The sequence below is a fragment of the Ostrinia furnacalis genome, unplaced genomic scaffold (genome assembly GCF_004193835.3).
Source record: "Ostrinia furnacalis isolate ACB-3 unplaced genomic scaffold, ASM419383v2 OfSCF0207, whole genome shotgun sequence".
NCBI lineage: Eukaryota > Metazoa > Arthropoda > Insecta > Lepidoptera > Crambidae > Ostrinia > Ostrinia furnacalis.
In genome coordinates, this window is record NW_021130446.1 from 489,543 (window position 1) to 561,631 (window position 72,089).

Sequence of the window (72,089 nt, forward strand, 5' to 3'; positions counted from 1 at the left end):
AAAGCTGACAGAAAGCTACTTTTTTGCTGTTTTAGTGAAAAAATAAAATGTTCGGACTTTTAATGGAAAGTGCTTAAATCAATTTTATGCCTTTTGTTTTCATTTATTTCTTTAGTGTCGACACCGCCTTCCCCTTCATATATTTTTTTAAGTAATTGTCCTCACCATAGGTTGTCTGGAAGAGATCGCTTCATAGCGATAAGACCGCCTAGTTGTACCTTGTGTGTTCCTTTTCTATCTGTTCTTATCTTTGGTGTGCAATAAAGTGTATTTATTATTATTATTATCCATTGTTTCGTCTTTGTTTGCGCGTGAACTTTACCGCGATACCAAATTGCACATCAATTGGAGTGTGACTGGAGTGTAGACTTGAGTTGAAACGCGAATGAAATGGAAACATTACAAATTAGCACAATCGGGGCCCTGAGCCAATGCCTGACGTATGGAAGCGGCACGGGAACGTCAGCAAGACTTCAGAAAATTTGTATGCTCTACTGTCACGTCATAAATGTTAATGTCATCCCACAGGCTCAGTGCCTGTGCCCCACAGTTAAACACTAGACCAATAGTATAGTATCTTCACTGTGGCCCAGTGCCCCTCAGTTAAACACTAGACCAATAGTATAGTATCTTCAAGTGAGAAAACGATTAAAGATAACGCTTAATCGTAACAAGGATTGCAACAAGTCCAAAATTAAACGATATATTAACCCTTAAACTCCCAGAGTCAGTATTTGACAGACCCAGTCTGTTGTCTCTAAAGCAGAATTTTTGATTGCCTACCACTCACACAATACAGCCGACACACAGTAATTACATTACGGTCTACATTATAAAATGATGTAATTATGTCTACACTGAATAATAAAGCAGTAAGTTATTGTTTATGTGTGGAATATCAGCCAATCATAGGCCTAATAAATCAATTTATTCATAATCGTGTGTTTCAGCCACATTAATGACGTTTACTACTGGACAACCTGGACCGTGTGGTGACGGCAGAGTAGAATACATTTGTCACCAACCCCTACTCTTCCCGCGGGTGTCGTAAGAGGCGACTTAGGGACTACATATCAAACAGAGAACGGGCAGCAGCGCTCTCTGAAAAACATCAATCTTTTAAACTGCGTTCTCCAACCCGCCTGCCAAGCGTGGAGATTATGGCAAAACCCTCCACTATAGTGGAGGAGGCTCATAGTCTAGCAGTGGACTGTAAAGGGCTGTTGATGATGACTACTGGACAAAGGCCTCCCGTAAGTTTTTCTATAACGACCGGTTCTGCGCTGCCCTCATCCAGATACTTCCCGCGACTTTCACCAGATCGTCGGTCCACCTGGGAAGGGGCCTGCCCACACTACGTCTTCCGGCCCGTGGTGGTCACTCGAGAACTTTTCTGCCCCAGCTCTACGAGATACACAATGTGCCCGGGCTCACTGCCACTTGATTTTAGCAATTCTGCGGGATACGTCGGTTACTTCAGTTTTCCAGCGGATCTCATAATTTTTTATTCTATCACGCTCCATTGCCCTTTGGGTGACATTGAACCTTCATATGAGGCCCACAGTAAGTGTGACCACATGGCAACACACTGGTCAAATACAGTTGTCTTGATCACTTTGCCCTGCATTACGCTTTGTGCGTGTCACGTCACGGCCATCCCTGTCGCCTAATTATATGAGACTAACCAAAACTATCTAAGGAAGTTCAACCAAAATTTTAACAAAAAAAAAACAGTCTTAGGCTTATTACACATGACTTCATTCCAGATAAGTTATCCCGAGAAGTATTTCTGCACATTCCCGCATTATATTTTGTGCGTGTCACGCCCATCCCTGTCGCCTTATTTATTCATATGCATGACACATGAGAGACTAAAAACAAAAAACGGTAATAGGCTTATTACATATGATTTCATCCCGTACTCATCCTTAGAAGTATTGCTGCCTATTCTTGCATTACACTTTGTGCGTGTCACGCCCATCCCTGTCGCCTAATTTATTCATACTGTCGCCGTATAATTACGGGCCTAATCCTCGGCCAAATTGTTCCTTTGTCGTAACGTAATGAAAACTTTGCTCTCGCGATTGTGGACCGTGCTTAGGTTTATTTATAGACCGGCCCCAACTATTGAAATGTTGGATATTATAACAACTATGTTGTTTTCAAAGATCTCGTTCGTTTCAGCCGAATGACGTCCACTAGTGGACAAAGGCCTGCCCACACTACGTCTTCAGGCTCATTATTGCCACTCGAGAATTTTAGCCCAACAGTCCCAGCGAAAGCGAAAGCAAAACAAAATGCCTTTCACTATCTTCTAGCGTAAGTAGGTATTTCTAAAAAAATATTTTCAGTCTAAGTATTGTATAACATACATTCCATATAAGTTGGATACATATTTTTGTAACAATCTAAAAATAACACAAGTCCAGCTATCAATATCATTATTTATTTTCGTACAATCGACATTATTATTTATTACCACGGCCAAGCATATTTTTATAATAGTGTTACATAATAAATAGAACTACAATATTATTATCCCATTGTCGTTCATTATCAAGTGAGATTATGTGGAAAAGTTATCGTAGTTTGATAGGCACTTATGTAGTTTCTTGTATTTTTGTATCTGTATGTTTACTTAGAAAGCCTATATTTTGCAGCAATAATGGCAATTTATTGGACCTTTGTTACAAAACATTTTTTTTCATCTCATCAGTAATCAAGCAATAGGCCCTTTCCGAGGCGCTTATAACACGTCCCAAATATAGCTTGCCCTACCACCTCTTCGGGACAACATTATGAGCTGATGCTGAGAAGAAGTAAATGAAAAAAGTCACCTCTGGCAGCCTCTTTTTCAATCAAACACAAATTTACAACTTAGTGTAATTATTTTTACTTATTCATAATGTTATTGCCCTAAGTCAAACTGATTAACTGCCTAAGAAAGTGGCCGATTGACCTGCTCAGAGCTAGAGCCTCAAAATTGAGAAGATTTATAAATCAAAGTTAAAGTTATTTATGTTGGAAAATCGGGCGCCCACGATAAACAAATGTTTGGGAAATTAAACGCTATTTTCGGAAAATTACCTGCTTTAATTTGTTATCAAGATTCCGCAGCTTAAATGAAGGGGAAAATTTAGGAAAATATAAATCATAATGAGTAAACGGAGCAGTGAAGTGCTTCGAAAACAGATTTTATTCAAAGTTTTTGTAAGACAAACAATTATGGTCTGAAAGCTATTTGAGGTTCAAATTAGTTTTTTGCGATAATAAAATTATAATATTGTGTAATAAGAATAAGACCCTTACTATAAGATCTAGTTATCTAGGCATTGAACAAAGTCAAATGAAGGAACAATTTACTGCTATTTATACATAAAATATAGTTGTTTACATAACTTTAGATTATTCGTACGTAATTAAAATGAAATTTATAAAAGGTACGATAAAGCAAAAGCTCTTGCATATTTTCATAGACAGTCTTTTACATAATTTACTGAATATAAAGCGAAAATGTCGTCAAAGTATTCAAAATGCGACTATTTCCCAATTAGGGGTGACAAATTCCCATTCCATTCAAATTCAAATTTGGTCAAATCAACTTTCCCTTTTACAAAAGGATCATGGTATTAAGCACCAATAAAGCTATAATAATAAAAGTTTGACTCAAACCCAATATTTACGTAAGATTCGAGTTCCCCTGGGACCGGCGGGAAGTTAACAACCTCCAGGTTTAATTAGGGAACGGAGCTAATTCCCAAGTTTTGATGAATGCGATTTCACGGATACAACCCTGGGCTAGGGGGTGCCACAATTTGAAATTTTGATTTAAAGCCTTGTTTGGTTAATTGCTGTTAATACGCGTAACGCCCGCGGCAATCTTGACACGGAGTTTACCCTTGATTGTTGCTAAGGCAGGCAGCTACTAATGTCTGTGATTATTCTTTTGTTTTCTAAATTCAAATATCTAGAGAATTAACTTTGTTACCAGCCAGTAACCGAAGTTGACAACTAATAAATCATAATTATGAACTTTATTGGTAAGTAATCCATTTTAAATGTAATCAACCGACTTCAAAAAAGGAGGAGGTTCTCAATTCGACCCGTATGTTTTTTTTTTTTTCTATGTTTGTTACGCGATAACTCCGCCAATTATGAACCGATTTGAACAAATCTTTTTTCGGCGTATAGGTAATACCTCAAGGGTGGTTCCATTTAAATTTAATAATAAAAAAAACAACCCCCAAGGGTGGAAAATTGGGGATGAACTTTTTTATACGCAATATCTCCGCCGATTATGAACCAATTTTTTTTGGTCTCAGTGTACTGCCTACCTTCAGTGGTAACATCAAGGTAATAATTAGTTAACTAAAAAGCAAGAAATAAGTAAAATTTTATAAAAAAAAATAAAACCGACTCCAAAAAACCTACACTAAAACGTAGAAAAATAATTACTAATTACCTACTTATTTATTAGGACGAATTATTAATATTTATGTAGGTATACCATGATTGATACTTCTGGAGTCGGTGCCAAGATTATGAAACATGTAAAGTTTGCCTGCACCGACTCCAAAAGTATCAATCATGGTATACCTACATAAATATTAATAATTCGTCCTAATAAATAAGTAGGTAATTAGTAATTATTTTTCTACGTTTTAGTGTAGGTTTTTTGGAGTCGGTTTTATTTTTTTTTATAAAATTTTACTTATTTTTGTCACTATTTCTATCATTAAATGATGATTAAACAAAACGTTTCTATGGGGATTATGAAATCTTATACATACATTTTACACCATATAGAACATTACACAATTTATACAATTAAAGTTTTATGAATTTGTTTCTTGAAACGATCGAAGGAATCAAAACTAAAAAGAACGTTTTACCAATCTTGCAAGAAAACTTATTTTATTTTACATAAAATTTCACTACTATTCGTATGACCTTTCGTATTATTCTAAAGTAACTCATTAATTAACTAAGTTCCACCCTCATATAAAGTGTAGTCGTAAGCCATATGACCATAAAATACCCATACACCTTACAACTTAAGCCCTTACTGTGTACCTTACTAAACCTAGTGGGGGCTAGATTTAACTAAATTGTAATTTACTAATCCAGCGGTTCCCGAAAGGTGGTCCGCGGAACCCTGGGGTTCCGTGGAAAGGCCGCAAGATAAAAAATATTATCCCACGTTTTGTGACCGACGTTGTTCGCGCGCACCGACTTGTTTACGCACAAGGGAGGGGCAGGGCGTGCGGGCGGAGTAGTACAGGGGTTCCGCTGGGAAAAGTATAATCAATTAGGGTTCCTTGGCAAAAAAAATTGGGAAACCCTGTACTAATCTGTCGTAAATGAACAAGTTAACCCATTTAGCCCTACCGTACCCTATGTGGTACGGTATCTTTTTGAAAATATTTCGAAGTACCAAACTGTTATTAATTTGTAAAAATGATTGTGACAGTAAGCTTAAAGTGATTATTTTACATAAAAATATTTAAAAATATGTTTTAACAAGTGGTTTCGGAAATATTTATGAAATTCCTCGACAGAAAACAAAAAAAATATTTACAATGTATTTAAGAAGGTATAATTTCTTATTATTCATGGTAAATTATGTTATTTATCAATTTTATTTAAAAAATAGAGTACAATAGATATCATGACTACAAAAAAAATACTATTGAGATTATTTTTATACGGTTTATTCCAGTCTAAAATAGGTGTACCGTATAAGGTACAGTAGGTCTATGCATGAGCAAATCGTGCGAAAAAATAGAATTTAATTTTCATTATTTTTATTTGTTTGAGGCAATTGATGCTTCACTTTATTGCCACAAATCATGAAAAATTTGATAATTTCAGCAAACATAAAGCAATTTTGGTATTTTTCTACTGCTGTCTTGTCAGATGACCGCTAATGATGATCAGACTGACGAAGATTTAGGCGATAAAGATAGTGTCAATGTAAATAATAACCCTCAGAGTTTTCTTCGATGGATTTGTTAAATTTCCATCGTCGTGTTGCTAAATGCGATTATGGATAGCACTAAACGTAACAAATCAGAAGAAGCCAGGTCTTCTTCAGTTATACTCACTAACTTCGGAGAAGGTAGGAAAAAAGAACCAAATGTGGTTAGTATCACAGAAAACGTCTTACAAGATATGCCATGTGTGATACTAGTGATTATATGATTTTATTTTTATTTTATATCATACAAAAATAAATAAAAATCTTCTTTGAACAACAACTACATATGTTTTGCTTGCTTATAGACCTACTGTACCCTATATGGTACGGGCTCCCCACGGCCCCCTATTTATGGATTATTTTTTTTAATATTTTTTTCATGATTTTTAGGCTTCCCTTTGTAAGTTTTTGCTGAAAAATCAATTTTTATTTACAAAAATAATTATCGGTCTAAATGGGTTAAGTAAGTAATATAAATATAAGTAATTATAAGTCTTTTACGATGTACTATCTCTATCTATTGTACTTACTGATATTAATTTTATAGCTGAAAAGTTATTTGGTTGATCATAGGACCTACTTGATCCCTGACTATAGTCAACGAAGGCTATATATATATATATACACGACATCACGATGACCAATATAATGACCAATAGAAGCAGATCATCAATAAAAAATGTTACAAAAAAGGTAAATAAATATTCAAACCATTTCACGCGAAAGAACGAAATCGCAGCACATTTAGTGACAGATAACTATAAAAATATGAACCAAAACAACCATAGTTTTTGATCAGTAACAACTGAAGCTTCAGTTATTTTTCTTACTCAGAACAAAAACATCGATAGGCCCGCTACATTGTTTCTATCAAACGAATATAATATTAGGTACAAAACACTAATAGACAGGTACCAAACAATTTGTAGCGTTTAAAATGCTTGAATGATCANAAAAACGTCCTGGTGACGTCACTTAAGCATTTTTCTTATACTGCGTGCGGTCGTTGCGCGTGCGCACAAAGGAATGAGACCGCTCGGACACCGAGCCCACAGCGTGGTAGGGGTGGGGTTGCCCGCTCTTTTGTTTTTTACTACTACTACGCTGAATATTGTGTGCGGATTGGGTTGTCGTACAGGGGTACTACATGGTAAAATAAATCTCGGAGGCGAAAGCAGGATAATTCCTATCACGAAACATCGAACGACTCAACGGCCGGCTCTTACGACCGAAACTTCGAAGTAACAATACGGTTATTCTACGTACACTGAGAGTACCTTAATATTCCCTCCACGCTTTCGATCTATCCTTCAAAGAACAAAGTGCCCTGTCGGGATGGAGTGAGAATTGGATAGGGTTCCACGCTCTGATATTGGTTTCGCGACAATGGAACCATTTCGCAATAAGTTTTAAAAGCTCGATTATTGGATCGGATACTTTTTCATATTTTGCACTCGAAGATAAAAGTTGGTGCTCGTGAAGTTGCGATATAAAGTAAGGTCTACTTTGAAGTTGACAGCAGCGAATATTATGATTTACTCGCTTTTTTCCTCAAAATATTTTCCGAGAATTTGGTTACGTAAGGTAGCTTTTGTCTTAATGGTTCAGACCAATTCGCAAATAAGTAATCTCCAAACCATGAGTTTACTTACTAGCTATTTATAGAGACTACAAAGTTACCTATTATTTAATCGTTACCAAACAAAAATAAACCACATGATCTCAGTATAATATTAGATGCCTACGTAAATTGTTGACAATCGTTTCAAGGAATTTTGAACGATTTCAGATCAGCGACTAGACTACCTAAAACAAAACTGTTTTAGCGCCTTAGATCCAAAGCAGACGATGCGTTGCGGCGCCACGCCGCAAAAAAAATTGCCGTATCGGGCGCGGCGGCGCCGCACCGCTCGTGTGCCTGCTACAGATATTTCTATTTAAGATGACACAGCAAAGAATTTAGGTAAACAATAGTAGATACATGGCTTAATAATAGAAACGCTCCAAATTCTACGTTTTGAGGCGTATTCACAAATTATGTAACACCGCTTCGTCGTCACATCCCCGCCGCACCGCATTGTGTGTTTTGGGTCTTAGAAAGAGGGCCGACCCCAAATGAAATAGTACACAGCATAGAAGAAGATCAGCTACGTAAAGTGTACATATGTGTTAAAAATATACAATATTTAAATACGTACTATAGTTGAACGTTCAACCTTTTATTAACACGTGTAATTTTTTATAGTTACTTTTGTGAAGCCTCAATGTAACCTTGTTGGTGATCAAATAAATGAATAAACACCTGTATTTAACCCAAAATTTCATACCATTTATTCTATCGAAGCAATATCTGTGTAATTTCCCGGAAAATTCTAGCAATTTGTTCCCATGGAAGTTTGAAATGTTGACACGTCATTACCGTGGCGAATCGCTGTGGATACTCTCATCCAACCTAAAACTGTCCGGTCTAATATAAATTGGATATAGCTGTATCCAGTATTGCATTTGTACAGCCAACGGCACATCTGATTATACAGTTTTGTTGCAAACTCGCACGTATTTCAAGCGCATAAGATCATAGTTATAATATTATGGCATGGTGTGCCGTCTGTTTACTTGATTGGATATTAACCAATGAATTAGTTTATGTACTGGTTTTGACTGATATTGACAGCAATTATATTGGTAGGAAAGCTCTTTAAATCTTAATACTTATTAATAATTATTAATTAAAGGAAAAGGGTTTAGTAAAGTAGTAAAAATTTGTTCCATAGCCAAAAAAGTTGTGCTCGAACAGAAAAATCATAATAAGTATTTGTATACTTTCTATTTAGATCGGCCAGTATTCTTTGCACTGCAACGCACACTTATACGCACCGTAACTAGGGTTGCCAGATGCCCGGGAAATCCGAGATTGTCCCGGAATTTTGCGACTTGTCCCGTGTCCAGTAATTAGACATTACTGTCCCGGATTTCCGAAAACCTAATAGTTTTGTGTCAAAATAAACTAATATATGTAATAACAAATGACACGGCTGGCCTGCCTGTGAGTCCTATTATGTACGTTGACGTACATTACTTATGTAATAAAAGTGTGTATTTGAAAATAAATGGCATTTTTCTTTTAAAATACAAATTAAATCATTTGAGATAGATAGATAGAGAAGATATTTTTACTATGGCCAAGTCCCAACACCGTTGTCCTAGTAGGATTGTCCCGGATTTGGTAAGTTTCCATCTGGCAACCCTAACCGTAACGTAAACGCCTCGCTTCGCGATTGACAGCGCACGAAAGGCGATGACAGCACTCAAAAGGCGATACGATGCTGATCCCTTTCCGAGTTGATATGTCTGTTACAAGCTTAAAACTGTAAATACAGCATATCTTTCGTTACATTCAATATGATTAACTAGCTGACCCGGCGAACTTTGTTCCGCCTTAATGGCAATAAATAAGCAGACTTTTTTTTTATTTCGAACGGGATAAAAAGTATCCTATGTCCTTCTCCTGGCTCTAAACTACCTCCCTGACAATTTTCAGCTAAATCGGTTTAGCCGTTCTTGAGTTATAAGTGGAGTAACTAACACGACTTTCTTTTATATCGCACCCCCCCTGGAATAAGTATGCAAGTCCACTTGTGCGATATTTTTTTTATTGCACTAAAAAATCAAGAAGGAGGTAATACATATTGTCAATTTTTTTCATAATTTTTCTCTTAAAAATGAAGAAATTATGTACAAATATGTAAAATATTGCAACATTAAAATATCTAAATTTCCATGGCAAAAACNGTACTTTGCCAGTCTTTTGCTTTCATTTATTGTTAGTCAAACATAACTACGCTATTATAATTACAAAATATGATTTACTAAAAAAAATTTCAAAATCCTTTGGTAAAGTTCCATACAACTTGATGTGGTACAATTCAGCCGACTAGGTGATAGTGCTTTTAAAAAATCGGTAAAAAATATACCTTATAAATACCGAAAAATGTTTCAAATGATTGTAATCCACACTAATTTACGCTTCTAAGTAATATATTAGAAACACCCTGTGATTCAATTTAACAAAATTACAAACTAAACATGTATTGTCAAAAGTTACTTGAAAACAATGAAAAAATACTTTTCAAAATAAAACACACGTGTTAATTGTCACGGCAAAAACCACATGGCCGATATTAATTGATTTTAGTTGTGTATCGCTGAGTGTTGCAATTACAGACATTCAATAAATACTTTACGAAATATGAGGGTGGTACAATTTACCCGGCGGTACAATATACCGAACTCTCCCATATATAGATGTTAAAGGTAGACGAAAATTTTCATTAATCTTCGTCGTTTTATTATTGCATCTGTCGACAATTTCGGTCCGCACACGATAGCGTTCGTAATTGCACGTGACAATGCCCGTGGGGCAATTGGATATGCCTTTTATGAAGCATTTTAAAGGGAAAAGGCGAAAGGGTAGGCTTTAAAAATTATTTTACTGATGCTTTATGAATGAAGTGGCCATACGTAATTTTGAACGGGAACTTTCTGCATTCAGGGACTCTGTGTCCTCAATAATGACTTGGGGAACGGATAACTTACATATACACTTTGAGGAATGATTAAATTATTTGGTAACGTTTTTGACATTTATTAAATGGAATCGATCAACGTGGAAAGCATTGGGGGAGGCCTATGTTCAGCAGTGGACATCCTATGGCTGAAATGATGATGATGATGATTAAATGGAAGATAATTTCTTAATCAATCTTAGCATTCGGCTAATACAGATCTTTAATAAACTAATACTAATCGATATTAACATCGTAGATTATACGTTAGTATTAAATAAATAAATTTGTCTTAATCAAATACTTAGTCTGTATTTCAATACCTTGAAATAACTCCAGCAAATACATATTTGGGAAAATGAAGCTATTTCACGTAAATTGAATCGGATTTCCAATTCCAGATACAGTTTATCCACTTACAAAACCTTACAAAACAATATTGTAATTAAAATAACAAACAATGAATCTGTACTTTAGCTCATAACCAGTTTTGTTTCAGTGAGCACTTTGTAAAGCGTTCGATTAAGCCGACTGAATCTCTTAATGTGATTTTCATCATTAAAAGATCCATTATTTCATGCCAGATGTAATTAGTACGCTGATTGGTGTTTTCTTTTGCGTGAAAAATCTAATATCATTACGGAAATTGTATTGAAAATGTTTTTTTAGTGCTGGTATTATTATGGTTCAAATTATGGTTAAGGTATCATAATATAGCTCTGGTTACGTTTCAAGAATCCCACACAGTCAAAACTACTACCATTATTGACCATTTCAGTGTTTTTCAAAAATATTGAGTCCCAGAGGCAAGTTTTTCTGCGCGCGGTTTTGTAAGTGGTTGGATTTTTTCAAGTCCGCTAGATACCGCCATTTCACCTAAGATGGTCGCCATAGCTACAATTTTATGAGTATCACTGTGTTTCGACAGTCGGATGTAAGCCTAGGTAGCCAGTTCCTTTGTAGTTGAGGATTAGGGGTGAAGCTTGCCTCCACACAGCCTGATCATTTTCCACCAGATGAGATGCAGAAAAAGACTTTCTCCGTTACGTGTAAAAATATAGAACGTCGCAAAGAATTTTTTTAATTGTTCATTGAGTTTTAGCCAATTACTTTTTTTATGTACAGTTGACAGCAAATCAGACGACACATTTTTGTTTAAAGTGTAAGTCAAAAATTATTTATTTGTAAAGACTTTTTAAATAGTACCTACTTACAAATCGTCCAATATTTTGCTCTTGAGGAGCCTCTACATGTCTCATAATCTTTTTACCCTACCAGCACTTCGAGACCAACATTTGGCAAGTTCTAAGAAGAAGCGCCGCAACAAACTCTACTTACCTACTAAGTACTTATTTACGAATTTCATTTTCAAACGTTACATAATTACTTGATCCTTGGAACGATCTACCTCAACAGTTTAATCGCCCACTTTGTATGAGCCGTTGAACGCTGGTAATCCGAGTACAAATGCTAATCACTTGATCCTTATCACCATAGGCACAGAGATTAAATTATAGTTGGTTACTGTAGGCGTAAAGTAGGAGCGTTCAGTAGACCCTTAGTTATTGCAAAAACTCTAAGAAATCAATAAAAACCCAACGGTGTCGGTGTCAGACTAGCAGATTCGAGATTACAGGAATACCGATTCGAATTAACCACGTCGTCCGCTGGACTATTGTGTTGAATCCATTCCCACATTAGCATTTTATCTTACTTTGAGGGATTAATAGGACTATTGATTTGATTTGATTTGATTTATTAGGAATTTGTACAACACAAATTATTAATTGTAGAGTCTTTATTTGTGTATGTAGTGCGACATGAATATAGTGAAACGTTCTTAGTTGAGTAACGGACGTGAGAGCTAATTTTAGTATCTAAGTAAAAAAAAGACAAATAGAGAAGAAAAGTCCTAGATAAATGTCTCTTGATCCAGTCTTTATCACGAAGATAAAAACTGCTAGTTGATTTGAAAAAACTACACCATTGAAAGGCGACTGTACGTTTTTGAATCAATTAAAGCTACTGAGTTTACATTAATTATGTCCAAACGATAGAAGGACCTGCTATGCTCATTGTTTTCAAGGAATTTTCCTTCTATTGTTGTAGGGTAGGCATTTTAGAACAATGGGCGGAGTGTGACGGTTCTCAGGTGCTCAACTGGACGCGATGTAGGAAGGTTTGGACGTTTTATTGTTAATAATACTTGTACTTCTGAACAATTGAAGCAGATCTATTGTTGACGATCGGCAGTTTTGCGGTTGAGCCACAATGATTTTTTTTTACTGAGATATAAGAAATTTTTATTTTCTAACCATTTGACTTGGATGTAATAATTTACGTGTTTCTGTAGCAATCGTCTTTTTGAATTAGCTGTGTGTCAGTTTGGACGTATTTGCCGTATTTTTGGATCTGTATCATTCTTATTCTTAGTATTATTCTTGCAGCTACAGGACTACAGTTCTACAGTGCAGGATAGCTGTTCCAGGTAAAAAACTCTGTGTATATTTTTATCGGCCGCCATCCTTTTTGCAGCTATGTCGTACGAGTTAAACGGTTGTCAGTCGTCATGCAACCACTGAAATTCTGCAGTGTCCCAAAAAGTTACGATCGGATCAACAACGCACGACTCAGCCTATACTGATATTTCCGCGCCATATACCTAGAGCCTATCAATGATACACGGGTCTTGGTAAAAGCCTTCGGAACGTGCAGTATGGATCCACCGAGAATACAGTTCCGAGCCGTCATAACATTCGTTCGGAATATTCATACTAAACCAATTCATTTCTTTATCACCGCATACCTAACTTGGTGAGAAATCGAATCTCCGTCAAAGCCATGGAAAAGCATTATCATGGAAACTGACCAAAACATTTTCATAGCTCTGAAGTGGACGTGTCAGTCCTTTGTTTGGTGCCCGCTTGATCGCGGTAAGCTACCCGCCACCTGCGTACAAACGAGGGTTGTTTTGTGTACGTTTGCATTTCAATCTCATTCATTCGGATACACCATGATTTATTGATAAATACCTACATCTTGTAACTTCAATGACAATTCATTATAATACAGGTTTTTGGATAGCAATCCGTTTTTTTTGATTAACTCTATCCTTAAAATTTGTTTTTCCTTGCAAAAAAAACCGTCTCACGAACATTGAATTGTCAAACTTTTGCATTGTAACTCTGACCAGGCACAATTTATTTGTCGCAAAAGGAACAGTCAAGTAGAGGTGAGCTAAATCTTAACAATTATTTGTTGATATAGGTATCAACAAGTACTGCACCGCAAAGAAAAAGGGTCTGCTAGAAAATCTTCAAAAGTACCTACTTGAGAAAAATAACGCATTGGAAAAACTATGACGTATTTTTCTTTATTATACATTTATTAAAAATAAAAAGATTGAATAAAAGTCTTTATTTCATAGAGCTAGGTGAGGTAAGTACTTTTGAAGATATCGAAGATTTTCTGACTGGCTATTTTCTTTGCGGGTCAGATAATAAATCCCGTTTGTTAAGCACTAATAATGCCATCAGCTTCACCTGTTAGTCGTAACCGGCGTGTGACTGCAGGGTAATTGATATTGTCCGATTGTTGATGTTGATGATGATTTGATGCGACTAGGATTATCGGGCCATATGATGACAATACAACACGATTAGCCTGCGTCTGCTGCACACGATTGGATTGGATTGCTAGACGATTTTAGTTCTTAGTGGGATGGTATTTAGAAGCATCGTTAGTGATCAAATTACTTGGTGATTGAACTGGTCATCTAGCTAGGTGACTGTTTTCTTCCGTCAATATTTTCATGTACCATCATAGCGGTAGAAGGTAAGGTAAACATTATTTATTCTACAACTATGGAAACTTTGCTGATTTCTCATATATTTGTGAGTGATTTATTAATCTGTGTATAAAAATTTTTTTTTTTCCCTAATGTTGATGAAATAAATATATACATATTTAGGTCCTGTTTAAGGGGTCTACATACTATTAACGGCTGTATACCTGCTATGGGCTGTAAAAGAACCCAAGTATAAAATTAAGAAGGTATGAAGTTATGATTCTAGGGGTATTTTATCAAAACAATAGGTTAGTCCATTGGGATTACAATGTTTTTATTTGACATACAAAAAAAACAGAGACGTAAGTAATAATAGTTTTAGTCATAATTAAATTAATATGAGTATTATAGGATACTAATATGGATAAAGGAGGACGTCATGAGAGAATTTGCAAGTTATCCAAAATTTTCATTTAACCCTTCCACCTCCACGTAGCTGTTAATAGATGGTCCGTTTACAATGCGGTTGGTTTTCTAAATCACAAAGGCCGTGTCTCGCGTTAATCCTATCAACGCCACCTGCGCCAGTCGTAACTCGGCGCGTGACCACAAGGTTATTGTTATTGGTTGACAGACAGTTGATTTGTTAGGACTAAACTGAGTTATGAGCATGTGACATCGGCTAAATAGAATTTGCAGTGATGTCTGGGCTTAGAGGGGTTAAGCCAGTATTCAGTAGTCATTATCATAATAATAATGGCAATGATCAAAATAATACTGTTATAATAAAGTGGGCACTTTTGGTCGGAAAATGGTGGGTCCATATAAGTTGGGCAAAAGAGACTCAAATACTTTTAGGCATGCCTACTTAAGACTCCTACTAGGTGGACCGACAATCTGGTAAAGGTCGCGAGAAGAGCCTGGATGCGGGCAACGTAGGACTGTGTGCCTACCATGAGTTTACGTTAGGTGTGCTCGCTAGCGACTGCGTAAAAAAATGTCATTTAAATGTATGACATATTGTTGTATTCGCTAGTGAGCTCACCTAACGTAAACTCATGGTGGGCACACCGTTCATTGTGGAAAACCTTGGTGAAGGCCTTTGTCCAGCAGTGGACGTCATTTGGCTGAAACGAACGAACGAACGAACTTAAGACTGGCCACAGTTTCTGAGTGGGCCAACTACCGTTTATTACTAATTGGTGCAATAGGAATTATGCACGTAAGTAAGAATTTAGATACTCCGCAAAGTCTGCCGTATGATAAACCAGGTAAATGCGCGTTTTAGACCTAGATAATATAATTTATGTTTGGTTTTTGAATTATTTTTCTAATTCTATTACCAGCATCTGCGCTCGGTCGTAATTCAGCGCGTGAGTGCGACGTGTAATAATAATTGTTATTAGCTGACAGACATCAGATTAGCGGCGATTAGGGTGAATTATACAAGTAATATAAGCATGTATAACTACGCCGACATACGTCGAACAACATACCAATGCAAGAAAATAGCTTTATTTCTTTATCATCGGAGACTGAGTATACAGGGTGTTAGGTAAATGGGTATATGAGCCGACACAAGCCCATGTTAACATGGTCATATAAATGGTATGTGTATGCCGTGTGGTGACGGCAGAGTAGAATACATTTGTCACCAACCCCTACTCTTCCCGCAGGTGTCGTAAGAGGCGACTTAGGGACTACACATCAAACAGAGAATGGGCAGCAGCGCTCTCTGAAAAACATCAATCTTTTAAACTGCGATCTCCAACCCGCCTGCCAAGCGTGGATTATGGCAAAACCCTCCACTATAGTGGAGGAGGCTCATAGTCCAGCAGTGGACTGTAAAGGGCTGTTGATGAATAAATGGTATGGTGAAGTCAGAAAATTGATATCTTCATTTTAATTATTTTAATTTTCATACAAATCGGATTTTATAAAATTTATTTTGTATGAAAATTAAAAAACATAAAATGATGATACCAAATTTCTGACTTCACCATACCATTTATGTGCCCATGTTAACATGGGCTAGTGTCGGCTCATATACCCATTTACCTAACACCCTGTATATGTGTTATTGTATTGTATGTAAACTAAAGAACTCGATCTCCTACTTGTTGACTAAGCATACCATTGTACCCCTACCTTTTCAAAACTTTGTCTTGCAGTTTTACTACTCATAAAATTATCGTTGTCACGGGATTTTGCAAGAAAAACACTTTTGTAACGGTAACACGTCGGGAGGATAAATAAGTATCTGTTTACCGTTATAAAAGTATTTTTGTTGCAAAATCCCGTGACAGTGATAACTTGGATAAATTAACATAAACGTTTTGAAAAGGATTGTATTCCCAAAATCATGGCCTTCCGAGCCTAAGATGAAAAATTTCTATGGTTTTATTAGTCCATGGTTAAAATATTTATTTTGTGCTTAACCTTTTATAAATGAAGTCTTCACTAACAAACGTCTTAGAAAAAACAGTTCTTGAAACGGAAACTATGCGACATCTTTTAAAATAAACGTTTTCGAGAGTCGAGCAATAGTTCATGGGAACTTGGGAGTTTGTTTGAGTCTTACGTTTCAGTCGGACCAGCGCAGTCGCTGGCTACACTAGGCCGCGTGCTACGGGCCGTGGTGTAACGCTTAGAACTTAAATTAATTTTGTCTTCTTTCTTTCTTACCGGACGTATATCCATGAAAAGAATCCAACCCAATATGAGTGAAGTTGTGGGTTGGATCCTTACCATGGAAATACGTCCCCATGACGTTAAAATATGGGACACAGTTAAGTTTGTTACACATGTTTTGAAAAGGATAGCCAAATATTAAACAAATAGAGAAGGAATCACATCAGCCTGTACATTCATGTTGCAAAATTGTCTATCCCTCAAGACGTAATGTTTTTGCGTTGGTAGAGGCATATTAATGTCTAGCAGTTAAAACGAGTTCAAAAAAGTAGGATGACAAATAACATCTTCATAGCAGAATTTTCCAACTGGCTCTTGGTAATGGCCATGGTTATGTACTTACTTATTATAACAAGATGCTTTTATGCTTAACTTCTTCACGGCTCTATACTTGTTAATATCTACAGTGAACAACTACTATTATACTAAGCCTAAAACCAGTAAAAACCTCGTTCTAACATACTCTTCGGTGTAAATAATGCCAAGAGTGGAATTCAGAGGGAAAGATTGCTCCGTACCGCCTCGTCTCGCTTATTTTTATTTGAATTCCAGCACTGTTTATATTCAAAGCAGTTCATACAAAGTTTCGGTTTCCTCCTGCAATAACGTAATCTTTTTTGTGAAATTATTTTCCGTGGGACATCCGAATACCTTTCCGTACAAAATTTATTTAGAATATACTATTATTTACGTAGTTATAATATTACTAGTACAGAGGGAAGCGGTTTCGGCGAAATATAGAGAGAATATAAAAGTAAGATATCCAATTTGGGAAAAACACAAATATTTTTATTTATCAAGAGGTGGTTCACGCTAATAACACAGGGAAAATGTATATTTTCTATTATGGATATTTACTTAAGTTAAATTTTGTATAAAGAGAATAAATAAATAGAGTAGGTAATTAGGTATATAAGGTTTTACGTTATTCTCGTTTGTTTCATTATTTTAAACGAGTCTACACTCAACCAATTTTGAAAATTCTTACACCAGAAACAATGAAATACATTATTCCTGATTGACTTGAACTATTGTTTTTCTGTACGATCTGTACCTCTATTACGAAAAACTTTCGAGTTCGTTTCGTTTGCGTATTCAAAGTGCCATCGAAAAATTTTGTATGAAAAATTAAACAGCGCCCCCTATATTATAGCCGCCCTAGGGGGCAAACGAAACGAACTCGAAAGTTTTTCGTAATAGAGGTACTGCTGGTAAAAGTCGCGGGAAGAGCCTGGTTGCGGGCAGCGCAGGACCGTGCATTGTGGAAATCCTTGGAGGAGGCCTTTGTCCAGCAGTGGACGTCATTTGGCTGAAACGATGACGACGACGATTGTTTTTCTATAACAGAGGGAAACTCAAGTCGATGAAGCTCCAGAAAAAAGCTACTCGTATTTTTGAGATAATCGAGTATTTAGGGAAGAAATTATTCAATAAGTTATTAAGAGCACGAGCAAGAGTCCTAGCGTGTGATATTTGGAAGTAATAAAGCTAATTAAAGGGTTCTTATGAAGCTGTTTTTAGTTTATATCTAGGAGTTTGCAAAGGGTTGTCTAATTAAAAATTAAAAGATCATAAAACGTCGTTTTAATAATCGACACATCGTCACCATCCATCGAACGACACGTCACATCCAAAGTCTGAAGCTGGCGTACAGACGGCCCATTAGAATATACCTTTTATTGCAAAATAACTCCTATCACAAACATAATAAGAAGCTAGTGTTGCGCCTGAAGTGCTCTCGGCTGTATTTTTACGAGGTCACATAAAACAATTTCGTTTTTACGCGCTGAAAACACTCGCCTTTTCAGCCAGGCTTTCAGTTACAGGAGTACACGTCGCGGCTAAATCACGCAATCAGACGTTTTGGTAAGAGCCTGGCTATCAACAGTGCCTAATAAGAATGGCCACAAATGTTGAATGGCCTCTTTTTCTTACCTGATACCTACTCTTTTTTATGGCTTCTTTCTCCTATTTATTTGAAAAATACTATTATGTCATACAACGCCACTCTTATGTAATTGTAGCGGAGTTTTGGGCTGACGCTGTGTGTTTGTTGTCGACACGACAAGAAGAATAAGATTGGACATATATTTTGATGATTGGCAGACATTTCTTTTATAGAAGTTTATTTCAGACTAGCGGCCGCCCGCGACTTCGTACGCGTGGATTTGGTTTTACCCCCCCCCCCCCTTCATCTATCTTACGCGGTTCAGATTTTTTCATACAATTTTTTTTCCCGCTAACTCCCGTTCCCATGGGAATTTTGCAATATCCTGTTGTAAATAAGCTTTAAATTTACTANATTTACAATTCTCAATCAGTAAATAATTTCTTCTTTCTACCGTGTTCGTACTACTGTCCTCGTAAAATCATCGTAACCGATTGTTGTAATCGGATTACATGAACATCACTCGACCATGTATGTCCATTTGGACATATCGGAATGGCACGCTTTGATGATCAACTTGCTGTATCTACTCTAATCCATATCTGTGATCAATACAATCAAGCAGTCATGTAATGTCAACAAATTTGACATAACTTTTTTTTAATGACGTTCTCACTGCTTTAAGATATGTGTTTTAGCCGAATTAATAGCAGAAATGAACGAGATTGAACGAATGAGCTAAAATATTTCAAGGTTGGCCAACATAATTATTGGGTAGTTTACTTATAAATAATATAAGTGGGTAGCAAGCAATCTTTGTATGTCAACTAGTTCAGAAATAAATCTTGTAGTGCACACACGCGTCTCATTTAAATCCCAAAAGACTGGTACATAATAGTGGCGACAGGACTGGGTTTTAAGTGCATTACATTAATAATATTATTTAAAAAAAAAAATCGGTCGGNCAGACGGACAGACGGACATGACGAAACTATAAGGGTTCCGTTTTTGCCATTTTGGCTACGGAACCCTAAAAAATTGACATATTAATGATTTAAATAGTTATTATTTGTTCTCTGTTCTTGAGTTTAACTCATATTATTCGAAAAAATTTTAGATGCGCCTTTTTTACTATCGCGGGCAGAACTAGGGCCTGCTGGTAACCGTGATCTTCGATGTTCAATTGTTTCGAAGTAGATATTACTAAAAATTTAAAGCAGTTAACTGATATAATATGTAACATTTAAGCGTTTCGATGACTCTTTTATAATGCGAACAGGCTAGGGACTGGAATTCGCTGCCTGCTGCTGTCATTCCCGAAGACTATAATGCGGGTCTTTTCAAGGCGAGAGTGAAAAGACACTTACAAGGCAAATAATGTACCATCCTAGACTGCATGTCTGCATCCCACTTAACATCAGGTGCGATTGTGGTCAAATACCTGCCTTGTTATGCACAAAAAAGTCCCTGCTTTCTACAAACTTTTTTCAGCCGATAGTATAGTTGGGCTGTTAATCAGTATGAGCATGTATGAAAGAGCGCACCGCACATTACACTGATTTGGTATCTGCTAATTCCTTAAACAAATTATCGGCAGAAGCGGACTAAATCGGCCGACAAAAGGTTTGTAGTCTATATTTAAAGTCTAGAAACAAAACAAGACATAATCATACCTTGTTTTGTTTAATAAATGCGAATTTTAACCCAAATGTGTCGGATTGCTATATACTAATAATATTGTAGTGCATAATAATAGCACAGCCCATTACCGCTTGCATGGCACTGATAATAAGTTTTATAATTGCTTCTTATCGACAAGTCACGAACATAAATACATCTATATATATAAAAATGAAACCCGTTTCGCGTTGTCACGGCATCACGTGTGAACGGCTGAACCGATTTCGATAATTCTTTTTTTTTAATGTTTGTGGAAGTCCAAGGATGGTTCTTACGGAAAAAAATATTAAGAAAATCTCTACGCTAAGGCGGTACGAAGTTCGCCGGGTCAGCTAGTTCAATATAAATGTTTACTACAGGGTTGAACAAAGTTTCGTGCAGCCAAATAATGTAATAATTAGGTACCTACTTAGACAATGATGCTTAGCTATTTTTAGACTAACTAAATTCGTATACGAAGAGAAAAAGCTTTAATTACTTTAAGCCAAAATTAACGCGAGGTTGAATCAAACCACAAAGTTACTTAAAGAAAATATAGCGAGCAAAATTAGTCACGCGAAAGACGTAATGTTACTAATATACTTAATCCCTACAACATACAATGAAGACAAATTACAAAGCCTTGATGTGTACATCTCTTTCGTGCGGTACTGTAATTATCTAGCTCCATTACAAGATATTACCCTAACAGGCATAAATTTGCACTGATATACTCCAGACACTGAGCTGATAATTTAGTATTAGAACAACAGACATTACGTCCACTCAGAACTTATTGAGACATGATAGGCGTCGTATTAGAGCGGATTGCATTATTAATATTGTCATTGCTCACGAACGACTTCAGTGATAGTGTTCTAGCTGTGCCCGAAGACGCAAAACTGAACTTTACGCAGCTGGCAATAAAGTACGGTCAAGTGGTTGAAGAACATATCGTGATAACTGAGGATGGGTATATTCTCAAACTGTTCCATATACCAGGAGACAAAACTCGACCGGTATTGCTCATATCTGGAAACATGGGGACAGCAGACGAGTATATCGTGAGAGGGAATACGTCTCTAGCTGTGTCTTTAGCAGAATTCAACTATGATGTATGGATAGGCAACAAAAGGGGGACCAAGTACTCCAGAAACCACGTGTCACTTAATCCTGATGTCGATGCCGCATTCTGGGATTTCAGTTTCCACGAGTACGGAATATATGATATGGCTGCTTTCATTGACTACATTTTGGACAAGATCAAACAGAAACAAGTGAATGTCATAGGATATTCAGTCGGAACTAGTGTGTTTTACGTTCTAGGGTCAGAGAGACCTGAATATAATAAAAAAGTGAGGTTAATGATATCATTGGCCCCAATAGCGTATCTGTATTATTGGGTAGTTTACTTATAAATAATATAAGTGGGTAGCAAGCAAACTTTGTATGTCAACCAGTTCGGAAATAAATCTTGTAGTGCACACACGCGTCTCATTTAAATCCCAAAAGACTGGTACATAATAGTGGCGACAGGACTGGGTTTTAAGTGCATTACATTAATAATATTATTTTAAAAATGTCGGTCGGAAAATTGGGCGAGTTTAATGTGGAAAGTGGAAATTGGCAGTTATATTGTGATCGGTTACAAATGTACTTTCTGGTGAACAATGTGGACGATAAGTTACAGTTACCAACATTAATCTCAATCGTGGGTGAAGCCGCATACGAACTCATGGTTAATTTGTGCTCACCTAAAAAACCAGCGGAAAAAACTTATAAGGAAGTGGTGGAACTAATGTCTACGCATTTACAACCTACCCCGTCAATGTTAGCGGAGAGGTTTAAGTTTCGCCAATATAGACAATGTGAAGGCCAATCTATTGCTCAATTTGTGGAACAGTTAAAGAAATTATCGCGTTTTTGTGACTTTGGGACCGAACTCGACAGTAATATGCGGGACCAGTTTGTGTGCGGGCTGTGCAGTGACGGTATTAGACAACGGCTGTTTGTGGAAAAAAAATTGACTTTCTCAACGGCAACGGCGATCGCGTTATCGTTAGAGGCGGCGGAACGGGACGCTTTGGCAGTTGAAACTACCGGCGTTAATTTTATAAAAAAACCGCCGGTGAGAAGAACAACGGGGTGTTGTGTGGCCTGTGGAGATTTTCGACATAAGGTGGAAAACTGTAAATTTCGGGACTATGTGTGCAGTCGGTGCAAAAATGTAGGACATTTGCGGCGAATGTGCTCGTTGGCGGAGGTAAACGACGGTGACCGTAAAACGACCTTTAACGGCTCGTTTACGTCATCGAGAGGCGGCGGCCGAGCGGGCGCTCGGAGCACCTACCGGGGCCGCGGTGCAGCACGGGGCGGCGGAAGACAATTCTACATGGGACAAGCCACGGAGAACAAGTCATCGACGGCGGCGGCGGGTCGGTCGGACTCGCGGGACACCGGGAACCGGCAGGGTGACGTCACGGGCATGTCGACCGAATATGTCCAGGACGATGAAGCGGACCAGGAGAGTGGTGACTATGAAGAACCCATGTTCCAGATGTCCTTAGCAAAGTATAGACCGGTGAGCGTTCTTGTAAAAATTAATGGAATTTTAATTAATATGGAAATAGATACGGGATCGGCAATTTCATGTATTAATGATAAAGTGTATAAACAAAAATTTATAAATGTACCTTTACAGTCATGCCAATTAGTTTTAACATTCTACGATGGAAGTAACATAAAACCGTTAGGTTTCATAAGTGTTGATGTACAATGTCAGGGCGTTACAAAAAAGCTAGATTTATATGTAATAAATAAAGGTACAACTAGTTTATTAGGCCGACAGTGGTTAGCCGAGCTGGAGATGTCTGTACCTAAAATTTGTATAAATACAATTAGTACACCTTTAATGGACGGTTGGAACAAAAATGAATTTGTTAAAAATCTCAATTACAGATTTAAAGAAGTGTTTGAACCCGGACTCGGGTGTTTCACGGGAGGGCGAGCGAGCCTGCGGCTGCGGGCGGGGGCGGAGCCGGTGTTCTGCCGCGCGCGGCCGCTGCCGTACGCGCTGCGCGAGCGCGTCGACGCCGAGCTCGACGCCATGCTGGCCAGCGGCGTCATCGAGCCCGTGGAGCACTCCGACTGGGCCACTCCTCTGGTAATCGTACACAAGCCGGATGGTTCTTTACGTCTCTGTGCAGATTTTAAAACTACTTTAAACAGGGTTTTGTTGGTAGATAAATATCCAGTTCCGAAAATAGAAGACTTATTTACTCTTTTAAATGGCAGTCAATATTTTACAAAAATTGACTTATCACAAGCGTACAATCAAGTTTTGTTAGATGACAGTAAAGAAAATGATTGTACAGGTCTAACGGTCATTAATACGCATAAAGGTTTGTTCAAATATAAAAGATTAGTGTACGGACTAGCGTCTAGCCCAGGTATATTCCAAAGAATAATGACTAATCTGTTTAGAGAGCTACCAAACGTAACTGTGTTCTTAGATGATATCCTGATTTCAAATACTACTAGAATAGACCACGAAAAAAGCATAGAAAAAGTCTTTAAAATATTAAAGGAAAATGGGTTAAAGATAAAGAAACAGAAGTGTGAATTTTTTTCTCACCAAGTAAAATATTTAGGTTACGTAATAGATAGGGACGGTGTGCGAGTAGATCCAAGTAAACTGGAACCAATAATCCAGATGACAGCACCTACAACCGTGTCGGAATTGAAATCTTTTCTAGGAATGGTCAATTTTTACGGTAAATTCATTAAAAATTTAAGCGTTTATCTGGCTCCTCTGTTTGACTTGTTAAAGAAAAATAACAGATGGTCATGGGGTAGTACCGAGCAAAGAGTTTTTGAAAAGGTGAAGGGCCTGTTGAAAAGCGCGGGCGTGCTGGCACACTACGACGCGTCGCGCGCCGCGGTGCTGACGTGCGACGCCGGCCCGCGCGGGCTGGGCGCCGTGCTGGCGCAGCGCGCCGCCGACGGCCGCGAGCGCGTCGTGGCCTACGCCTCGCGCGCGCTCACCCCAGCGGAGCTCAATTATAGCCAAATCCACAAGGAAGCCTTGGCCATAGTATTCGCGGTGAAGAAATTTCACCAATATCTTTATGGTAGGAAATTTACACTTCGGACCGACCATAAACCGCTCGTGAGCATATTCGGTCCGAATTTAGGCATACCTAACATGACAGCGAGTAGATTACAACGGTGGGCCATTATTTTATCAGCTTATGACTTTTCCATAGAGTACATTAAATCAGAGGAGAATACGGCGGACGCACTTTCACGTTTAATAGCCGCACACAAGGAAAGCCGTGATAGTTCAGGGGACAGGGATATAGAACAAACTTATCTACACTTCGCTACCGAAGCATTATTATTGAGTAACGAAACTATAAAAAAAGAAACGCAAAAAGACCCATTATTAGGTAGAATTATAAGTTACATACAAGATGGTTGGCCTGCCGATGTTGATATTAAAGAACTTAAACCATATTTTAATAGGAAGTCGGAACTATACCTAGAAATGGGTTGCATTATGTGGGGACATCGTTTAGTAATCCCTAATGTCTGCAGAGACAAAGTATTGAGAGAACTGCATGACACACATACAGGTATAGTTAAAATGAAAAGCCTGGCCAGGAGCTACGTGTGGTGGCCCGGGCTGGACGAGGCCATCGAGCGCCAGTGCGGCGCGTGCGGCGTGTGCGCGGCGCTGAGCGGCGCGCCGCCGGCGCACGCGCCCCGCTCGTGGCCCTGGCCCACACGCCCTTGGTCTAGGATTCACATAGATTTTTTAGGGCCTATAGCAGGTATGAAATTCTTGGTAATTATAGATGCAACATCTAAATGGATAGAATGTTTTAAGATGGATCATACCACGGCCAGTAAAGTAATAGAAAGACTGAGAGACACTTTTGCTAGGTTTGGTTTACCAAAACAAATAGTCAGTGACAATGGGCCACCGTTCTCGAGTTCCGAATTTTCACAATTTTGTAATAATAATGGAATAGATCATATATTTACAGCTCCGTATCATCCTTCTTCAAATGGAGCCGCAGAGAACGCAGTAAAAGTATGTAAAAGAGTAATTAAAAAAGCAATTATGACTCGCATGGACGTAGACACAGCTTTGTATAGGTTTTTATTAATGGGTTCACTACTCCATTTCGAAAAACTTCTCGTCGAATAACAATTCATCGATGACACTTCGTCGAAAATATAATATGTCGAACGATAAATTAATCGACCGCTTAACATTTCGAAGAACATTTGATCGATGCTACACTTCATCGAAAGACTTTCTACCGATGATANAATCAGACCACGGCCAGTAAAGTAATAGAAAGACTGAGAGACACTTTTGCTAGGTTTGGTTTACCAAAACAAATAGTCAGTGACAATGGGCCACCGTTTTCGAGTTCCGAATTTTCACAATTTTGTAATAATAATGGAATAGATCATATATTTACAGCTCCGTATCATCCTTCTTCAAATGGAGCCGCAGAGAACGCAGTAAAAGTATGTAAAAGAGTAATTAAAAAAGCAATTATGACTCGCATGGACGTAGACACAGCTTTGTATAGGTTTTTATTAATATATAGGAACACCTCTCACAATACTACGGGAGACAGTCCGGCTAAACTGTTGTTAGGTCGAAATTTACGTACTAGACTAGACTGTCTCAAACCGGATCGCGAGAAAAGAATTGGAAAATTACAAGAAAAACAAGAAAATAGTGCGGGAGGAGTGAGTAGGGAAGTTAAGGTAGGTGAGGAAGTATGGTTTAAAAACTATAATGACGATGTACAATGGAAAAAGGGTAAGGTCATAGAAAAGTTAGGCGATACCGATTATCGTATCAGTTTAAAGGACGGACAATGTATACATAGACATATTGATCAACTAAAAATATGTAAGGGGTTTGGTGGATCTGCACAGGACGATAAAGTAACACAAAGTAAGGAACAGAGAAACCCCGGTTGGTTGTGGTTGCCGGGGGCTGGACCGGCGGAGTGCTCCGCGGCCGGCCCGGGCTCGGCCGCGCCGGCTCCGCGCCCGCCTGCCCCTCAGCTCGCTCCAAGGAGGTATCCTCTCAGAGAGCGACACCCTCCAACACGATATGGCTTTGAATAATCCTTATTGTATGTATTTTAGTTAAGAACTAAGTAGTTTAGTTATTAAGAAATTGTTTTGTGACTGGCTCCTCTTAGATATGTTTACTGTAAATGTACCTAAATGTATTACTTATTAATAAATATAGACCGACTTATCTTTATGTATACCATTCAAGTACACACGGAGTCCAGTCACGACACTAGAAAACATGTAAGACATATCTGATAACGAAAAAGGTTACTGTACTTTAATTAAATATAATCTCTAGAATAGTTAGTAAATAAGGGTGGAGGTATTGGGTAGTTTACTTATAAATAATATAAGTGGGTAGCAAGCAAACTTTGTATGTCAACCAGTTCGGAAATAAATCTTGTAGTGCACACACGCGTCTCATTTAAATCCCAAAAGACTGGTACATAATATGTATAATTCCTTTACGCTTTCTGCTGTGAATCGTCTTGCACCGATCTACAATCAGTTTCTTCTGGCAACAGGACAAGAAGAAATCAATGGGGAAAATTCCACAAATATACGGTTCATAAGAAGAGTATGTGCAACTCCGTTATCAGCTTACTATATTTGTTTAAAGTTGGGATTCTTTCCTCTAGCGGGATATGATAGTGAGGAAATTGAAGCTACTTTTGCCCCTGTTCTATTTGGCCACTATCCTTCTTCATTATCGAGAAAGAATTTGATGCATTTATCTCAAGTTGTCAACAGTAAAAGGTTCCCAAAATATGACTATGGTGTCGATGAAAATCTTGCAAGATATGGAGCTGAATCTCCTGCAGATTACGACTTGAGTTCTGTCACAATGAAAGTAGTTCTGATATCGGGGAAGAACGATTTGCTGTCAACTTTGGCAGATGTAGAACTACTAAAGGCCAGATTGCCTAATGCTGACCATATCATTTTAGAACCGGAAAAATTCAACCACTTGGATTTTGCTTGGGGCAGGAATACGCACAAAGTTTTGTTTCCATATATTTTTGAGCTACTGAATTAAAAAGTGAAATAGGTTTTTCTATGCGATTGGACAATTGCAACCATTGTGAATACTCCTGATGTATTTATACAAAACGAAACATGCTAACAGAACTCGCACTTGACTGGTTTTATAAACTTAGTTTAAGTATTTTATTAACTTAGTTTAATCTTACATTTCTATTTACTGGTGATTCCAGTCTCTAATTTCCGTGTTGTGGCTTAGAATTGAAGTTATATTTTGTGACCGAATGTTTTTATGAAATGGCGCTATGGCAGCTCATTAGATGCATGTCCGTTGATTTATTAGAGGTGTCATCGAGCGTATCTTTACACGATTTAATTAGATAATAAACGATTTAATTACCAACACAATGTTTTTATTAATGCATTATTCCAATCGATGTAGAGTCGCGGTGCCCAGTGAGCGGAACGTCTACGCTTTCTGCTTTCGACCAACCAGTGGTGCGCTCCTGAATCGCGGTATCAAAGTTTTTAGTCCTCTTTTCTACATATAGTATTTTCTTGGCTGAGCTCTCGGGGAGTCCGTTGCTACCGAGAAGACCGGCATTGGCGAGGGCCGGACTCAAGTCTCGCTGATTACAATTAACAAATTGATATTGGTAGAGCGGCCCTGGTTCTTAGTGTAAGGTGATTATGGATGAATGTTCGAGAGCTAATAACCTCCCTCTTCTTCGTCAAGTAGCAAGATTGACTTCCTTTTTGCACGGCTAAGGATTAATCTTATAGTGATATGATTAGTTATTAGTTTTATGATATTTTTCCTTTTCGTATTTACCGAGATGTCCCGCATAATTGACGACACCGTGACGATAATGTGAGCAGCTTAGCCAGATCCAAATCTTAGCAGTTCAAAGGAAAAAGTATGTCTTTGTACTGTAACCACAGTGTTGTGTTTGCTAAGAGGATAGATTAGAGACATTTTTTTGTATACTAGCGTTTTACACCCTTAGGGGTGAAGTTTCGTGAAGTCCGTTCTTAGTGAGCACCTACGTCAGGAACCCCCATGCAAAATGTCATTTCCTACTTATCAATTAAATCAAATGTGCACCTAGTTGTCTTGAGATTTATAGTGTAACTAACGAATTTATAAGTAGAATGAATGATGAATAAGTAATTTCAAACCATCCTCATAACCACTTTTGGAGATACCAGAGAAATTACCAACTTTGATAGCCGTTAAAGCCAACCTCAAATAGGACCCATTGAGGGGACTCCAGGAGTTGGTTGAAATTAAATATAAATTATTAAGCGGACATTAGCTTGAAATAGGGACCCGCATCCAGTGGCGAATAAAGTGACAGGGGACACCACAAATGAGCTGGCCGTTTAATAAATTACATATCCATGTTGGCTTTTAGAGGGCCCTTGGTTGTGTGGTGTGTATGCCTTATTAATAGCTTTACACGCGAAAAAAGGATATTATTACGGGCTATTTGTTTGTGAGAAAAGTATTAATGTAGACGTAATTAAATCTTATTTTCAAGCTATTTGATTTTTATAAGGTTTTATTTTGCTCTTATTGACTTGTTACTTATTCAATAGTTGATATTTCCACTTCATCAACATTATTACGTTCCAAACTAAAAGAACCTAACCAATTCACTTATTTCCTCAAGTAAACTAGCTGTTTCCGCAATATCGCATGCGTGGAAATCGTTTCCTTGTCAGTCATTTGGTTTTCTAACCTCTCAAATAACGTAAATAAAATCCACTCAATGTCATACTTATCAAACAGATTACTTTTTCCAAAATCAGCTCACACTCGTAACCTTATAGCTACAAAATAGATCTTCTTCTTGTCGTGTCGACAGCAAACCTACACAGTGTCAGCCCAAGACTCCGCTTCAAGAGTGGCGTTGTCAGTAACCTTCATTAAATATTCCTGCGTGCAGTTGTTTGGGCACACAGGGCACGATATCATGTGTTACAAAATAGATAGTAACAGAAGACAATCACCTGTATGTACATACATATACTTCATTTTGCATACGCACATAGACGCATTACTCGCGCGCGGGTGGCATTCACGCTCGCACTGGTTTAGACTGGTTGCGAAACTTCGCGCGATTTGTGGCGTGATAGTGTCCGTGAGTTTTGTCTATGTGTGCGCTGCCCAAGCGCACCTTGTAAGTATTTGATTGTCTTCCACTCCTATTTTAAGGTATAGCGTACCTATGCCCCACCTACAACCATGTGGCGATACGACGCCATATACTTATGTTTCGTGCGTCACAATTACCTACAACAAATGAATACGCCTTCGCACTCCAGCGCTGATTTCTTCAGCATCCTGGCCCCATAAAAATATCAATAAACATAACCTAGAGTGGTCTTAATCGCAACCCTTGCAGGATCCCGCTGTATTAAGGTTTCGTACGTTTTGCGGTAAACGCATCGTAAAACTGTACTTTTACGAGTACCAAAGATTTACTGTGCCTCCAGGTTTATTAGGAAGGGTAATACGTGTTTTAGCGTTGATGCCCTTAATGGGGGGGATAAGGTCCCGTTACTTCTAATTTGGGGGTATGAAAAAAGGTTACGTCAATATGAGGTTGTACTGTGACGTAGGTGGCGTAGTGTATTGACGGTCATCTGGCGTACAGTCGGCGTTAATAGTTCGTGATTTCTAAAGTCGCGAAAAGTGCGCAACACGGTTTTGTTACAGCTGGAATAAGGAAGTTTATACACTCTTTGGTCACTTTGGGTGTCACCTACCGTCGCGGGTTCGATACCCGCACATTTTTGTATAATCTATACTTCTATACTAGTCTAGGTATACTAATATTATGAATGCGCAAGTAACTCTGTCTGTCTGTCTGTCTTGCTTACACGCCTAAACCACTGACCCATTTTGATAAAATTTGTCATAGAGATAGTTTGAGTCCCGGGAAAGGACATAGAATAGTTTTTATCCGGTTTTTGAAACAGGGACGCTCGCAATAAAGTTTTTCTGTGACAGACAAAATTCCACGCGGGCGAAGCCGCGGGCGGAAAGCTAGTATTTTCTATAAAACGACCACACTCTAGTTATATGATACGCAAGTTTACCCATAAGTTGAGAGCACCTGCATAACCTGCATTATAGCTCTAACGTTTAATTAAATGAAGTTATTATCAATATTTATGATCACCTTCATTATATTCATAATGGAGTTTTTAATCTATCTCAAAGATTTTATGCGCCAAGTTTCGTTATTCATTACGGATAGTAATAGCCTTTTTAATATATTCACGTATCGTAAACTGATTCATATTAGTTCAGACCAGACAACACATAAAATTATAACATCTTGATACAAAATCGCTTCTAGATGCTACAGTCTTTAGTTTGACGCGCCCACTATCACGTAATAGACAAAGAGCTAGTGAACACCAGACCTTTTTGACCGCCTCTGTGGTCTAGTGGTAAGACCACCTGCTTTAGACGCAGAGGTCCCGGGTTCGATTCCCAGCGGGGGCAGATTTTTCTGTTCGGTTTGGTTGGTGGTAGGGCTTGTTCTAAGTCCGCCTGGCTAGCTACCACCATCTCACCTAAGTCTGTCGCCATAACAACAATGTTAACAGCATTGTTGTGTTCCGGCAGTTAGAGGTAAGATAGCAGTTCCTCCGTGGTTGAGGATTCCGGGTGAAGTTCGCTTCCACCTTCGGCCTGATCATCACTTACCATCAGGTGAGATACAGGCCAAGAGCTTCCTCGTTGTGGATAAAAAAAATTAAAAAAAAACCCTACATCTATACCTACTAATATTATAAATGCGAAAGTAACTTTGTCCGTCTGTGTCTGTCTTGCTTTTACGACTAAACCACTGAACCGCTTTTGATGAAAAGCATAGAGATAGTTTGAGTCCCTGGAAAGGACATAGGATAGTTTTTATCCCGGTTTTTGAAACAGGGACGCGCGCGATAAAGTTTTTCTGTGACAGACAAAATTCCACGCGGAGGAAGCCGCGGGCGGAAAGCTAGTTGTCTATAAACTATTGAGGATTTTATTCCTAATATGTTTTAGGCTACTTACAATATTTTGAGAATTGTCATCGTGAAAAAAGAAGTTATAGGGAGAGCCTTAACTACAAGTAGTTTATATTTATACTTATTAACTTTTATATCACATAAATATAAACCTATAATTCCATGCTGAACTTCAATTTACCAATAAATTGGCTAGTTAAGGTCTAAAAAGATAAGAAAATGTGTATTTGGTCGGCTAACTCTGCCAATTATTCCCTAAACTGTATTTAAGGTACAGGCTCGATATTTCATTAGATCTTGAAATTAGTTTCTGAATAGATAGCCGTAAGATAATAATAATATGAGATACATTGTTATCAAAATGGTAGCCAAGAGAAAAAGACCAAAATCCAGGACCGATCGCCGTGGTACAGGTGGTCAGCGTCAAATAGTTCGTGACTCCCAAAGTGACCCAAAAAAACCTATGTGACATACGCCCGTATTCACAAACGTTGCTTGCTTATGGGTGGGTTGCACCATCTTACTTTAATTTTGACAAACGTCAAAAATCTGTCAAACTCCATACAAAAAGCACCGGTTATCGTCATAGTTACCGTTAAAGTTAGGTGGTGCAACTCAGCCTAAGTGTAACAGCAAATCTTACGCACACCGTTGAATAGAGCTCTGTGATTGGTTCGTGTGTCACCCTGTGCGCACTGTGATACTTCATAGTAATGTTTGTGAATAAGTAGGTACGGGCGAAAGAATAGGGTATTTGACACCACCAATCAATTGACGTACTTTTTAAAACTGTCAAAACGACACCCTCCCATAGATTTTGTACGGCAATACTAGCATGTGACGTCACAATTTTATCAACTCAATGAAACTACTTTTTTCAATTATAATGCAACCAAAAATCGTAATTTACAGGTAATTATAAATTAATTAAGTTTTTAAGACCAGAAAGAAGTCTCTTTATAAAAAAGGTGTGGTTTAGAATTATTGGCGAATGGTGTCAAATACCCAATTGACATTCTATAGACCTGGAACCAGATAAAAATTCCTAAAAACAAAACAGTATACCTAAGATGCGCGCCACGATAAGCGATTATCACGCCATTTTATCGATTTTGCCCTACATTTTGACGTCGATAAAAGTTATCACGGCTCGCATCTTAGGCCTACTAATAAGGTAAACTTATCTATTAGGGTGGCCCTTATTCCTACGAAAAAAATTTTTTTTCTTATATTTTGCGGGGCACCACGTAATTGGAATATATACCATAAGAAAGTCTTTCATTATTTATTTTTTAATTTTTAAAAGACATTTAGGGGTCGCTACCAAGGTTTGAATTTTAAGTAAAAACACAAAATCTGTATTTGTTAGATTCATTTATTTTTAGCCAAAGCCAAATAAAAATATTACAAAATTATTGTTGTTGCTATGAACTAAGATATTATGTACAATGTACATATTTGAATCAATTATTTTTAAGATATAAGAGTTGACTAGTTAGTATCTCGACGCGTCGGTACCATGGTCGGTACAGAAGAGGGGTTGAGGGGAGAAGGGGACAAGAAGTGATTGTCTATTCTATCTATGCGATGTTCATTTGCACGTAAAATGTGATATAAACACTTAAATAAAACATTTATGAAACCATGATTTAAGATCTTCAAAGCTTTTTGTAAATATTTTGACAGCTGGTAGCGACCTCTAAATCTTAACCAAAAAAAAAACAAAAAAAGCTAATTTCATATTTAGAGGTATATAATCGAATGAGAAAGTGCCCCGGGGATAATTCAAAAGTCGAAAAATAAGGACCACCCTATTATCTATACTAATATTCGTATTATAAATGCGAAAGTAACTCTGTCTGTCTGTCTGTCTGTCGGTCACGCCTAAACCACTGAATCGATTTTAATTAAATTTGGCATATAGTTTGAGTCCCGGGAAAGTACAACATAGGATAGTTTTTATACCAGTTTTTGAAACAGGGACCCGCGCGATAATGTTTTTCTGTGACAGACAATTACAATTACACGCGGGCGAAGCCGCGGGCGGAAAGCTAGTCTCTAATATTTGATTGGTACTCGTACCAATTTGAACGGTGACTGCTGGCCCAATTAAAATTTTACTATCAAAGGCAATGTTTTCTTTTTATTATTATCTATTTAATCATGAAACTGGATGCCATCAACGTTTTACGAGATCGTTAATACAAAATGTTGACGATCCCAATTCGGATATTGTCCGATATAATTGCTGTATCGGATAATATCAAAAGTGGGATTTATTATTTTTATCGTTATTTGCTAGAATGTATCATTAACGTAAGAGAAGCATAAGAAAATGTTATAACAAAGTCTATTATGGATAAATGTTTTTATACTGAAGAAGAAAACATCTGAATTATCTCAAAAATATTCGCTTAAAAGATATTTAAAGAAATACTTCTATCGTAAATTTTCAGTAGGCTTTTCAGAGGTGGAATTTTGTGTAAAGCAATAGTTATCATTTGACAGTTCATAACGTACGATTATTCTGTCAAACGCTTTGTTTAACTGACTTTATCGTGCGTTATGAACTGTCAAATGATTACGTTTGCTTTATACAATTCCACCTCAGATAATTTACCCTCCCTTTCGAGACTAGCTAAGTAAACTATACACTGAAACATTAACAGCCAAATACTTAACTACTGCTTTAAGAAACGATACACCATTTGAGAAGTTACTTTTTTTCCATTACATTACTTTAACACAATGATACTAACTTAAGTAAAGTACCCAGACTCTCAGTCTCGAAAAATGCAGCCAGGCGGTACTGTAATTCAATCTCGCAAATTCTACCTATATTAGAAGTAAAAACACTCAACACTGATTTAACAATTTCCTTCACGCTTCTGCTAAGTGACTTTCAATGGAACATATTGTCGGGACCGACCTTTTGGGTCTTGGGGTGGTTTTAACATTTTTAGGGTTCCGTATTTTGGGTTAGAACCTGTTGTTTTGTCAATTTATAAAAACAAACAATTTTGACAACCAAATTAATACGGTCAGTCCGTTAATGAGTTTTTGTGTAAAGATTCCAAGAGCCAAGTCAAGAAGTATTTGGTATCTTATCATCCAGCAAATGTCTGAAGTAAACTTTTCGTTATTGATGTGAAGAAGGTATTTCGATTTTTTAAGGAAAGTTGTAGTGTGTAAGTGCACAATAATTGAGTATGTGACTACACCATACAGTCTGCCAACAGAGAGAGATGGCGGAGATCGTGCGGAGAGCTGTATCCACCTCTACAACCGATGATGTGAACAACGCCTCAACATGACCACAACCTCTCTACCAAGAGGGAAACGAATAAGTAAAGTAAAATAATTGTCACCCATGCTGGCATTGTTTCGAAAATTAAAACCGTTGTTGACCTTGGGTTCATAAAATTCTTGAGTACCTACTCATGTAAAAATATGGTAAATTAGAGTACGGAACCTTCACATCCTGTAGTCGATCGCACCAGATTTTTTCCCGTTTTTTCTAAATCCGTTTTGTGCGGTCACAGGATCCGATGTAGGAAGGGACGAAGGTCCATATGGGTGTAGAAATAAATTCCCAGTTTTGTTGTTATTAAAGTGGTAGTTGGTTAGGACACGGTTCCTTTTCGTTGTCGCTTTGTCACAGGATTATAGTTCTTAGTAACTTTAGTAAGTATTACTGAGGAGGAGAATTGAAACAGAATACAATAGAAAATGGTATGAAAATGACAAACCTATAAATTTGTGGTATTTTTTTTGATTTGGGTCCCAAGGATAGGTCCCATGTTGCGCCCTACCCGGTGTCGGTTGGGAGCTCGATTCTCGAGATTGTTGACAAGTATGTCTACCTAGGACAAACGATTCAACTTTGGTAAGTCAAATTTCGAGAAAGAGGTCAATCGTCGAATCCAACTCGGCTGGGCAGCGTTTGGAAAGCTACATATCATCTTTCCGTCAAAAATACCTCAATGCTTTAAGACGAAAGTCTATTAACCAGTGTCACAGAATAAATAATAGTAGTCCAGTGTGTGATGACATACGGCTCCGAAACGTGGCCTCTCACTATAGGCCTCATAACAAGGATACCGTGCTAGGCAAGCTACCAGCGCGCGTCCCTTCAAAAAAAAAATAAACTATGCTAGGCAACTATTATGATCTGGTGAAGGTAGTGGGAAGTTCCTGGATACGGGTACCGCAGGACCGGCCGTAGTGGAAATCCCAGGGGGAGGCCTTTGTCCAGCAGTGGACGTCATTTGGCTAAAACCCAACCCAACGAACGAACTACACTCGGCATCAAATAAATCGCACCTCCCGTAACAAGCACTTCTCAAACGTATGCATCCCCACTTCCCACCAACATTGGTAGCATTTGAAAGCCTAGTTCTAAACTTCATTTCATTAAAGGAAAGGTTTTTATCCCAAAAATGTGTCTTTAGAAGGATCCAGAGTCACTTCTTCAAAAAATAGGTAGTTACGCTTGAGCTAATTTTTATGGCTATAAAACTGTTAAGTTGGGATTAATTGCTATCTATTTGTTAAAGAGGACACGTGTGATCATTATTTGGTTTTATAACCATAAAATTTGGTCTAATTGATCCCAGAGGTGAGCCCAAAGTGAGGTCTTTTTTCAAGTCACATTTATGGTATATGTTAATCATTTATTAAGAAGTTAAATGTGTTTTTCTTTATTGGGCTTTCAAATAACACCAATATTGTTGGGGCACCATGATTGTGTCAGAAGAAAATCTTTAAAGTTCGCGTCGCGGAAGGTGCGGTTTATTTGATGTTGAGTGTATTATGAAACTACATATAAGTTACTATGACTATTTATCTTTACGCAGTTATTTTGTTATTACTACCAAGGACCAATTAGACCGAGAATTACTACTATTAATGGTTCAAGTTATAAGTTAACCTAATAGGTACAGAGAACAGCATTTCAAGCTAAATACCATGCTATCTTATGTAGAAATCTACCTAGTTATAATAGGAACGATTTCGCAACAAAAATATTGTTAGATGTGTTGTCATCTGTACATTTAAATTGTAAAATATTGTTACCGACTAGAATATTAAGGGCAGTCGCCCGACAACCGTCGTGGGTTTGGTTCCCGCCTTAGGCAGTTCGATTTTTTCAAGTTGTTTATTTAAAATTATGCATAGTAAGTTCACATTGTTTTAGGATCTGGCGACCTAAATTAATATAAACAGGCACTGTACATTTTTAACATCTTTTTTTTTTTAAGAATGCTGCGTTAAAATGGAATAAAACGGTACAAAACATTGGAATTTTCCATCGTGAAATAGTAAAGTTTATTCTGTAAAACATTTTAAAGTTATTCATAGACTGAAGTTTGCTCTGGATGTTCAGTTCGTTAGGATGTGTAGTCCGGATCAATTAAAACGTTCGTTTCGACGCTGTGAATAGTGTTGGCTATTGCCAAGTGCCAAGTTTAGGGCACACTGAGCTTAAAACAAATTAAATATATCTGGAGAGTTGAAGAAAGTTGCGAGTCAGAGTTCTTGAATGTACCATGTTGGAAATAGCGTAGAGCACTCACTATGCGATATACCGACGACCTAAAGAAGACAGCTGGCATCGGCGGTTGGCAGTGGCCTGCATTCAGTGCCTTCCTGCAAACTTTATGAAATCTTCTGTCCACCTTGTAAGTGGTGGACGTTAACCTTCGGCAGGCAACACTTTTTTTGTATACGTAAAAGGCAACAGGGGTGATCAGTCACCCCACAAATTCAATTTGAAATAAATAGCTTTGTGATGAAAAATCAAACTAATTAATGATAAGATCTATTACTTTGTTTCATTATAAAACTAAAAATGCTTTCATTTAACAGTTTATATATTTTTAATATTTTTTTTTTAACACTAAGCACAGTTAAATCTTTGCGATGTTGAGAGCATGAGGGTAGTTGACATTTTATACGAGATGTCTTAACTTTTTTGTCCAGTTTTCTTTGACACAGCACTCACCTTGCCTGTTTCTGTAACTTTGCTAAAGGTGCACCCTCAGGAGGTCCCTAGTTCATATTTAGAATGTCATGTGTAATTGCTCTATAATTCTCGTATCACTCGCAGCAGTTACTATATTTCGTCGTGATTTTTGACTCCAAGGTGATGGAACCAAGAAGACCAAACATGTCCGTTCTTATATAGTAGCACGTTATGTTCGAATTGTGCTAGTAGAACGTCATCGTCATAACAATTTTTCTCAATTGGAAATAAAGTCTTCCTCCTCCGACTGAACTTAGATACTGTCTTCAATTTTGGAAATCTTATTATCATTTGAGCAGCGTTTATCATAGAAATTGACATCAGCAAGTCTATAAATGTATTTTTCGATTTGACCATTCGAAAACAAGACATTTTTACTCCAAAACCAATTATTTACTTTAGCAACACGAAAAAATAAAGTATACGTAAAAGGCAACAGGGGTGATGAGTCACCCCAGTAGTGTCAAAATATCAAAAACAGGAGCCTAACGCTATACTCGTATGTTGACGAATGCGACTGATAGCTTTCTCTTCAATTAGAGAATAGACCAAACGATAAAAAGGCAAAACATCAGCAACTAAACGTATCAAGACTTTTTTGAACTGGTGGGGTGACCAGTCACCCCTGTTGCCTTCCGAAGGTTAAACGCTGTTCTTGACGTGCTTGACCAAGTAATATTATTGTTTATTCCGCCTTCCACTTACATAGAACTGAACAGTATAGGTGAGCATTACTTTGTGCGAGTGTTCTAATTCCAATAATTCCAATTAGTACTTATAAACATAAACGAATAAGCCTACAGGCAGGGAGGTGCTGGATACAGGCCTTTACCAACCAGCCTTTGTGGAAATCATTTAGGGAGGTATGGCTAAAATGACGATGATGATGAAACGGCAACCCATCAACTTTATCACCAAAGTGCCGGTTGCTTAACTTTTCAAATCGCAACCAAACCTTTGTTGCCACTGAGCCACCAAACCCGTTAGGATACTGGCCGAAAATAAACACTAGTTTCCTCACTCACTGTGCCCCAACAGGTAAAGCTGTTAGATAGCGCAGCTCTCGCACTCGTGACTCATTTGAACTGATCCTGAATGGGGATGGAGCGATTTTTCTACCCGCCTTACTTCGCTCCCGGCGGTGAATGGAGGAGAGGTTTGTATGGACCTGTCTGGAACTGAAAGAAATTCAGCGATAATTGATACAGAAAACGTGTTAACATAGAGAAGTATCAAAGTACTTGCAAAATAATAATATGAATAAGATGCGACGAAGCAATCACGAAATTAAATTATCAATTCGTGATCAATGTTGTAGTATTGTCAAAAAAAACGTAGTTGCCTGCATTCTCACAAAACAACCGCCGCCTTATCTTCTCTGCTTGACTGGTAGATAATGCCACCCGGTAGGTATAGTACGCCGCTGTACATTAATTTTATGTACATAATATAAATAAATAAATAAGTCAAAGATGATCACTTTCAGTGACATTTCTTCGGTAGGATTGACCGTTTGGCTAGTTTATTAATTATAATATTTTGCCATTATTTATTTCTAGGTAAAACAGCTTCAAAGGGCCCTAATCCAACTATTAAAGTAAAACAAAAACTGTGTAATAATAACAAAGTACATTAATTAAATTCTAGCCACTTACAGTTTCCTAGAAATTTCCCTTAAAAGTTTGGTGTTGAACAAGTTATACCACTTAATTTTTTAAATAATTAATGTTCAGTACGGTTGCCAGGAGATCCTTCTACCGAAAAAAAACTATTTTAGCTTTGTTTTTAGATTAAAATTTTTGGTAGACTTATGTGCTATATTGTATTGTAAATATTGAAAACATCTTTTTAAGACATGGGTCTTCAACGCGTTTGTTCTTATCTGAATTATTTTAGCCGAAGATTTTTTGAATAAGTTTATAGTGAAAAATGAAGACTCAAGGGCGTTTTAATTGGTTAATGAAAAAACCTTGAGTATTCACACAAATTGACGTTTCTGAAAACCAGATAGGTATTATATTTTTTCTTAACAAAATAATAATAAGGCTATGATCACACTACGATTACAATTGCATTAGGACTTCGAGGTATCCACCTTTCACAAAAGAATTTCGGGAACCATAAACCCTTAGTTAAGCATTACTTTGCTTTTATAGACTACTACTATAGTAAACATAAAAATGTCAACGATTTTTATTAATTTAATGAATTTTCTTTCACAAATATTCGAGGCATACCTATTCCTAATAAATATCTTCAGAATTTATCAAAGCTTTATTTTAGTGTCACATCGTCCATTGTTTTAATTTATTTTGTTTAATATTACACAGCATTTGTATGCTATGAAATTCCCCTGTTGTTCTAATTCGTACATCTCTGTCAATCAAGTCGGCCATTTTAAAAGCTGCCATATCCACGTCAATTTCTAGTTCGGATACAATGCGTTCTAGAGACAAGTGGATCGTTAACGTTGAACATCATCTGCATTATTGTTGAACTGCGGATTTGGATCTCGGTCACCATTTAGCGTTTGTCTAAACCCTGCTTTATGCTCTGAAAATATTTATATTTTATTTGCATTTACGTAAAGTATTTATAATTTATTGTGGAGAGACCTCCCACGTTATCCAGTACACGGCCTCCATTCCAGAACCTTACTGCCCCATCGGCCGTCAGTTCTGCGTACTATCACAAGGTGGACCGACGACATCATAAAGGTAGCAGGGAAGCGCTGGACGCCGGCCGCTACCATTCGATCAACATGGAAAGAATTGGCGTAGGCCTATGTTCAGAAGTGGACGTCCAACGGCTGAAATGATGATGATGATTTGTAATTGATAATTTTGACTAGATTATCTACGGGACAATCTAACAAGCCATCATGACTTATTTTAGGCACCCTGCAGACTACAGAGTTTTAGTTATATCCGATAAATTAGGTCGGACTGTTAATCAGTATGAACCTGAACATGTATGGAAGTGCGAATATTAAAGTAGACCAATAGGGTCTTCATACAAATTGGAAACCGAGCAAACTATCGGCTGACTAAACGCCTGATCTGCGAGGTGCCTCAACCAACATTGGCATAATTATTAGATTTACCTCATCATGAAAAGCTAACCATTTTACTTTCCTTCAAAATCTATAATATAAAAATGAATCGCAAAATATGTTGGTAAGCGCATAACTCAACAACGCCTGGACCAATTTTACCAATTCTTTTTTTTAAATGTTTGTTGAAGTCCAAGGATGGTTTTTACAGCGAGAAAAGTTTGAATAATTTCCGGGTAAACCCTAAAAAACTCGAAACTTCACCCCTAAGGGTAAAACGGGGTCCACGCGTACGAAGTCGCGGGCGGCCGCTAGTTAAAAATAAATGTAGAACAAAATAAATTCATAAATTTTATTACAAAATATCAATTGTATCGTTCTCATACATTCAATTGTACATAAGCCACTTTTGTGCCCAATCCCTCTATAGGTGAAAAAATATCCTCTCAATTATTTCCAAGAGGCGACTGAATGAATTTCTTTCAGATACTTAGCCGTGGAATAAAAACAAGTGGTTATAAATTCACGACGCGTTCCTGAATACCTATTGATTCTTTAGAAATGTTTGTGTGGAGATTATGACTGACGGCTCATTTCGTATTTTACTAAAAGGTATTTTTAAGATATCAATTTGTTATTGATTTTAATGAAATGGGCGCCCGTTTCGTTACTTGGTGGACGTATTTTTAGAGAGATAGTAACGCTTTGGGAACGTTTTCTGTCGCTTCATTAAAATTTAATGCATAGGATGATTTTGGAAAAATCATTAATTAGTAAGACAATATAATTGCTATTAATAACGTTGGAAAGAGAAAAGGTAACCCAGTGANACAGACTTGAAATTTTGGATTTTAAGTATGTGATTATAGCTTACTAGATGACGAAAATTTCTGCGTTCTGGTCTTATCCAAAGGTTCTCAAATAGAGACCTGAAAATGCGGCGAAATGGTTCCAGTAAAGGATGGTACGGCAGTGTTTGCTTCGCGCTCGACTTGGCGGATTCAATATTAAGTCACGAACATCGAAATAGCCGCCGTAATAAAACAACAACAATAAATCCGCGTTCACAACCGCCAAGCAAACCCACGAAACAAAAAATGCAAATATTAATCTGGAGTCGTAAACGTGGAACGTTTAAAAACCGGCAGCCGATTAGCCGACTCATTTAAAATGATACAAGGTTTAGTAGTTGCCAAATACTCGGTTTCCACTCAGTGCGGGAAGCATTTTAGAAGGATACGATATACGACTGTGAAAAGCGCAGCGCTTTTGCCCGCTTCACGGAAAATATGTTTATTTCAAGCGCTGGAAAACATACTTGGTACGAGTACTGTCGAATTAACTTAGATATACAAGAGAAAGGCAGTGGGAAATATGATAGCATCTACAATCTAAAAAAAATCTTGTTGCATCAATCAAACAATATTGTGATTATTGCGACCAAGTCTCTTGACTCCATACGAGCCTATCAAGACGTAGGTACATCAAATAAGATGGTTTTGATTACTCTTACTGTTGTTACTTTATAAAGTTATCTAAGATCTTGTTTAATATTAGCATGATAAATTACTATACTAACTAACTCATCTTGATAAACATTACTTATTGTTTGAGCTAAATAATTAAAAATAATTGAATCAAGCAAAAAAATAGGTAAATTATAGAAACGACGAATATACTTGTTAGAATTAATAAGAGTGCCTACAATGTTTAAATCAATCACAGATGAAAATGTTATTCTAACAATTATTTATCTTTGATTGATTCATGTATTATTATAACTGTTTTATACAATTTATTGTCAACCAAGAGAAAAACGCTCTTAGTTGGCCTTCATTTTTTAGAGTGTATGAAATCGTCGGACAAATCCAAATTAAGTGGTTTCCTAACAATCACAACAGTAGCTGATTAAATAGCTTTAGTTGGTTAGTTAAGAATGATTTACAATAGTCGAACAACAATTTATTTATTTTTATAAAGTTATGTTACGATGTTATTTCATTTGACTAAACGTAGGTAATAGTTCTGAATATTTTAATTTTTATTTGCACAAAAAGACAATGCCGGAAATTGGCGTCTTTTTTTTTCGCGCTGCCATCGTCTGCAACAAAATAGTGACATTGTATGTGTAAACAAACAATAACATCCATCAAAGGCTCCAGACATCCGTATGCAGCAGAATCAGCGCAATAAAAAAATAGCGCAATATTTTGTTGCAATTTCTTACAAAACTTGCGCGCAAAAAGCAAATCTAGTATGAAAATCATCAAACTTCTAATGCTCGTAACTCAGTTCAGACTGAGTTTAGAGGTATGCATGCCATAGTAAATTTGGTTTATTACACTATTTTGTAATCAAAAAACAAAGTTTGGTCGATGGCCGCGCGAAAAAAAAAAGACGCCACCTTCCATACAAAATCTGGCATTGCCATTTGTTGTTCACTATCATAATTAGTGAACGCCAGACCTACGTCATTTTATAAAGGCTGAAAGTTTGTCAGCATAAAATATGCTCCTAATATGTTGGTGCATTATGAAGTTAGTAGCTGCCAAAGCCACGATGACCCAAACTTCATGATGCACCAACATTCTTACCTATATTGGGAGCATACGCTGACAAACTTTCAGTTTTTATAAAATGACGTAGGTCTGGCGTTCAGTAGCTCTTAGTATATCATTACAAAAGTCTCAAAGAATTGTTTCCACAATGCTGGAGCCATCAGAGTTTGCAACCAAAGATACAATGCATGACGTCATAATCAAAATTAAAGAAAACCAAATTGGAACGCTTAATGCGTCTTTCGTGCCAAAATACAGCCGATGGCTTTTAACGAATGCATAAATAACCAGTTTAATTGAGGGCAAATTCATACTGCAGTTTTGATGAACTGCATGAATTTTTAAACGATACTACTCGAGTTTCGTTAACAGATGTTTTTGGGGTCGCGTTACGTAAATAAAAAGTTTCGAGTAGTGTTGGTGGTTGAAGTGTAAAGCTATTTGATGAAATTCGTTTGCGTATGACGATTTTTCATAGTGATGTTAGCTGTTCGATGAAATAGCTTTTTGCTTTACATAGTGACGTTTTGAGGGGAGTGGAAAATTTGTATTTCGCATCACTAATTTTAATGACATTAGCTCGCTTAATAGAATTATAGAAAAAAGGAGCCTATTATCTCTGCTATTACGTTAGAGTCTAACATAATCTGGCTCTAACAGTTGGAGGATCATTATTGGACTTCTTAAATCTACAAAGAAAAGTTAGTTAATCTAACAACTCAGGAGAATTGTTAGACCTTAAGTTATTGCAGGTTCATTCACATAAAATATGAGAGAATTTAATACAGACAGAAATACGTCGTAGGTACTGGGATGTAAAGTTTGGTTTCCAACTATCTTCATCACTCTTTATTCTCCTGTAAGTTAGGTATCTATCATAGATCACCTTGCTAGTAAATTAATTCACTAGTCATTAACTTATAGCCATCAGAAACCACAAGCCGTAATTGGCCATATTTTCCTAAATTTTCGAAACGTCCAGTCATTTAAGACTCCAAGGGATTTCCGTCGGCTTTATGACTTTCGGCTCGTGTCATTAATCGCACAGTCACAAACTGAATTGGAGTCAACTTCTCGAAATCACTCAGCGCTCCGTTGACAAGTACTCGTTTTAACTTTGCCGATTAACTCCTCACTTTTTGGTGATCCGCACTAGCACACTTCGGACGGTAACCGAATTCAATCAACGTAGTTTTTTAATAACTGGTTATTTTTATTTGATTTTATTCAGACAGCAATTGATTTCAGATCAGCTGTCCAAACTGTGTGGGTTTCGTTTACCTATGGTAAGAAATAGAACACCCCATTTTCTGTAAAGATACAAAATCTTTAAGCAAAGTACTAATGCTGATTTTACCTAAATATTGTTTAAATAAGTCACTGTGACTCAACAAAGCCACGAAGGCAAACGCATAAAGATTAGCAATCAACATGGACAAATGCATCTAGCCGCAAAAAATGTGTGTTAAAACGAACGTACGGAACATTTCCCCGCCATTTTCGTTCGACGCTACCCGATTTTTTCACCCTCGCTTTGTTTTTCCAAAGATCGATGCCGCCGACTCGATGAAGACGGCGGCTTTATTAAACGTTCTGTTAAAGTTTTTGTCGGAGTTCGCCGATGTTCAGAGTTTCGGCGAAATTGTGTTTACGGTTCTGCGAGCAGTGTTACACTTTTTCGGATTACTCACTTGTTTTCACAGAGAAACAATTGAATATTGAACGAATATAGGTCAAATTGGAATCGAAGAGTTGAAGTTTCCATTGTTTTAAAGTTTGATTTTGTTTCTGAGTTCTTTAATTTACTGTACCTACCAACTAATCGTTAACAAAAACCGTGTTATGTACGTATCTACTTTCAGATTTATTAAGAAACTTTTTCTGTGTAAGTGCTTGGTGATATAACAATAGCAGCAGGCGCTGCCATATAATTTAAATCATTTCGTATTGTAACTTAATTTGGATCACTTCAGGATTTTTTCTAAGAACTTACAAATACTTTGGCCTTAATACTTTGCACTTGCGTGGACGTGGCTTTACTTCAGCAAAGCTGGAGCTAAGCGATCCACGATTTTATTGATCAATAAAAAATCAGGCGGCGTGCACACGTAACACAAATGAGTGCGATTGTACCAGCAGAAAAATCGGGACTACGGCACAGATGTGTGGAACGGTCCCAGCGACAAATTGTTTTATCGAAAATTACTTTCTGGGGCGGCGAGCGGATAAATTTCCATTTTTCTAATGGAACGGAATCGGCTCTGGGACGGGTGACGGCAACATTCCAATTACGCGGTCCGTCCACGTCACCGATTCCAGGATTCCAGCTTGAGCACGTGCTCGCGAGTGCTCAGGAAATTAAGGAACGGAAAACGGATTGGATATTTCTTAGCGCTAATTTCTGGGACTTACAGAAGTTATACGTTTGGAATTTGTGAGTGTTCTTGGGAGGGCATACTGTTTTGTCCTTCAGCGTGCTACAGTTATTTGATATTGTGAATGAATTTACGTCACGCTAGTATTATCGTGGGTACCTACTCTACAAACATTTAAAATTTTACTTGTCTCATAGATTAAATAGCAGATAATCTAGTCTTGACTATCCAGCCTCTAATAAATAAACTTAAAAGTAAATCTTTGTAAAAGTTAAGGAAACTTCAATAAACTAAAAAAAAATTAGGAAAAAGTATTAGGTAACGCCTGTGACTCTACATGGATCCCTGTTTGATAATACCTTGACGACTTTATTAGGTGTCACATTAGGTAACGATTTCAGTTTCAGCACGTGCCTACGGATTCTCAGGAAATTAAATGAACTAGATATTTCTTTGCTGATCGATTTTGAAATTTCTAAGCATGTTCTAGGAAAATCGTCTTATTACTAGTAACTTGCTTTGATCTATACAGTACTTGATACTATAATCTTAAATGTCTCGCAATTTATATAGGTAGTCTTCCGAAATACATTACAAATACATTACATCTTTATTAAAGACTAGGAATTTCCCGCGACTTCACCTGCATGGATTTCGGTCTGCCACAGTAATTCAAATTTCATTCATCGGTTCAGCTATTAAGCGTGAAATATCCTTCCATTTCATGAAAGTTTTTGGATGGATATCCATCCATCCTCAACTAAACTTTCACATTCTATAAAATATTAAAGAATGTAATAACGCAGTATACAATTTATAATAATTATTACTTGAAGGTACTGGTACCTAAAGTAGAATTTTGTCAGTGTGCTTTAATTTGTACTCTTATTCCAACTAAGCTGCAACTTCTGCGTAGCCAGGATTTATACGCTGACAATAAATCCTATCCAAGGTAGAATTGTCCCACGGGATAGAGGAGCTGTCATTGGAAGAAGGATCAGAGAATTGCAAGGTTAGTTTAGTTTTTATTTTTAACAGTGTTTGAATTTGTTAACGCCAGGTTTGGGGCAAAACCGACTATCCTCTTTTTTTTAGTTTGTCTCTTTGGTACCATTCGACTAAGCTTTTGATTTTTTGATAAAACTAACTGAACGACATTTTGACGAAAAATTCGGTTTTGCCTCTAACCGGGCAATACCAAAAATCTATCCTAACAGATATAGGGCAAAAACGATACACCATAAAAGCCATTTTTGCGAACCGCAGAAATTCGTCAACACCGATTTGTTTTCGTCTCTCCGACGCAAACTACCAAGAACTCCCATCGTTTGATGGTAAACAAATAAACGCGTATTATTATTAGCCCAATCGAGCTCCGAACGACAACTTTATAGGCTAAGTTCAATGAAATATTTTAGTAAACTTTCGAAAATGTCTGAGAGAGTATTAGGTTTAGGTTTGACCTAGACGTCCAGACTCAAAAACTGTCATGAAAGTTTCTTGGCTCCACTTATTTATTTGTAACAAACAATTCTGCCTAAGTATGCTACTAAAAAAGCAGTTTAAAGTGAAAACTGTGGCCAAGAGCGGCGTTCGAAGTTTACCTACCTACGTAAGAAAAATGTTCATGACGTAAACGCGTACTTAAATCGTTAAAATGTCCTATCGGTTCACTGTGGATTGTTGACAGCAACCTTTGTGGGCATAATTAATTATAATATGTATAACCTATACCAACAAAAGATAGGCACCTACAAAACAAACAATAAAATATGGTGTAATAATTAATAAAATAGTAGTTTCAGATCAGAATAAACATTTAAGGAGTAAATAAATAGAATTCAGTCTCAAATTCTAGCCTTATTCCTTTACAGTCGCCACTTATATCACTTTACACAAAATTATTAGGATACTTAGATCGCTATTATGTAAGTTAGATCAGTTTACTCATTTTTTTCTCACCACAAAATTGGTGTATATTGATATAAGTAAAAATTTTTGGACTATTTACCCTAAATGACCTGAAATAATGATTCCTCATAGTGTAATTACTTATGTTTGTTTTACAATTTTTTCTATAATTGAAGAAACAAAAAAATATCAACGGAAATGGCGTAAAATGTATCACTTTACACTTGTTAGCGGGTGGTCAATTCAGTGTGGTGTAAAATGATTTATGTCCCATTATATCACTTTACACGAATGTAAAGTTGTCGTGCATGGTGATATAACTAGGTTTTTATTTATTTACGAAAAAACCACATGCTATATTTCCCAAACTGGCACACTGCCTAATCATATCTAATATTACCTTTCACCTAAAAAATATTTCATCCAGTTATCTCTAATAGCGACGAAGCAGGATTTTTTTAAACTTCAAATGCGATTTCCCAAAAATCACCATTTTCGACTTAGATCCCTTTTCACTGGGGGTACAGAATTTACCTATTACAATCTGATCGAGCTAACTGCGCACCTCGCGAATGCGACTCTCTCTCACTTACCCGCGTCGATGTGACGTCACGGCTGCCAGATGCGCAGTTAACACGGCCGTGTTGTACGGTGAATCTGTCTAAACTTGGCAAAGAAACTGAAGTCACTATTTTGTTTTAAGCTAACAATAAGTATATTTAATTTACTGACAAATTATTGGTAGGTAGTTAGAAGCATTATATTTACTTCTTAACAATACGCGTTTCATTTACCTATCATCATATAATGCTTGTCAATAGTAATAAAACATATTAGCAATCATATTAACATCGTTGTATGTCATTGATCTCCTCAATTATATTATTGGAGGAAAAGCTCGTGACCTAATAAGGCTTATTCGACGATAGATTGTTACATGATATGTTTATTTACTCATATTCGCTGGAAGATAGTATTCGATTGACGATAAGATAAATTAAAAGCATAGGTAGTGTATATTTAACATCAATAAATCTTTTAATTTCCTATTTCATAATGATAGGAAATTACTCGTACACACTTAAATTACGTTATGTGAATTGTTACGTTCTTTTCAGTAAATATTTTTCAAGTAGAATCGGATAAATAATGCATAATTATTGTTGTATATACCTACGTATTACGTATACTTATTGTCATGTTGATTCCTATCCTTTTTACTGTGTTCTAAAAATCTTTTTCTTCGAGAAAATTAAATCCCATCAAAAACAATACTTGTCAAAAAAACCAAGTCTCGCAACTCAGTTGTTCTACGGTAAAAAGTTGTGAAATCCATGTAATACCAAGTCCAGGCCAGGAAATCTTTAAATTATTGACTTGGCCATCGCACTAAATAATTTAATTTACACGTGTTTTCATGCGATGGCCAAGTCAATATATTTATGTAAAACGTTAAAGATTTCCTGGCCTGGACTTGGTATTACATGGATCTCACAACTTTTTACCGTAGAACAACTGAGTTGCGAGACTTGGTTTTTTTGACAAGTATTGTTTTTGATGGGATCTCATTTCTTTTTGTATTTTGTAGACAGCAGTTATGTATCTAGAAAACTGGACCGAAATTGAAAAATTTTACTCGACTTGGCGGTTGCACTACCGTGCCCCCAAATATTTTAGTTTTTCCTTGATTCATACACCAAACACTACTTATATTCCAAATTTGAAGCTTCTAGGTCTGCTAGAAGTGCCTTAGAGTTTTGATGATCGGTGAGTCAGTGAGTCAGTGAGTCAGTGAGTGACAAAATTAAGTAACTTTGACCCGTTATAATTCTTAAACTACTGGTTCAAATTGAATGAAATTTTAAATATACCGTGTCTTTACAATGCCTGCATAGCTAATGAAAATTCAGCCTTCTAGTTTTATCCACAACGAAGTTACAGGCGGTCGAAAATGGCCTGAATTGCTTCGAGAAAAGGATGGTACGGCCGTGCCGCTTTTTTGCTCGACTTGGTGGGGGCACTGCCGTGCCCCCAGATAAACATGATAAAATTGATACTGAAACATATACAGTTATTTGTTAGAGAATTACTTGCAACCATAGACAGGCAGTTATTTGACCACAACCTCGCACCTGATGTTAAGTGGGATGCAGTCTAGGATGGTACATATCTGCCCTGTAATTGAGGACAAAATATGATAATGTTAATATTATTTTAACACTGAGCCATACTCACGTTCTCCTACGTAGGCACAGACGACAGCACATCAAGTTACACTCTATGGCAACTTATTTCGATGTAATAGGTGTTATTTTGCGATAAAAATGTATAGTCTGATGTGCTGTTATACCTAAACTAGGCATAGAACTTTTCCAGCAGAACCCAAAAGGGAATGGTAAATAACTAGAGCCGCTAACGGCGCTAAATCACTCGCGAGGAGAATTTGCCTCGTCAATTTATAAGCGACGAATAAATCTGAAGGGATGGGTGTGGTGTATTCAATGAAGCAATGGCAGGGCACGCAAATGAGGGTTGCTATATTGTCGATAGTTTGGGTATCGATAAAAAGTCCTGAAGTTCAGTTGCTCTATCGTAAGGACATATTAAAAAAATCGCTTGTTAGTTTCGATTTAAGATAGAAAAAATACCAATTTGATTCCAGAAAATTAAGAACAACAAATCAACATAAGAGGTAAACACAATTGTACCAAATTGGTATCTACTCAGTATGAGGCCACTGGTATTCTGCAGACACCATGAGAGAGGGCGCGAAGCTATTCATTAAATCTACTTTTTTACCCGACTGCGCCAGAAGGAGGATTATGTTTCACTGTCCCTTTATTATAAAACATTAACATTTAACGTTTCACACATACATAAATTCATATCCAAACAGCATCTAAATTATCGCCAGATTGATATTAGTGTTTAAATGTTACTAAATGGTAACAACAAAGTATAATTGTTATACTTTGGTACCATTGCCCTACTTCGTAAAAGAAACAATGACATATCAATTTATAGAGGCAATTAAAATTACTTTATCTCTTCTAAACATGCTGAAAGGTTATCTTTTATCAGAGATTTTCTATAACCATCTTTAACAATTCTGCCTCCTGAACCAAAAGAAATTAAAAGGGAAAGAAATATTTCAAAGAAACTGTGTGTGGCGCAGGTACACCACAGTCAAAGTTGGTACAGAAGCACCCAGAACTGCATTATTGGCGTCCTCTGAAAGTTGGTATAGCAGTACCGTGAATGATGCAGTTCAGTCATCATTATAGTCCTCTAATATGCCTATCTCATGCCATAATAATCTAAATATAACTCGAAGGTGACTGACTGACTGACTGACTAACATAGTGATCTATCGATGCACAGCCCAAACCACTGGACAGATCGGGCTGAAATTTGGCATGCTAAGAAAGGATTTTACGAAACTCCACCCCTAAGGGGGTAAAACGGGATCCATGTTCAAAGTCGCGGGCGGCCGCTAGTAACCTATACAATTCTTAGTGGGCCTTGTTAAACACTGGTGTTGTTTGATGTTAAGGGAGCATAAATAACCATAAATAATCACTGTGGCATCTAGTGCAGCTGCAATTAACGCAACTTGGCTACAACAAGTGTGCAGTTTGATGGTTAACACAGTTACAAGATATTAGAGTCGTAGTAGCATTTCAGAAAGATGCCAGAACTTTTACGACTAACTAATATTTATTAGAGAATGAAATTGTCTGTACGCCCACTGAACCAACCTCTATTGGTAGTGCTGAGACGTAGTCACAGCGCATAAGTACACAGTTCGTTAGCTACGGACAATTTTACCGATCATTGGGCATTACAACTAGTAGTCCAATTTTGTTTTACGTTACATTATATTCTGGGCTAAATTATACGAGGATTTGCTGAGAAAATATCCTCGGTATCTGGAAAAGTTTGCTGAGAAAAATTAGGGGTTCTTTTGATGTTACCAATCATGAAGATAAACCAGAATTATTTTTACATAAAATACGTTGAGTAATTCAAAGGAAAATTATTGAAATAAAAATAGACATATCATTAAAGAATTACAGTTGATTTATTTTTTATGTATGTTTGTACAATTTTAGATCAAAACACAGTTCATAGTACAGTCAGCGTCAATATCGGTGTCACCCAAAGTGGCCAAAAAGTTGATTATCAACACAACCTTATTCCAATTGTAACAAAGACGTGTTGCGAACTTATTGACTACTTTGGACGTCACGAACTATGTTTTGACGCTGTTTGTACCAAACAATAATGGGTGAAAATCCATATCTATGATATGGTAGTTAACGGAGCCCTTTTTACAATTTAAAATGAATAAAATTTTATCTATTGTCATTAGCGAATAAGGATACAAACAGTAGTTGATATACCTGTCTTCTACCTTTTGCTTTGGACACACAAAATGACCTTTAGAGCAGGGTTTCCCAAACTATGGGTGGTAGAGCAGGGTTTCCCAAACTATGGCTCACGACCCAGTGGTGGGTCGCGAGCGAACATTGAGTGGGCCCTGCCTGTAGAACGACATATCACCCTACCGATCCAACCGCTGGGCAGCGGGCGAAATTTCCTATAGGTGGGTCCCGAGTTTGGGAACTTGTATCAGATGAGTCGTAGCCTAGACAACTTTGGGAACCACTACTTTAGAGGTATTTTATAAAGCTTCAAGGACTGTCCTGTCGGTGCTCCAACATCACGCACGACGTGCTTTGAACAGGTTATTATTCGCTCGAATGCATCCAATGCTGGAAGTCTACCTTCTCTGCTAAACGACAATCGATGAGGGTATATAATAACACAATAATAGTCGTTCTTTGTTTTACCTTTGGATTGTTATAGATGTATTTTCAATTTAGGTGATCGCTATAGTAATTAGCCAATACATAGTTATTGGCCAACTTGCCTAAAATGAAAAGAAACAAGCTCATGGAAGTTATTAAGAGAGGAAAAGAGACAAATATTTTTTCTAAGCAATACGCAGTCCAATGTAGTAAATATTTTTGTCTCTTACTTATTAACAATCCAATATGCCAATTACTATGTTTAGGCTAATTACTATAGCAATCACCCCACTTTTATCTAAAAATTTATAAATCATTATTTTTTTGGACGTATACATGTTTTTACTGTAACACGCATACTTAGCTCTCCCGTGTGGCGTCCTGTAAGCCTAAGATGCGCGCCGCGATAAGTGGTTATCACGCCATTTTATCCATTTTGCCCATACATTTTGACGTCGATAAAAGTTATCACGGCGCGCATCTTAGGCCTACTGGAGAGTAAAATAAAACCAAGTGACTTTATGTCGTAAGAGGATGTGTCGTAAGAGGCGATTAAGGGACATCATCTTCATCGTCATTATCGCATTGTGGACATCATCTTGTTTGTTCAGAGTAGAGTGTATGCCTAATCTCCAAAATGGCACCTCATGTACAGCTTTAAAAGCAACCTCCTTTAAAAGGTAAACGCTAACATAATCTGTATTTCTACATTCGTCAGGAGCGAGAAGCGACGTTTCATTAAGACAGAGTGAATCTTACGCTTCGCCGCTTCAGCTCCATTCAATTCGATTTTGTGGTTGGTTATTTCCTGATACATTTACATACGTACATGCATATTACATACGAATAATTGATTAGACGAGGAAATCGCTGATTCCGTGTAAATCTGGTTTCGGGATCGGTGTCGCGTTTAAAATAATTGTCGCCTTGTACTTTAGGAGTTGGCTTTTGATATGTGTTATTTTTTTCGTATACACCACTAGATATAGGTAGAGTCTTATTAACAACATTAACTAGAAAATTCTTCGACTTTTGGGACTTTGGGAAGTTCTAAGTTTTTCATTGCTTTTTTCCAAATGCCACAAGGAAAATAAACGTAAATTAATTTGATAATTAAAACTGTTTTTTGCCTTTTTAGCACATTTGTATTTTGCCTGTAACTTATGCTGAAATAATATGTTGTGTCCCAGCCAAATAAACACTTTCTATTTAATTCTAGATAACGAACAAGCAACTGAAAATTTTAAAAAAAGTTTCCTAAGATTATTAAGACTGAGTTGCACCACCTAACTTTGACCGTAAGGCCCAGAACAAACGGTGAAACGCAACTGCAACGAAATTGCAACTGCTAGTTACTTTTGAGTTGCATTTAAGTTTCTGCCATAGCGTCCGTTGAGGGACCACACATGACGCGACCAGTTTGAAACTTTCAGTTTCAGTTTCATTCATAAGAATCATAAGAAAGTTGCAATTTTGTTGCAGTTGCGTTTCACCGTCCATTCTGGGCCAAACTGTAACGACAATTGGTGTTTTTGTATAGAGTTTGACGTTTGTTAAAGTTAAAGTAAGATGATACAACTCAGTCTAACAATTTTATTTAATAGTGAATGTCACCCTCATATTATTATCAGACAAGCTGAATGAGCTCAAAACTAACAAACCATAATAATATCATTGAATGAGACACACATGTTAAAATGTAAAATATAAATTTTAATGAGCCACTTGTTCGAATGAAAGTAACAAACGAATCGTATCACAACATGACTGTGTATTTGCTAATTGTATCTAATTGGTTTCTCTGGAGCAAAATAGATTTATTTTTCATGACGCAACTTATAAATTTTATTTGATCATTAAGTTCATATCCAAACACAATTTGAACTTACAAAAGTAATTTTAAAATTATATCCAGTAAAAGAGTTTGTTTTAAAATTAATATAATTGGATGCTTTTTTAACGATTTGATTGTGTAAGTTTTTCATCATTATTTTAACGTCAGCAAATATTTATGTTAGGTAAATCAAACTAAGGTTTAAATTTTTAAGGCCTAATTGGTATAAAGAGTAACTATTTTTAATATGTATGTAGGTAGGTATTTCAGTAGGTTATTTAATTTACAGACTAGAATGTTAATTTGAGCCTAATTTTTTGCAAAATTTAAACGACGTGAAGTAATAAAAGTAATAAAGTAGGTACCTGAATATTGTTTTAAACTTATTCTTGAAAGAAAAAAAACTGTATTTAATCCCTGACATACCTATAAATTATTTCTAAAGTATTTAGTACTTTATTTGTTCTATCCAAAGCCAATACATTACTTAATGAAATCAAAACATGTCCCACCTCCATCAACTAATCCTTCTAACTCCGGATTAGGCGTAAACTAAAAGGCCAATAAAACAGCCCAAATAAACTAAACTAAAACAGGGCGTAGTTAAATTATGTGATAATCGGATTCCGATGCGAAGTTTTAATTAATAGCCTGTTGTCACGGGTAATTAGTAGACATCAAGCATAGAGCAACTATATCAGCTAACCCATTTCGTACAAAACTCCGTTGTTTTTTCCGTGTGTTCCGGCAGTTAGAGGTAAGATAGCCAATTCCTCTGTGGTTGAGGATTCCGGGTAAAGCCCACTTCCAACTTCGGCCTGATTGTCACTTACCATCAGGTGAGATACAGGCCAAGAGCTTCCTCGTTGTGGATAAAAAAAAACAAATATTATAGGTACGATAGCAGCTAATAAGTTACATCATGTAAAATTATTGTTGATATAAAGTAACTAAATTCTCCATTTTACACTATTAAGTCTCATACTCCTTTTCATAGACAGATAGTATATGTATGTATAAACCATATAAAAACAATAGTTATAATTATTATATTTCCCTAATTTCTGATATTTATGTAGGTAGGTTTACAATAGTACAACATTTTCACCACCTTATTCTCTACCATTCTCGTGCGTCTTCCTTCTTTTTTTCAAGCAAGAGCTGAAAATCAGTGTTCTGCTCATTTTAGAGCAGTGTCTACACTGAGCTCTCTGCTTTTTTGCATCGCTGCGGCACACTTATACCTTAGCGCGCAGGATTTTCTTTCTTACTCTTTGTAATGTACTATATCTTTCCTGCTACCCCTATGTTTATTAATCTTACTTTTTGCTTCTTGTGTGTCAATGTGTTTTGCAAATAAACCATTTATCTATCTATCTATCTATCTATCAATAACTCGCTCATCGCGCATCTCAAAACTATAGATAGGAGTACCATTCTATGCGCCGATACCAGTGGGTAGGCTGATATTTCTAAGCTACAATCAGTATAGTCTGGGTCGCTAATTGAGGCTGACGGCACGGGTATTCTCTGCAGACCGTTTGGCACTACCGAAACAAATAGACGTTGCGTAATCCCAGCGCTGGGAGTCTGGGACTGGACTCCGGGAGTCTAAAGAGTTGATCGTATTGATTGGAGTTGAAACAACTGGTTGGAAAAGAGATACTTATTACATACAAGTTTTGTTGACGAAAACATCCTTCTAGGTTGATAGTAAAATTCTTGAAAGTTTAGTTCATGAAAAACAGAACGTAAAATTTAAAAAAATAGTACACATTATGTAAGAATGAGGTCGATCTGGAACCAAATACAATACCATCCACCACTTATATATTTACCCTATTTAAGCAATTCAGACCTAAGACCACGTACTAAATCTTCAATAATAACTTTCGACGGACCCACGGGAAGTATTGGATGTGAACTTTTCAATACATATTGATTGAGTGCCAGGAGTTAGTGGTACTACAGTCAAGGTACAAGGTACATTTTAATCTCATTGTGAAAATCATAGGATATCTGAGAGAGATTTTGTGATAACTCGATTAAATGAAAAATGTCATAGAATAAAGCACAATTCCCTTTTACTGTGGAAGCACTGAACCACGACGGAGTGGACAAGAGGTCCATATATTAAGAGTCTGGGAGTTGCCACATTGTAATGTGGAATCGATAGCAGGTATGGCCAAATTGTTCCGTATTAGACACATACAATATATTATAAACTTACAAGTAGTTCATTTTCTTAAACACTTCTAGCTTTTGAGCGTGGATTCAGTCAATTTGTACGTGCTGACCAAATTGTTCCGTAGAGAGAGACATTGTTTTAAATCTTGTAGTTTCTTGTTTATTTCATTGTTTTAAACCTTGTAGGTTCTTGTTCACGCTCAAAAGCGTAGATTCAGACAATTTGTACGTGCTTATAGACGTCCGATAGTAACCTATAAGGAATGTTATTATGCTCTCTATCCTTGGGTTCTTTTAGTTCTGTAGACTATTCTAGAGACAAAAATTATGTCCTTCGAAAGCTACGATTAGGTGTTAATGGTAACGATAGTATAGATAAATTCATCCACAAAGACGCGCCCCACCATTCTTCCGCTAATGTTCGAGTGTTACCGGCACACGCTAAATTATCAATGAGTGCACACGCACACTACAATAATGACGCTCGGATTGCTCGTATCTAACTCCCCGCACCCCGCGCTTCTCTCGACCAAAATTTGTGGGGAGCGTCTTCGTGGATGAAACGATTTATATGTAGGATACGGCTCACACTGTCAAACTCACATAGGATCAAGGTGTACCTAACTAAAACCAAACGTAAGCTACTTAAAAAAATTCTTGAATAAAAAATGGCACGTTTATAAACTACATGGAATAAGAACATTGAAAAGAAAAGGTTTCAATGAAACTACACCTCATATCCCGTATTATCACAGCAATCCCACTTTATATTCTCCGATAGATTTAACAGATTAAACTTCGATTGTGTGTAGCATTCCGATTCGCTTTGTATTCGATACCTAAGCGAAAATTCGATGCAAACGACCAAGTTTCCAACGAGACGGCTGAGAAAGTGTAATAAGTGACTATTCGCGTCGAATCGAGATACTGACTGTACGGCTAGCACGAAAAACTTTCGAGTTCGAATCGTTTGCGTATTCGACAAAATTCGATACTCAATCTTTGAATTAAACAATAACGTGACAATTTTGATTCTCAAAATAAGTTTTGTGCAACCATTTCTCATACAAGTATACTTTACGACACGTTCACAAGGGCGCTGATGTAGTTTTCGTACTTAATTTTTTGATGGCGATTCGAATACGTAAACGTTTCGAACTCGAAAGTTTTTCGTGCTAGCCGTACTGATGTTTATCGGTTATCGAATGTAACTATAACTATCAATATACCGGAATCGAGAAGGGTTGAGATGGCAATCTCCTGCAAAGCAGTTATCAGATTTACCGAGTGACTAGTCAGTTGTATTACGTTGGGATTGGGATACTATATCCGTCAAAACTGTCTACTTATTCAATTTAAAAGCCTTTGAGGAAAAGGAAATATTCTCGTTTTTTTCGACAGTGAAGAACATAAGTATATTATGTATTAGTGCATTATAGAGCCAGTTTGAGTTTCTAATAACTTTATAACACACCTCATTATCAAAGACAAATTATACTTTACTTATACTTGGGTAGGTATATTTATTCTTGCGAAAATGTTAAAAAAAATCCTTAGACTATAATGTCTAGTACCGTCAATACCTTCGACAGCTGATAAGCATCACATTTGATTTTAAATGTTGCTGGTGACTATAAATCCAGTCACAGAAATTTCGTAGAAAAATCTGGAGAATAATATTTCCATTTATATAAATATTTTTATGAATAAATAAATAAATTTATGTTTTCATACTAGGGCATTATCTTCTTACATGATAATTCTCAGAAACATGAAAAGAGTTTATGGTTAACATTTTGAGGTGCGGTTTACTATTTCCATTAAAAATATAAGCACATTTTCAGTTCATAGAATAATCACATCTCTTTGATAAATACATTATAACTTACGGCTTCTCTCTGTAAAATATCGCGATTCTATGACATATCAAAATACGTAAAATCAAAGCACATCCTTTTTAACCTTAACATGTAAAACATAGAGTTTAATTTATTCCAAATTTACTTACGTATACGAGTACATTTATTTAACCAAATGAGGCTCTTCCTCTTCATAATGAATTCCAAAATATTCCAATGTATTTCTAAGATAATTAAGACTCGAAACACGTCTTATTTGATATCTTATCAACAGCCTATTCAGATCCGAGCACGTGGTCTTGATAGAACAATAGTATTCTAGTGTTAACGTCAGTATGTGTAATAAAATTTCTTAACCCTAAACTACTCGTAGTATAGGATCGTTGATTTGAAGTCAATAGTGTAAAACGTGGTTCGTTTTCTTACTATGTTGAACATTTACTTCCCTTGATTTAATAGATACTTATTTAGATTAATATCATTGCAGGTTTAATTAGGAAATCAAAAGGAAAATACTATTATTTTCATGAATAGAATAAAAGTATAATAATTGTCGTTAATTACTAATATAATAAAAGGCTGCTGTTGTGCTGTAAAACTGTAAATAATAAAAAATAATAGCAAGTACTGAATACTAATGAAATAGATGTAAATAAATCAAACAAACCTTATATAGGTTCAAGTTGGCTTCAATTGGATTCCAATCCGCAACCAGTGCTGACATTTTCAGGTATCGGGTTGGCTATTTAGTCCTGAAAAGAAAGTTTTTTAACTATGAAAATCTATTTATAATAAGTTATTATTATCTGTAAGTAGGTACTTATTACGTTACTATTAAATTGGAAGGAAATAGTAGGTACTTGATTGTTATAGAACTGATAATGTCATTACTATAATCCATACTTAACAAAGTACTGTTAATTTATTACGTTGTTTCCATTAATTAATAAATAGTAATTAAGACTTTCCAGCAAAACAGATAATTGAAATGGGCGTATTTGCAATAACTACAGTAAATTACAGGTGTAATGGCGGCTAATACAGTACCTCTGTTAAATAAAAAATAAGTATTAAAAGCCTATTACAATATGGCCAACTCCAGGCATTAACCGAAACAGCATGCATGAGTAACAGAATTTTGGATCATTATCATCATCATCATCATCATCTCAGCCATAGGACGTCCACTGCTGAACTTAGGCCTCCCCCAATGCTTTCCATGTTGCTTGGTTGGTAGCGGCCTGCGTCCAGCGCCTTCCTGCTACCTTTATGATGTAGATTTTAGATACTTTTACCAATATCTCCTGAACCCAAAATTACAGCTGTAACTCGTTTACTGGATTGATTTAAGTCAGTCAATTTGTTCCAGAGGATCATCAATTGTGAAATGACATGCCATCGGTGTTTTACAATGAACTCTACATTGATAAGAAACAAGGTTTATTATTGCAAATAACGAAGGCAAGGGTTTTTGTATACCACAACTCCTGGATCAACACCCACTCGACCATTCAAAATCAAAAATATCTTTATTCGTATAGACTAATTAAATTAGTACTTACAAATCGTGTAAGGAGCTTAAGGAGCCTATGCATGTCTCATTCTTTTTTGCCCTACGAGTGCTTCGAGACAAACATTCGGCAAGTTATCCCCTTATGCTAAAAAATCCACTTTTTTCTTTTTCAATAAAAAACGAGCCTACTCTATTCGCGTCTCTTTAAATATTACAGTTTTGAACAAATATTAATAGCTGACTATTAATTAATCTTTTGTCCAGGTATTATTTCTGTGTGATTTTAATAAATTCGAAAAGGCTCATTATGAATGAAACTATTAAGCCCGTTATTGACTGCAACGGGAACAAATAGTCATTAATTATATGATCTGGGTTAACATAAATTTTTATTTAATGTTCAACGTTAAATTATTGATATTTTATTTTAAAGGTATACCTAGTTTAATTTGTGTTTGTGCGGACACAATATGGACTAACTGTCATAGAATATAAGACGCCCAAACACCTCTATGATAAGCTAGCTTACTAACATTTAATTAAGTTCAATAAGTAAGATACAATATTTTGTAACAGTCATCAATTACTTGTTATTTAGTATTACGTGTTCTAACAATCATCAAAATTGTTTGTTCGATTTATTTTAAAACAGGCATACGAACCTAATTTTCATTCCTCTATTAAACTTTTTCGTTTTGAATTATTCGTTTTATAATTACGTTAAGATCAATCGAAATTAGTTCGTTACTGTGGAATTTACATACACTACGGAAATGGTAATACCACTGGCTAATTTGAAATTCATGATATTACGTTTAGCGGAGTCACACGAAACTGTATAATTTCGGGCGGCACAACGGGATTCTGTTCGTGGGTAAAATAGTGTTTAAATAAAACTATGCAGTCCCAAAAAGTTGTGAAAATCTTTCAAATCGATTAAAAACACTGGAATAAAAAGAAATATTATTTTCAAAAAGTCCATGCTTATGCCTGGCGCTAAGCTTTCAACACTCATTCAATGTTTCCGTATCAATCAGAACAGTTTCCTGGACTAAGTATCACAGTATTATTGTTTATAACCCAGAATAACATATAAAAATTTCATGCGGGTGAAGCTGCGGGCAAAAGCTAGTTACTACATAAATCTGAAGAATATCAATGATGCTATCAGGTCAGCAGGGTAGGAGGACTTATTAACAAACCTTTTTTTATACAATTGTGGCATAAAAACCTAATATAATAATACGATATCTTCAAATATATTAGTTTGGGCTTCATAAAACCCAACTAAAACTGCTTATCGCTGTAAAGGGTTAATCAACTTAGCGCCAGAACAAATGGCATTGTTACAATTTTTACTTTATTTGCAATGGCATCGATATAAAGCACCTGTGCCGCACCAAATGGGTAGGATTGTTTACACAGGTAGCTATGGGGCTTTGTACAGGACTGGTGAGGCTCAGTTTGCTTGTATTTCTCTCGGAATACGTATCGGGGCAAAAAACTTTTGATGGTAAGTTTTAACAAGCCATATTATTTTGATTGTCGGAAAAAAATTATAACTTTTATAACCATGATCATTATCTAGTCTAGCGACCGATTTTCGAAAAAAAAATCCAAAAAATGTCATCATATTTTGTAACTTACATTGGTCTTAATATCTATTGTTGATCACCAGGATTAAAATTAAAATAGTTAAATAAAGCTGTATATTTTATGCCTACAAGGCTTAAGTGTACCTACTAGGATATATTAACTAGAGTTTTTAATCTAAAACATTAATAAATACCTACATTTGAAATGTTACAGAACAAAATGTAGACAAATGGGGCCATCTTAAAACAATACCACGCACATTTGAAGTTCGAAGTGAAAATGCTAAAATAGAGTTTAAGAAATACATAAACGATATTCAAGATCTCACAGCTGGTAAAAACATGTCAGTTCTCTACAAGGTAAATGTTGAACTGATGGATGCTGAGAAAAGATTCAACAAGAAGAGGAAAGTGTACAAAAAGATAAGATCAAAGAAGTACAATGTACCTTTGAAGAAGCAGAGCATGAAGCTATCCAACTTCGAGGTCCTGATGAGGAAAATAGCAGAAGAAAACGGACAGAAGAAACCAAATTTAGAAATATTATCGTTTTTGACGACTGATAAACCAACGAAGCCAATGACGACAAAACAAATAAAGCTGAAATTTAAGCCGATTTTGAGAAAGGTGAAAACGAACTACACGAAGATCATAAAGCCGGTGAGAAGTAAGATAATTACGCTGACAAAATAGAGCGTCTTACTTTTATGAAATTATAGAAATGCAGGACTTTTGATAGTGGTATTTTTGTTGCAAAGTCCCACTTATTAGAACTGTATAAGGTGTTACAGTGTAAACCTGAATGTACGAGTATGTACCAATTTAAGTTTCAAAATATCTTATAAAACAGTTTTGTATTTTTGTAAATAAAATAAAAACATTTTGTATGAGCTTGTGTACCTATCTAATATGATGATGTTATTGTAAATATAGTTTTTAACATTATCTTGGATTTTTCTTAAAAATTGTCATATATCTCTACACCCAATATTAAGTTGATTCTCAGGAATCCAAAAAATATAACAAATTAAAGCAAAGACCATAACACTGATAGTTCCGTATTGATATTTTGATATCCATCCACCAATCCATTCAAAATACATTTTTCATCGCAAAAATTTAAAGTAGCGTCAAATTTAAAATCACGATCAGCAATAAAAACATAACGGACTATCAGTTCTGTTTCTCGCCATGAACCGGAAACCGCGCTTATGAAACATATTTCAGCCAAATTGCGCAACATGAAGCTATAACTGTTTGGACCTTCATCTTGTTGATACTTTTGGTAAAAAAAAACAAGTTTTTCTACTACTCAAATCATCATCATCATTATCATCAATCACTCCACTCCAAAGGAGTTACACTGCTAAATAATAGGCTTCCCAAGTTCTCCCAATGATTTTCAGATTGGCCGATTGGTTATTCGTGGAGCGCCTTTCTTCAACTTTTATTAGGTCAAACATTATCAGTTCCGCCTCTGTGGTCTAGTGGTAAGACCACCTGCTTCAGACGCTGAGGTCCCGGGTTCGATTCCCAGTGGGGGCAGATTTTTCTGTTCGGTTTGGATGGTGGTAGGGCTTGTTCTAAGCCCGCCTGGCTAACTACCACCATCTTACCTAAGTCTGTCGCCATAACAACAATGTTAACAGCATTGTTGTGTTCCGGCAGTTAGAGGTAAAGATAGCCAGTTCCTCCGTGGTTGAGGATTCCGGGTGAAGCTCGCTTCCACCTTCGACCTGATCGTCACTTACTATCAGGTGAAATATAGGCCAAGAGCTTCCTCGTTGTGAATAATAAAAAAAAAGTTTCAAAATACTAATTTTCAAGATTCCATGTTCAAAATTGATTAATTAATCCTGCTTTCCACAAAAATTTAGGCTGAAATTTTACGCTGAAAAAAGGCATTACATCAGCTTGCGGAAGCAAGATTCTGTAATCAGAGGCGCAAATACCGAACCAATTTAATTCTTATGTTGATTTACCTTCTAACGAATGCGGGCTGTTAGCAGAACATCAGCAAACAATCAAATTGATTCTAACGAGAAATGTAAGTGTGAAAAATAAAACCTTTTTATGCAAGATGATGATAATGATTGTATGTGTTAAAAGGGTGTCAAACTTCTCATTTTTGCGCTGCCCCTACAGCAAGCAGCATGCTGTGCTCGGATTTTCTCTAAACGATCGAATAAGAAATCAGGAGATTCATAGTAGAAATAAAATAATCGTCATTTAATGCATTATCGCTAAACTTTAGTGGCAGAAGGCAGTCAAATTATTGAATTATGACTATCGGAAAACATAGAGTTATACTCCCACTGGGTGGACCGATAAACTAATGTCACCTCAAAAATCCCTTTTCTAAATTATAGCGTTCCTCCTTTAGTATTTTAATATGTTTTTTATAGTAAGTTCGAAGTGTTGATTGGGCCCAAATATTGAGACAACTAAATTAACTGACTTTCATAAGAGCACTTTGGTCAAAATCATAGAAATCTACTTCATTCCCTTTCTTCGTAGCTCCACGACCAAGCAGGCAGTTTCTATTCAGCTCACAGTGAGATTCGCATTCCGCTGTGTTTTCCGAACGGAACCGTTACATAAGTGGTCTACGCACTGAACAAAATTAAATACATCCTTTCCGAATACGCCCCTTTGGGTGTAATCTTGTGTGAAGTGAAGATGGATGTGTGAAGGCTGGATTGAAGCGCTGCGGATTGAGGCGGCTTTGAGGCGAATGGATGGGGACAGTGCATTTAAACTGAAGCAGAATCTATCTGAACATTTATTTTCAAAAATTAACTTTGAAATAGGTAGGTAGATAATAGGTAGGTAGCAGGGAAGCGCTGGACGCAGACCGCTACCAATCGATCAACATGGAAAGCATTGGGGGAGGCCTATGTTCAGCAGTGGACGTCCTATGGCTGAAATTATGATGATGATGAACTTTAAAATTGATAATTTCTGTTTTTTTTTACAAAATTAAAGATTCGAGTTACATTGCTATTTTTTTGTAAACTAGTCTAATTACTAAGGTTAAAAAAGTAAAATTGTTAAATTGAACCAAAGAATAGAGCGCGCAAAATAAATTGCATACCTCTTTATAAACAACTTGAAGTTCAATTTTATCCAAAGAAATAATTCTGGTGATCAAACTACTTCTCTACAATTTTTTTAATTAGGTAAGCTTTTTTTTTCTATATCGAAAAGACTCGGAAATGTTTCACTATGGTAGCTATTTTTATTTTCAAAGTTGGACCCTAAAACCAACAGAAAGTTCGAAGCAATAAATGTACCATTCCTAAGATAGGAACTCCCAAACATTTCTCCCGCCCCTTGTTCTTTCGCAGCCGATCCGAACTATTTACCCCAAATCTCGGTGATAGTTCAATGCTTGCTTTACGATGGCCGTGAGGGTGACATCAAAGTGTCCCACTGCCATAAATATCATAGCAAATTGACTGAAAACTTATCGGGGACTATTTAAATGATAAGTTTGCGCTGTGGCGCCAAATATTTTGGTGCAGCTCCTTTATCTGGACGTAGTAAAAAAAGATCAGTATTATACAGTATTTTAAGGTCAGTATTATACAGTATTTTAAGGTCAACTATAATAGTTTTTAAGTTCAGAGAGATATTAGAAGAAAATTAGGTACGAGTACTTAACGTGCTTTAAAATTAAATTGAGCGAGTTGATTTGTTAACTGAATGTTTATTCTTTTAGTAAAACTACTATAACACAATTTAACTAGCATTTTGAAGTCTACGGAATCGAGATTTGCGTTTCATTTGGTTACTTTCTATGTATCTTGTTGGCCTAACATCAAAAAGTTCATTCTCTTTTCTCCAATTTTATTATACTTACCTCTTCCTACTATGACCCTAGCCTACATGTTTACATACGAGAAATTAGCATACCCATTTGAGGTAGGAAAACATGATGGTAGTTCATTGTTGAAACTGCTATACGTTCTAGGCGGTAGTTATTATAATAATACTCTGGATATTATGTAAGATAACCGCTTCTAATGTTGTGATCATTAATTTGTGTCCACATTGTTGTAGTAGGCACTTAATATTATGAACTAGATGCCGCCCGCGACTTCGCACGCGTGGAAACTTCCAACCCCCGTTTAACCCCCGTAGGGGTGGAGTTTCGTAAAATTCGATCTTAGCGGATGCGTACACCCTATAAGGAACATCTATATATATGTTACAGGAAATGTATGAAATCCGTCATTGTATACAATTCCTAGGAATTGTGTATAAGTCCTAAAATCACCCGGAAATGTGTGATGTAAATTATATTAGACACATTTCCTAGGAAATTTACACATTTCCTAAACAGCAATCGGAAATGTAATTAAGATTTCAATGAATACGCGTGGACATACGGTGCGAGGGGAGGATATTGCATCATCCGATTACGCGGGGTCTCTATCAAATCGTCTATTTTTTTTCACGCCTAGTTGTCTATGGCACACAAATTTTAAGCCTAAATTTTTTTTACACAAGATTATTTTTATTACGCCACTTTTTTTTTATCCGAAACTTAAATGGCGTTCCCGCGCCGCGGCAGCTGTGTATGTGTAAGGTCGCAAGTCTAACCTAACCTAACCGAGACTTTGTTATCCAGCTACAGAAGTATTAAAACCTTTATGCCAATAAGTTTAATAAAAGAGATGTTAAAATTAGGGATTTCCAATACTTCAGCGTAATATGCATGATGCCGAAAGAAAGGATGCCAATAGGCAAATATTTTTTTCAGCCAATGTATAATAGTGCGAAAACAATTGTCAGGCTAAACAATAATAATTGTGAGTTAAAAGTACCAATCGGCCAATGTGGTTTGGCTAAATGAAATTTTAGGCGTACCGAGGGGCACCCGATCACGCGACCGCGCTTGTGCCGCTTAGTTTTATACATTTCCTAATACAATATTGGAATTCTATAAAATTCCTAGGAAAAGTATACATTTCCTAGGATATGTGCGTATTAAAAAAAATCTGAAGCAATATTTTATACATTTCCTAAATAGCTTCGGAATTGTATACATTTCCTAGGAATAGTATACAATTATAACTCAAGAACGGCTGAACCGATTTAGCTGAAAATTGTCAGGGAGGTAGTTTAGAGCCAGGAGAAGGACATAGGATACTTTTTATCCCGTTCGAAATTAAAAAAAAAGTCTGCTTATTTATTGCCATTAAGGCGGAACAAAGTTCGCCGGGTCAGCTAGTAGGTACCTGCTAAATTTCAAGTGTGTAGGTGTCAAAGTTTTTTTTTTTTTATCCACAACGAGGAACTCACCTAAGGCCTGTATCTCACCTAAGATTTCTTTTTTTACTTAGCCAGAAGGTAAATGCCGGAGAATACTTTTATGGCATTAAGTTTGTTTTAAGTATCTCGAGCTAGCTAGTAGCTCGACTTGGTGGGGGCACTGCCGTGCCCCGAGCAAAAAAGCGGCACGGCCGTACCATCCTTTTCTCGAAGCAATTCAGGCCATTTTCGACCGCCTGTAACTTCGTTGTGGATAAAACTAGAAGGCTGAATTTTCATTAGCTATGCAGGCATTGTAAAGACACGGTATATTTAAAATTTCATTCAATTTGAACCAGTAGTTTAAGAATTATAACGGGTCAAAGTTACTTAATTTTGTCACTCACTGACTGACTCACTGACTCACCGATCATCAAAACTCTAAGGCACTTCTAGCAGACCTAGAAGCTTCAAATTTGGAATATAAGTAGTGTTTGGTGTATGAATCAAGGAAAAACTAAAATATTTGGGGGCACGGTAGTGCAACCGCCAAGTCGAGTAAAATTTTTCAATTTCGGTCCAGTTTTCTAGATACATAACTGCTGTCTACAAAATACAAAAAGAAATGAGATCCCATCAAAAACAATACTTGTCAAAAAAACCAAGTCTCGCAACTCAGTTGTTCTACGGTAAAAAGTTGTGAGATCCATGTAATACCAAGTCCAGGCCAGGAAATCTTTAACGTTTTACATAAATATATTGACTTGGCCATCGCATGAAAACACGTGTAAATTAAATTATTTAGTGCGATGGCCAAGTCAATAATTTATGTAAAACGTTAAAGATTTCCTGGCCTGGACTTGGTATTACATGGATCTCACAACTTTTTACCGTAGAACAACTGAGTTGCGAGACTTGGTTTTTTTGACAAGTATTGTTTTTGATGGGATATGACATTAAAACTTACTTTGTCGGCCGTTTGGTGTAGTGGTTCAGAACGGACTACTAGGCCAAGAGGTTCCGGGTTCGATTCCCGGCCGGGCAGAAATTGAAATGATGAATTTTAATTTCTGTGACGGGTCTGGATGTTTTCTATGTAATTATGTATGTATTTACAAAAAAACGTATTTAAGTATGTTTATATCCGTTGTCTATTACCCGTAGTACAAGCTTTGCTTAGTTTGGGGCTTATGGCGCAGTGTAAAAATATCCAAGGATATTTATAAATAGATTAAGGTCTATAAACTTGAGGTCTATCTAGTTTCTGAGACTATGATAAACAGATGTCTGACACGTGAGTGGACTGAGTGGTCCTATAAGGTTTCGTCCTTTAAAACCTACACCCTAAACAAGCGCGCAGTCCAAAGCAGTCCTTAAATCAGAAACACACAAAGCTCAGTTTCCTTCATTGTAATCAGATCGGTCCACGGTAAATGTTGTTCTCTGAACAGCTTAGCGAGTGATGCATCGCGTTAGCCGCCACTTGCTTTGCCTGCCTTCGCTAGTGATGTGGACATTAATAGTTCTGGGGAAAATCTATCGATATTTTTTAACTTTTCACTAAAACTAATTCTACGCGTATGAAAAGAAAAATACATGGAGAATACTTAATTCCTCTGAAAGAAAACAAATAATAAAATCACACTCACTAACACACCAATAACTCAGCTCCTGGACTATAATGGTGAACCTATTCGTAACACAAGCATTTATTTACTTACCAAGAGGCCAGGGCTTAACGAGGCTAAACAAAATTTCTTACCTCAATCTAAGCAGAGTTACAGCGGCAGCACAATGAAAGCAAGATAACGAAGATATTAGAATTTGGTATACAAGAAATATTGAGAAATAGTGATTTCCCTCCGGAACAGCAAAACTGTAGCAGGTGCTGTAACCTCCAATGCCAGGACTACATGAAAGTGCGAATTCGTATCGATAACATATTATATCGATATTTTATGTCTTTCCCACATCCTAATCCCACAAGAGCTGCTCCGAATCAGCGAAACTGTAGCAGGCATTGTAACCTGCACCGCAACCGGCACAGCGCCCTACGCTGCCGTATCGACAACTTTATCGATATGTCCTCTAGGGTGTCCCGAAATATCTTTTTTTATATTTTCGCTACACAAGACCCCTCAAAAGTTGCGTCATAAGATGTAGATTACCGTAAAAATAATTAAAAAAATATAAAATAATGTCTCAAGGGCTCTACCGGCATTTTTATGTCTCAAAAAATCACTTAATTAGTCCTTCACTGTTGGTCATCTATTATATTTTTTTCACAATTATTTCATTTTATTTTGTAATAACAGTGGCAGTGGAACCCTATGATATGATTTGCAGGCAATGACAGACTAGGACTAGTGAGGAATAGGTTTGGTTCGAACTAGCAGAATTCATATTTTGACTTGTTTTTCTCAAATTTTCTACTCCTTCGGCGAGACTGTTGGTATTGTTTTTGTTGAGGTTTAATTGCAGTAAGGTATCGCACCGTACTTTATTGTTATAATATTACATACTTTTAGTATAAATTTAACAAAAAATTAGCAATATATGGTAGTAATATACTTTTTGATTTTTTTCAGGTAAAAACTACCTAGTCAAAAATCTTTATAATATTATATTTAAACAGAATACTAATTGACATGTTAAATAGTTTTAGCATACTATTAAATATAAATAACATTTATGTACGTTACATACACTTACTAGCTGAAGTTTTTGTTGTCTACGCAGTTTTTTATCAATGGTGAACTTCAACGGAAGTAAAAATATATTTTTAGTTATGAAACGCATACATGTTATATATCAAATTACAGACAATTTAATACACTTCTTTGGCTCGTGTAAAACTTTTAGTAGAGTATAAGACATTTTGTAAAAAAATGATTTAAAAAGTAGTATCACAACAATGTAAAAAAAATCAATTTTCCTTTAATTACTAACTAAAGGTTGATTTAATCGATACAATTTATACCACAAAATATCAAGCGCACACGTAGAGCTATCATTTAAATAAAAAAGTAATGGAATCGGATAAATGGTTTTCAAGTTATGGTTGATTTTCTAAAATTGACTGCCATTTTTGTTAGCTTCCACTTAGAGATGCCAATCATTGTTTTATAATAGCGTAGTAAAATTATTAACCTGCTGTGAGAAAGGAATTGAGTATCCTCGAATTAAATCGATATCTTGGCTGACCCATGGATTAATTAGGAATACATAAAAATCGCGCGTGTAAATGCCTAATTCTGGTCAAAAAGCCAATTCTGTTTTGAAAGTATTTATGGATTTATTGGTTTTTAAACTATTTTAAACCTTGCTGTGACTCATTGTGTACCCTCAAATTTCATAAAAACGCTATTTTTGTATTATTAATAGTTTATGTTAGGAACCCCTAAAATAGCAATTTAATTTTTTTTAAGGACAGGTAGAGGCCTCAAGATGACAGATATCTCAATAAATTTAATGCTTATCGTAATCTATATGTCAAAACGCAACTTTTGATACCTCTTGCGTAACCGTACCTCAAAAAAATTTTTTTCCCATACAACGACGGGACACCCTAATGTCCTCGCCCCATCTCTACTCCACAAGAGCTGCATGTCGTAAAAGTATTGATACTATCTCCCCGCGTACAGGACGGGACTCGCGACTAATGCGAGCTTCTTAGCGCTGCTTTATGACTACTCCGCGCGTTTTGGCTAAACGCTAGAGATAAGGGTTATAGTGGGACCGTTATAGAAGTATCTTTATTGAAAGAGCTAATAACTTTTAGCTTTATAAAAGGGTATTTTTAGGGTTACGTATGTGTGTAACCCTAGCTAGGCAAATAACTAGACTGTACTAGAGTACATTTAAAATATTATTTTAGAATATTATTTTAAAACAAGCTTTTAAGACCATTTATTAATCCTCATGAAGACAATTCTAACAAACCCAGACAAGATTTGGTTGCAATCAATAATTGAGGAGTTAGGTAGTCAGCAGGTAGCCTTATAGCAGCATCAGGTCTATCTAAACATAATATTTTATTGACAACAGGTTTATACATGAATCTCAGCCTATTCAAGTTATGGTAACTTGTTAAAAAATTTACAAGTCTTGCTAAATTTTACAAAAAATACTTGTAAAAAAAAAACAAAAAACAATACTAAAAAAAGAATCCTAAACCTATCTGTCACAATTCAAACTATGAATAAACAAAAATCCTAGACTACATTTTAAAGTTTTCTGCTTCATACGAAGTCTTTGATTAAATTCGTCTTGAGATAAGACGTTTAGACGGATGAGTATGTTAGGGAGCTCACAGACGAGTGACATTGTCGGCGACTGCTTGCGATAGTGGTAGGCGACGGTCAGCGACTTTAGGCGACTGTCGGTGACAGTCGGGGTACATAGCTCGTAGAGCTGATGGCTGATTGGGGCAGACAAGTTCTCGAGTGGCGACCATGAGCCGGAAGACGTAGTTGTAATGTGGGCAGGCCTCCCACTAGGTGGACCGACAATCTGGTGTAGGTCGCGGGAGGTGCCTGAATACGGGCGGCGCAGGACTGATCTTTGTGGAAAACCTTGGGGGAGGCCTTTGTGTGAGTGGACGTCTTTCGGTTGAAACGAACGAACGAACGGTGACAGTCTCTAAAGGCGCAAGGCCTTTCGCTGTCATGGAATGTTGACACTCTGACTATCGTTTCGTTTGTGACTGCCCGTCTTCGAGAGTCGCGATGCTTCGGCAACTGTCAGCGCTATTCACGATGCGTCAGCGACAGTCGTTTAATTTGAATATATTCTGTTGTCGCCGACTTAAGTCGCAAGCAGTCGCCGATATAAAGTCGCTCGTCTGTGAGCTCCCTTATGTCCCATCCCCGATAGGGTTCAATACACATTCGTATCTTATTTTGTTTTTCTATTGTTTTACTCTGCTTTGTTCTTGGAAACGCTTTGCGAAATGAAGAGGTACGAGTTTGTGAATGGTAGGATTATACAAGTAGTAGAGTNTGATACCAGGGTCTGTCTTCGTGGAAATCCTTGGGAGAGGCCTTTATCCAGCAGTGGACGTCTTTTCGGCTAAAACGAACGAACGAACGATACGTATTACCGCTATTTACCAGACATTACTGTTTATTGCATACTCGAATACGATGCTTTTTTGCATAATCGCAAGATTAACCGCCTCTGTGGTCTAGTGGTAAGACCACCTGCTTCAGACGCAGAGGTCCCGGGTTCGATTCCCAGTGGGGGCAGATTTTTCTGTTCGGTTTGGTTGGTGGTAGGGCTTGTTCTAAGTCCGCCTGGCTAGCTACCACCATCTTTCCTAAGTCTGTCGCCATAACAACAATGTTAACAGCATTGTTGTGTTCCGGCAGTTAGAGGTAAGATAGCCAGTTCCTCTGTGGTTCCACCTTCGGCCTGATCGTCACTTACCATC

At 36.7% G+C, this 72,089-nt stretch overlaps 2 protein-coding genes and 1 non-coding gene across 4 annotated transcripts; all 3 read left to right on the top strand.

Moving 5' to 3' along the window:
* Positions 1 to 22,002: 22,002 nt before the first annotated feature.
* LOC114355706 (uncharacterized protein K02A2.6-like) lies at positions 22,003 to 27,028 on the top strand. 2 transcript variants are annotated; one of them, XM_028308687.1, is made up of 3 exons: positions 22,003 to 23,148; positions 23,526 to 25,727; positions 26,174 to 27,028. In XM_028308687.1, exons 2-3 carry the CDS (start codon positions 23,674 to 23,676, stop codon positions 26,721 to 26,723), a joined length of 2,604 nt encoding a protein of 867 aa, XP_028164488.1. In that variant the 5' UTR covers positions 22,003 to 23,148; positions 23,526 to 23,673; the 3' UTR covers positions 26,724 to 27,028. The 2 variants fall into 2 exon arrangements, with proteins under 2 accessions (XP_028164488.1, XP_028164480.1); XM_028308679.1 differs by having other exon boundaries at positions 23,526 to 25,458; positions 25,905 to 27,028.
* Positions 27,029 to 31,101: 4,073 nt separating this feature from the next.
* Positions 31,102 to 31,173, top strand: TRNAL-UAG (transfer RNA leucine (anticodon UAG)). Its single transcript has one exon. It is a non-coding gene; the product is annotated as a tRNA-Leu (tRNA).
* A 28,149-nt stretch (positions 31,174 to 59,322) lies between these two features.
* On the top strand, positions 59,323 to 62,095 carry LOC114355519 (uncharacterized). The gene is made up of 3 exons (XM_028308404.1): positions 59,323 to 59,337; positions 60,923 to 60,973; positions 61,631 to 62,095. The coding sequence occupies exons 1-3, from the start codon at positions 59,323 to 59,325 to the stop codon at positions 62,093 to 62,095; spliced, it is 531 nt and encodes a 176-aa protein (XP_028164205.1).
* The last annotated feature ends 9,994 nt before the right edge of the window (positions 62,096 to 72,089 follow it).

Coding starts and splice junctions, on each gene's coding strand:
- LOC114355706 (XM_028308687.1), top strand. CDS start 23,674: ATGCTGGCCAGCGGCGTCATCGAGCCCGTGGAGCACTCCGACTGGGCC. Junction 25,728..26,173: donor GTAGACACAGCTTTGTATAG/GTTTTTATTAAT, acceptor AGCTTTGTATAG/GTTTTTATTAATATATAGGA.
- LOC114355519 (XM_028308404.1), top strand. Junction 60,974..61,630: donor TGAAGAATATCAATGATGCT/ATCAGGTCAGCA, acceptor CAAAATGTAGAC/AAATGGGGCCATCTTAAAAC.